Source organism: Dysidea avara, chromosome 4, assembly GCF_963678975.1.
Source record: "Dysidea avara chromosome 4, odDysAvar1.4, whole genome shotgun sequence".
NCBI classification, from domain to species: Eukaryota; Metazoa; Porifera; class Demospongiae; order Dictyoceratida; family Dysideidae; genus Dysidea; species Dysidea avara.
The window spans coordinates 3,456,360-3,528,011 of record NC_089275.1 but is presented as its reverse complement, the minus strand read 5'-3'; the positions used below and the strand labels follow the sequence as shown (position 1 = coordinate 3,528,011).

Sequence of the window (71,652 nt, the reverse complement as noted above, 5' to 3'; positions counted from 1 at the left end):
AGTCAGATATGAGGAAAAGGGATTTTCCAGAAACTCAATTGAAACTTCCCTGGGGCTACATGGCACAGTGAAGAAATAGTCAATTCTTATAACACATCTATATATGCATGCAGAATAAGTGACCATTGAATTTAAGTCAGGAAAGTGGTGTAAATCTTGTGTTGTTTATACTAGGTATGGTTACAAGGTAGCACTGCATGGCTAATACACATGATAATATTATAATTATGTCCTGTATATGTTTTGCTATAAGTTTGAGTAGTTATACCACCTGCCATTGATGTACAATTGAAATAATGCCCCACAAACACCTACGTACATAGGTGTATTGATAATTCAGTGAATCTTTTGCATGCAATTATAAAGTTGTTTTGTTTACTTATACGTAGATAAAGTGTACGTCTATATAAATTTGTGACCCTATTTTGGAAATAGTGTTGTTTTAGTTCTAAGGAACTAGAACTAAATCTAGTTTTAGTACAGCAATTTAATTCTAGTTCTAGTACACTAGAACTAAACTAAAATTGTGGTCTATTTTAGTTCTAAAACTAAAACTAAACTAAAATTCTTTCAATTTTTGATTCAAAAACTAGAACTAAACCAAAACCATTAAAACTTTTAGCTCAAGAACTAGAACTAACTGAAAGGTTTCTCAAGCAATCCTACATAAAAAGGTATTGTGCACTATATAAACCACTTAACACCTTTCTTTGAAGTCTTAGATGGTGATACCTGCAACTGCTACTATAAAACATTGTTATTCAACATTAATTCTGCTGATTTAGGTTATTTAAGCATTCTATATAGAGCTTCTGTTCATTTGTTCACAATGGCAAGTGGAAGTTGTGCTGAACCAGGTGGAAGGCCTAAGTCAAGTGGAGTGTGGAACCACTTCAGGCATGATAAGATCAAGGACAAAAGTGTGTGTACTGTGAAAACTACTGATGGTTTAATTTGTGGTATATAAAGAATTTAAAGGACAATATTCTATAAACTTGAAGAAGCATTTGAAGACGTGCCATACTGATGCTTATAAACATTTTGAAGAAGCTGAAATTGAAAAGACAAAGGGAGAGGTTCTTCTAGCCATTTGAAACAGTCTTTCTTGCCAATACGTAGTTTAGGATCTAAATTGTACAACCCTAATAACTGAAACAGTCCTCCTTGCCAATACGTAGTTTAGGATCTAAATTGTACAACCCTAATAACAATAAACATAAGGCTATTATACATTTCATCTTGCAATCTTTATAGGTGCTAACAATGTACCACTGAATTTAGTAGATAACAGCAAATTCCATGTAATAATTGAAGAATTGAATTCTCGGTACAGTTTGCCTCATTGATATAAAATGGGAAATAAAATTGAAAAATCTATCAGAACACCAAATCTAAAGTTTCTGGAAGTCTAGGGGGTGCTACCAAGGTTAGTATAGGTGAAGATATCTAAAACTAACACTAACTATAATGAAACTAATACTAACTAAAATTACAAAATATGGGGTACCAGAACTAATACTAACTAAAACTGTGGTGGAATTGGGGCACTAGAACTAAAACTAACTAAAACTGTAGTGGACTATGGGTACAAGAACTAGAACTAAACTAAAATGAATTTGCTGTACTAAAACAACACTATTTGGAAACTGACCATACATTTGGGCACATTGACCAATTTTCTTTTTTATAGCTACTATGAAGCACTGAGCGAGGCACTGAGTGGTTATCTACCTTGTGTGAAAATTTTGTGACGATACAATGAAGCATTCCAAAGATAATTATGGTTAATTTACTATCTAATACATTACAAACTAACTTTTCATTATCAGTTTATAGAACTGCATAGTGATTAGGTGTGACAAATTGATGACAAATCACTTTGTTGACAAAGATCTCCATTTTTACAATCTAAAACAACGTTGAAACCGGGTCACTACTGCTGACCCGGATGACCCACTGACCCGGATTAATTAAAGCCGAGACGTGTTTCGGATAGTCTCGGGCGAGCGAACGAGTCTACATTTTGAGCGTTCGATTCGTGTTGAGTAAATATTGCAACTTCAGCCTAGCTGTAGGTTGAAGACCAAAAAAAAAAAAAAAAAAAGGTCTTCACCTACTGACAATAGCTACCCCTCACCATAGATACCCTCAGTTTCGTGCTACATACTGCACTTACTAACAAATAGGCGTGGCTGAGTATATGTTGGGTCATCCGGGTCACATTTTCTCCGGGTCATCCCGGTTTACAATTTATCCGGGTCTGACCCGGATTGGATCACGTGAGAAACGAAATTGTTAGTTTGATGACGTGGAACTTATAAACGCTATCGCGTAGCTCTTTCGTGAGCCACGCCCACGACCCGGTTTCAACGTTGATCTAAAATGGATGAAAAGAGATCCTTGAGAGTTTAATCATGTGTTATTTGTGCTTTTTCTCAATTAAATCACTTGTATTATTGTCTAAAGACAAGAAAATGTTTGGTATTGGGAATGAACAAATCACCCAATTTGTAAGTTAATTGCTGTCCCACGCATTGTGAAACTACTACATGGTCTGAAATAATTCAGTATATCTCCTAGAATAAAGAAGCTATGGGTGTGAAATTTCACAGCAAGAAGGCTTAATAGTTGCTTTATCAGAATATGCAAAAAATTAATTTAAAAAAAATTTGCTGAAATTTACAATTGAGCGTTCCCACAAATTATTCACGTGCCCAAATGTATGGTTTTCCAAAATATGGTCACATTTGTGATGTGCTCCTTTGGGCAAAGAAAAATGGCTGTAGCCTTATCACTGCTGTAGTAGTCACTATTTCTATATAAATTCATTTGCTTCTTGCAATGCCATAACGTTAGCTTACTGTACAACAGGAAATTTTGACAGAAGGAACAATTGACAAATCCACAGCTTTTGATGAATTAACATTTGATCATAGATCTACACGTTTGGATATGCTTATAGATATTTTACGGAGTAAAAGTTGACTAAATTACCTGGTTTACTGATCTTTTTTTTTTACTTTTCCTTTCATCAAAATTTCTGAGTCAGCTGTAGAAACTAGAGCTAAAACATCAGTACAATGGCTATACAATTGTGTGAAAATGTGTGTGATTACCTACTAATCACATAGTGACAGTACTTCCGCACCAGCAACTTAACCATTACTAAGCAACAGGAATTTGAAAAATAACCATGGCAAAAGTCTAATCACACTTAGCAACCATTGCTATGGCACAAACAACCATTGCTATGGTGCAAAATGACATTTACATCAGCAATGGTTACTTTAACAATGGTTACTTAGCAACCATTGCTAAGCAAGAGCACCTATATGGACATCGTTTCTAATAGAATCACACCATACTGTTGGAGTAACAGTACAATTACTGAAACTACCAGTGTTAATTGCACTCCTACTAATGAGTATGGCAAATCAAATCACTATGTGATTAGCACTAAAAAGTTAAAACAAACAAAATAGAAATTAAGACCATAATGTGACATATTTTTGTGCAAATTTTTTCTTCAATTTGGCTTTGCAGCAAAATAACTACTCCAGTTGAATTAATCTTTATTAAATTCAATTACAGGGGAATAGTTGTACTCGTAACAGCCAAAATTGCACTCAAATGTGTGTGATTACCAATACTATTTATAATGGTTTTCAACAATTCCATAGACCATAGGTGGACTAGCAGATTCTGTTGGTTTGTTATACACAGAAGACCTACACTACAAAAAAAAAAACAATCAGCTTTATTTCAGGTGCTTTCCAAGTCATTGGAAGGACCATATTTCCACACCTTTCCAAACAGTCCTTTGGAAATATGGCCCTTCCAATGCCTTTTGGAAAGCACCTGAATGTTGATCATGTTTTGTAGTGCTAGCTAGTGAGTGCAGTCTTCTTAATTTTTGAATATTTCTTAAATTTTCTTTGTTACAAAATTTGTGAAACTATAAACAGTTAAGTTGTGATAGTTAAGTCTGTGTCTATGAATAAGATGTTGTGATTTTAGCATAGCTTGCAAAATATACACTCTGTAGCTTGTTGGACACTCAATAAAGAATTAGATCAACACTCAAAGCAGATTGACATATGCTTCTCCTTGTCTATCACTGGCACATTGCTGCAGCAAAATGGTCAGTCATGCAGGTTGACAGCCATGATACAACAGTCAAACTTTTATAATACATAGGTATTTTACTGACTTAAAATTTAATTGCTCTCATATTCAATTCAGGTAATCCAACTTTTACTGTAATAATATTATATTATTTCTCTGATGCGTGCCCAATAGATTGACATGCATTGTTTGTTAGATAATTTCTCAAAGTGCTACCATCATGTAAACAAAATTATTGTAGCTAAAGTGTACATTATTGCCCCAGCATCATAAATAGTCAAACCTCAGGCTGCCTATGCATGCATGGAAAAACCTGGATGAGTAACCCGATTATCAACCTGTACACTTTTCAGAGTATCCTTAGTGAGCTTTGCATGTATGGCAGATTTATTAGCATATTCTGTGAAAAACACATCTATAAAATAAAAGACAGTTTACATAGAGTTAGTTTAATCAAAAACTATGAAACCCCAAACGAGGCACAGCAGTGCAGTCAGCTTTGGGAATTAGACCCGCACTATATACCACTGCACCACGTATACTCACCTCAAGCTTATAAATGTGAAACTGCATGAATATAATAAGTAACGAAGGCAAAGAAGAAACCAATGCCAACCTAACATGAAGTTTGCCATTCCTTCAGGCTCTACTGATAGACTCCACCAGCAGCTAGTTATGTACCATATTATACAGGGGTTTTGTATCTGTCTACTGCTAAATTTAAATATCAAAAGTACTCGTAGAATACCAATAACAATTGACCAAACAAAATCATGTATTTCTACAAAAAACACCAATGTGTGGGCCAAAATTGTCCTCTGTATATACTGTTAGCTATGTGCATGCACAAAATAAGCTGGCATATCAAAAAAATACATTCGGATGTAATTGTGTAACTGATTGTTGAATTAAAGGATCATTCTAAAGCAACTATACTTGTAGCTCCTTACTTGACTATACATTATGATGTTTTGGATTTAGGCTTCTATTAGCAATCACTTAAGCTACTAATGATAAATTGACACTTTCAAAACATACTGAGCTAGCTAACTAGCTATACAGAGTTTTAATTTTCATGACAATTTAATGGCCTACAGGAAAAATTCAAATGTTCGCATGACCTGCACATTGGTTTTTCTCTGTGAGCTCTATTAGAGTGTAATTTAGGCAGCCTAAAAATTGTGCAAGTCGAGAAAATCGAATCGCAGAAGGGTTGATTAATTTTGTAGCAGCTGCTGCATAGGCTTGCAGGCGTAAACAGCCGTGTTCAGAACGATATGACTAGCTCAGAACCTACAATTAAAATTACGTGATCCTGGTTGCGTTCACGTGATCTTATGTGAACACTATAGTATGTTCACGTTAAGCTGAATCCTCAAAAACATTTAATAACTCATGGATGCAATTACTCACGATCTTGAATTTGGCTCATTTGTAGCACTGCTTGACCCGCTAAAAATATTTTATAATCTTTTTGTTCAAATGTTTGACATAATATTTACGGCCAATCAAAATTTTCACAATACATTTCCTATGTTGAATCCATACAAACACAGTGTCCATTACAGCCCTTTCCCGAACTTGTAATGGAACCAAACCATACGTGTCTGTTGTTGACACCTTTGCTGTTACCAATAATCATCTGGTTGGCTGAAATGTTAACTCTGTTGAGAAAAAATCCACATTTACTTTTTAGCTGTTTTTCAGGATTCAGCTCAACGTGAACATATTATAGTCTCATGCTTTTGTGCGCGTGTGTGTGTGTTGGGGGAGGGGGAGGGGGGCAAAAAGGTAAATTTGTGGTGACGAATAGCAAATAGTCTATGGCTCGCGTGCTTTGGATGCAGAGCTTGCAAGCCAAAGCGCGCCGTTTTCCATTTTCACTTCGTTAACAGGCATTTGCCATTCATCACCACTAATCAACTATCCCCAAAAGTTGCTGATCTGGCTGCACAAAACTATTTCAGCTACACAAACGTTTTTCTTCGCCCCCACAAAAAAAAGCTGGTCTGGGCACGAGACTACCAGGGAGACTACTACGTGAACACGAGGTGACACGTGGTCCGATATCTCTGTCTGTTTTCCTGTGATCACACAAGACAAGTACGTAAGATCTGTGCCTTTTATATGTGGTCTTTTTGTCACGTTTTTTAAAAACGTAGAATTGTCGTGAAGGCATAGCTACCAGGTGGCAAGATGGCGGTTGCAGACGGGAGGAGCTCGTCATGCAGCGAAGTAGTCTGTCGGCGCCCGCCCCTTCGCAAAGAGTAGATCTAAGGGTCTGGTATGCTTACTATAGTGGAGTTGTACCGGATTACCAGAGGCGTAGCTAAGGGGGGGGGCAAGGGGGGGCATTTGCCCCCCCATCACTAAATGATTCTTTCTTTAAAACCTTCGTCACAAGTTTACCAGTATTAAACTGACACGCAAATGACTGTAAATTATGTACACTACTACGCGGTATCACCAGGGGTTGCTAGTGAATGCGCACACACAATATTCAACTCGCTCGTGGATCCATCAAACGAAAATATTAGAGACATACTTCTATATTTAGCCTAGATTACTCGCGTGATAGAACATTTTTGAATCTAAAAAGAGTGACCCGCTTCTCCGCGGCAGGAGTCACAACTCACAAGTGACAAAGGAGACCAATTGACGCTACGAACCTACTGCCTACGAGATGATAAAGTGTTAGCTAAATAAATGTACCAAGTTTATTTTATCGAGTCGATCACACTGGATCTTTGTACGTACGGCAGTGCAGTCTGTTTTTACTTTGTCAGTCAGTCAGTCAGGTGGATCAATCAAGCTTACAAGTTCTGCTACCAAGACAGGTGGGATTTCGTGCAATACATGGCATTTGAATTTCGCCTAGTGAAGTGAGTGAATACGTCATCCTGTCAGCAGTGTGCTAGGACTGCAGCACAGGCTGTGGCTAACGTAAAGTAACCTGTATTTGCACTAAAGTATTAGCTCTACGGGATTGTGGATGAATTTGTTGGAGTACAGTTGTGGCACGTGCGATGATGCTCGACGAATATAGCTACCTCGATTGGAAGCAGTCAGTACTGAAATAGTTACGTAGCTAGTTATTTAAGCTGTAATAATACAACACCCTATGTTGGCTAGCCCACCATTGGGTCATTAGCCTTTTTTGCAATCATGAATGATTTTGAGTGTTTAGTGGGGGCATGCCTGCCCCTCCATCACCTTCTGGCTAGCTACGCCCCTGCGGATTACCAAAATCTGGTGCAACCTATCAGAACGCTCCACGTTTAATCAGCGCATTTTTGTGTATGTTGACGTCAAAAGGGAATCAAATGCCTTAACAGTACTGAAGAAACAAAGGAGTTAGCTAATAAAGAAGAAAGTGTTATATTGGGAAGGACTTTTCGCCTTGTTTGATACGCGAAAAAACCATGTTACGCTCTGATTTCCTAGGTAGGGAGACATGTGTCTTATAAAAGTAGACCAATCCACTTTCGCCTGTGTAAAGGCGAAGAAAGTTCAATATCTCTGCCACAGTTTTGGGTGAGGCACTTCCGTTAAGGCCATTTCGTTACGTCATTACATTCAAATTAAATTCCTCTGGAACAACTCGGTGATACTAAGCATACCAGACCCTTACTCTATGCGAAGGGGCGGGCGCCACCAGACTAGCAGCGAAGTTGGTGGATTTGAGTATACATTCATTGACACACCTCATCATCGATATGTGTGTAGCATATGTATTCATCCTTGTCGAGACCCTTACCTAACTGGATGTTGTGGACACAACTTTTGTAAATCTTGTTTGGATGATGTTAAGAAAACTGCAAACTGATGCCCATGTTGCCACAACAAAGATTTTATCACTGTCATAAACAAACAAGCTGATCGAGAGATTAGGAGTCTTCATGTGATGTGTACTAACAAGGAAAGAGGTTGTGAGTGGCAGGGTGAACTGAATGACATCAACAATCACCTTGGAAACAATGATGGTTGTCGGTTTGAAGATGTGAAGTGTTCCGATGAGTGTGGGAAGATGTTACAACGACAATAACTGTCTAGTCATGTTGAGACTGAATGTTCAAATGTGACTGTCTCTGGGAAAACCGGTCTTATCGCCCATTTAAAAGTATCAAGAAACGTTGGTTTTAAATATTCTGTGTGTTGTAGCTGGCCAATGGTGGTAGCTACGCATACCAAATTTTCACACGTTTCACAACAATTTCTTACCTTCCTGATCATCCACTGAAGAAGTAGTCAACAACTAAGTTTCCTGCCATTTTAGATAGTTTTTAAACCGAGGTTGTCTGTATCAGGCGAGCTCCAGAAGGGTGGGAGGCGGGGGCCCTGGAAGGCGAGCAAGATGGTGTTCAGAAATTGAAGAGACGTGCTGGGATGAATTAGGCCAAGTTATAGGCCATTCAGGGCTCAGAACTGGCTAAAATGAAAGGAAATTTACAGCACAGGTCATTGTCCAACACCACAGAGCTGCACAGCCACACACAGCCATCTCCTGGTTGGCCAGGGCTCCATCAAAGCAGCCAGCAAAAGCAGACCACTTTACTCTGGTGGACTGTGGCAGTGAAACTTGATAGTGCATTCATTAAGCTTTGTGTTTGTGTGAACAAATCAAACTTCCTGTCTTGGGCGATAAGAACGGTTTTCGTAGATCCAGTCACAAATCGTCAAGTTGAGTGTCAGTACTGCCACGTTACAGGAGGACGACAGTTTATTGAAGGAGACCACATAGAACAGTGTCCCAAGCTTCTTCTACCCTGCCCTAACAATTGCAAAGCTTCTTGTCCAACGGTAATTCGTAAAAGTGCAAAATGTCGTGCAATTGGTCTTGTAAGTACCCTTCGATATTTTCCTCGTGAAGATATGGAAGCACACAGGAAGGAATGTCCTCTTGAGATGGTACAATGTCTAAATAAATGTGAGAAGGTGTTACAGCGACGATATTTAACCAGGCATGTTCAGACTGTATGTCCACATCGTATGGTTGACTGTCACTACTGCCACATTACAGGAAAACATCAGTTTATTGAGGAAGAGCATAAGAAAAAGTGTCCCAAGTATCCACTACCCTGTCCCAACAGTTGTTGGGTTGAGAATATTCCTCGTGAAGACATGGAAGCACATAAGAATGAGTGTCCTCTTGAGATGGTCCAGTGTGAGTATCACAATGTGGGGTGTGAAGAGAGGATGATGCGTAAGAGGAAGAGAGAACATGAGACAGTAGAGATGGAGAAACATTTATTTTTGACTAGGGATACACTCAATACTGCACTAAAGAAAATTGATACAGTAATGGTTGTACTAAATCAGACAGTTGCTTCACAAGAACGACGTTTCCCCAGTTACGTTACTGGCACAGCTGCAGCATCAACTATTGCAACAGCGAAATAGGCAGTTAGATTAACAGCCATGACAACAATTGTTAAATCAGGTGACCAATTGTGTCCAGTAGTTATAAGTATTTTTAGTTTCACTAAGGAAATGAGCAATCAGTTTGAAAGGTACAGTGACTCTTTCTATTCACATGACAAAGGATACCAGTTGTGTCTACGTGTCGATCCTGCTGGTAATGGTGATGGTAAAGGTACTCACTTGTCAGTGTTCCTGTACCTCATGAAGGGTGCATATGATGATGAGCTAACATGGCCACTGAGGGGAAAATTTCAAGTGAAACTGTTGAACCAGCTCAGTGACTGTGAGCATTATTCAGTGGCGTGGGTGTATGATGATCATAATGATGATGTTGCTGGTAGAGTGACTGATGGTAACAGAGTTGGAACTGGTTTGGGATATCCACGGTTCATTTCGAAGGAAAACCTTCATAAGGTCATTTCCACATGCCAATATCTCAAAGATGACTGTATCTTCCTCCAAGTTAGCAAACTATAAACTTCAATGTACAGTATAGCTTTGGTTTTAGGTCTACATAGTCATTTCCATATATACCACTTGTACAGTACTTTCTTATACTGTTGTGCTTTACTTCCAATAACTGTATCTTCACAACTTTATAATAGTCTGTGCTAGTAAGAGTATAGCACTTTTAATTCTCAACCTATGGTTGGCTAAAAAATTAACTTGATGAGTGGCTGATAATTGTGCACTTGATACAATTATGAAACTTTCCATATATGTTGTACTCCTTGTGACATTTTTTTGATATAGTGCCATCGTATATTTGACCTTTAGCTACTGCCATTTTTGTATTGAAAATTCATTGTTTTAGTCTTATCTAACTGAGGAATCATTAAACAGTTTCAAATTAAAGGTGCTGCTAAAACAAATCATTTGGCTTTTATTTGAAGTCAATAAGTGATTGCATTCCAAAGTTTTCATCATTTATATTAGCAAGAATTCATAATAATTGTATGGGGGAGAGTGTCTAACTGCCAGTATGGCCTGTACAAACACACTGCTATAAGCTCACCTTTGATCATATGTACACTTCTAGTCTGATCATACTGATGACAGAGAACTGTTGATAGGTGATGATTGGTGTTGATAAGGTCAAGCCCTTCTTCTAAGAGAAGCCTGAGGTGTTACTTGCAGCAGTGCCTTTGCTGAAATTACTCCAGTTAGATACTCTCCTCATACAAATATTATGAACTCTTGATATTAGTCATGAAATTCTATGAATTACTTGCCATTAGTAATTTACACTTGGCTAAGAGCAGAGAATTTTAAGACTTATAAAAGTGATCATGACTTTGTAGTGGAATGAGATACTAACTTCAAACAAAGTCAATATAATTCTTATCAATACCTTTAATTTGATGCCATGTTTTAATAGTGTAAAGTAAGATAAAGACAAAATGATTAATTTTCAATGAAAAAATGCTGTAAAGGTCACCAAAGGTCAAATCTATAATGGCACTATATCAAAGAACATATGTCACCGCAAATTGTGGAAAGTTTCATAATTGTATCACAAAGTGCTCATTTTTTGGTGCTGCACTGCTCTACTATAGTGGAGAAGAGAGTGTTAACACAACACAGACCCTCCACAAATCATTTGGTGTGATCATGATTCAAAGGGATTCTCTCAGACGTGTTAACAAGTGCACACTAGCAGAAAAAAGAAACTGAGCTATGATGTAATGAATAAAATCTTCACATATAGAATATACTACAAATCACAGAGTTTTACAGAGGAATCCTTTTGAATCACACTAAATCATCTGTAGAGGCTCTGTATTGTGTTAGATACTCTCCTCTCCACTATTTTACTAACTCTTGCCAATAGTATAACTATAATAGCATTAAAGGCAGTGAATAATAATTGTTTTCATATGCATTTAGACAGTACTCTTCCATCCCTCCTCCTACTCAGAAGCACACTGAAAACTGTTGTTGCTATACTATATTATCTGATCGAAGAACAGGATATCCTGTGTATACTCTCATTTGTCATTTGTCACATTGACAGTGAGTGGCTGCAGGTTCGAGGCTGCCCAGGTCCAGTCATGGATTATTTCATCTTTTCAAGCATACTTTCTGTAACAACTTTAAAATAGGCTGGAGGCCTACAGATCTTCAGCATAAATAAATAGATAAATAGACTACAGAATGTGATTATTTAGAACCTTACTTGTCTACATACACAGGAAAAAAAGTGGCATTTCCTGTAGCAGGATATGTGCAGGAAATTTACAGGACAGGTGACATTTCCAGCACATATCCAGGAGATGGAAATGTACAGGAAATTTGCAAATTTCCTGTACATTTCCTACTACATGATAGGGCACAATTTCCTGCAGATTTCCTGCACTGGACATATGAAATTTCCTACAGATTTCTTCTATAAGGTATTTATGAAATTTCCAATACATTTCCCCTATACAGTATCTATGGAATTTCCTATAGATTTCCCCTATACAATATCTATGAAATTTCCTATAGATTTCCCTTATACAATATCTATGACATTTCCAACAGATTTCTCATATACAGTATTAATGAAATTTCAAATACATTTCTTGTATAGTATCAAAAAAACTTCTACATGTGATAAAAACTGTAAACAATAATATCTACATGGTACTACATTATATACAAGTACACATGCAGTTACAAGGGTATAGTATAGCTACAAGTTAGTCACATAATACAGTACCATATATCAGATTTGGTGACCCATCACGAAAACTTCTTTTGCTTGGGACAAAGTGTGATCACCTGGGCTGAACCTGTTTAATTGACTACCATCTTTATCATCATATCAGCATGTTTGCTCCTTAAGCTTGAGTTTTAACTTTCATTAGCCCATCGTGTCACTCCTTGCTAGATGTCTCTCTGCTCTCTTGGTGTGTCGATGTCACTTAATATCTTCTTGATTGATAGCTATTTCCACCTTGCCCTTAAGTTCGGCATATTACAGCTGCTCCACTTTATTGAAGATTCTGCAAATTGTATAATGTAACTGAATGCACGGTATAATGCACATTAACAAAAAAATGCAACCTACACTACAATATAACTATTTTGTTTTGTTTTTCTTGGACATTTAAGAAAGTTAAACGATGCAAAATTACTGAAAACAGATCCAGTGTAGCCATATGAAAAATGTTTGTGGTCAGGGCCAACAAATATGAAAAACTGAATACATTAATACTATGCATAGAAAACACATTAATAGTAGGATCTACTGTATTTCGCAGATTGGACTCGCAGACTGGACTCACAGACTGGACTCGCAGACTGGACTCATGCACTAAGCTAAACAGCTTCTTAACAGTTATCCAGGCATTATCTAGCTCTTGTACCACTGGAAACACCATTATCAAGCTAAAACTGCTGAAGCTGCTCTTCCTACAAAGTCACAGAGTTCGCGAATGTACTAATTTAATAGAATGTTTACAAAACATGTGAACTTGTGCATACTAGCAGTGGTGGAGGCTATTGTAGTTGCGTAGGATTAATTCCTTTGCTGCTTTACTGCTTAGTACTAGCAGATAGGCTACTGTGAATGGCCAGAAGTAAATACTTAGCGATGTAGTTAGTATTGCGCTATCCGCTTAATGCTGCCCGCTAAGCTAGTTTACACCGATCTACAAATATGTTGTCACTATATAGACTGTGTAGAAAAGGCTATGTGTAGCCTATATCTAAACTATTTATGCACTATTATAACGTCTTGTAAATATTCTAATAAATTAGTGCACATGCGATATTTGTGACTTTGTAGGAAGAGCAGCTTCAGTAGTTTTAGCTTGACATTAGTGTCTACAGTGGTACAAGAACTAGAAAACGCCTGCATAATTGTTAAGAAGCTGTTTCTAGCTTAGCGTGAGTCCACTCCACAAAATACATTAGGCCTATTTGTAGCAGGTTGGCAGCTATTCTTGAAAACTAGCTCCTTAAGTGGCTGAAATACAGCAGAATCAATACCAAAATCTTTGGCTGACTGTTGAAGGCCATCTACCACTGATTCTCATGAAGCGAGGTCCTCGTGTCAAAGCCAGAAAAGGTGACTAGAGCCTGACAGGACACCCAGAAAACATAACCTCAAGAAACCAGTTTTGAGCATCAAAATTGCCAGATAGTTTGATAGTGTAGCTACCGACTAGAGGTGGTTGTTCAATTTCCCCTGGTGTATAATCTGGATCACTTTCTAAAATCAAGTTACAAATAATGGTAAAGTACTGTGTGGTATTATGTTCAATCCAAATGCACCTGGGAATGCATACATACTACTCAAGGTACTACTTAGCACAATTACTGTAGGCAAGATATGAGCAATGGATATAAGGTTACACATATTTTGAACAGGATGTCTGTTTGTGGCCTTGTTTAATGATACACCACAGAATAAACACATACTACAAACAAATAAACACATAATTACAAACAAGACTTGTAATCACAAAAGAGAACCTCACCTACAGACCAGGTGACACATCAACGACATATTCAGTAACAGCTCAAACTCAATTGTAGGTTGGCATCCTGAGGTCCGAGTGACTTTTTCAACAGGTGCTATAGTCTTAATGATGTTCACCATCTTGGCAAGGCTTAATACATCTGGTGATACATTCTGCTGACGAGTAACACTATATTTATCTCCAGACATACTATATACTCTATTGATGAGTGCGATTTTGATAACCTGGATATAACAAATATTTGTGTAATGGACTAGGCGACTCTAAATGATGCCTACCTTGTTTTCCTGCACCGAGTTGTAGTATGAAGAGCCTGTTTGTTTCCTCACATTAGAAGCAGTGGCAATAATACCATTCCTTTTCACATACGCATATGGAATTATAGCTGCTAAGGTAGGCGGGTGATGTGCGAGTAGTGACTTGAGTCCAGAACCCCTCGAGTTGAGACGGCCGCTTCACTGGCATTTTTTAATTTCACTACTTGCTTGCGGAGTCTTCTCTTTCTCTATGTCACAGAAGAACGCTTCGATTCTCTCCAACTTTCTGCCAGCACCTGCCAACGTCGCCATTTTTAATGTTCCCGCGCAGCATAACAAACGCCTCAACTTTTGTCAGAAAAAATATTAAGTTGTGCGCTTAGTAAAATCGAGGTTAAAATCAATCGGTTAAAATTCTTGCTCTTTGCGAACCACCCAACCTTTTACTCTAGAAGAGAAAGAGAGTATCTTCCCTCATGTACAGCTAGCTAAGCTTTATACGTAGCTATACTACTATAGATTATATAGAGGGCTAGCTATAATCTATGGTTATTAGTACAATTTAAATTCTAGTGCACAGACTAACGTACGAGAAGCCATACAATTGCACGTAAGAGTTTGCTACTTAATATCATTTCAGCCCTTCAGTACACTCAGACTTACTTCAAAGATTCTGTTGAGCAGCCTGCAACTGTCAGCACCCAACTAAATTACGTTTCAGATTGCCACATCTCTTGAGTGATGATTTTAAAAATTTTCCTGGTGGAGGGGGGCCTGCCCCCAGACCCCCTTGAAAATACGCTACAATTGCTATACCCTCAACTGTGGTGGCCCACCCGACTCTATTTTGCCAGAGCCGGCCCTGCTTGGTAGTCTTGTTCGGTTACACTTTGGTTCACACTTATCAGATTTGATCAATTTAATTGTTCAGGACAAGTAGTGCAATCTGGATCCAGAGGCAGAGATGGTTTCAGTGCCCACGGGTGATTAGTGCTGTGGCAATCTGGCTCAGTGCCTGAGACATGCTGAAACACGTAGTAGCTGCTGTAATAAATGAAGGAGTTGATTATATAATTATAGATACAGAATTTTGCATGTATGATCAGCTTTGGCTACACATCATGTGCAATTCCCACTGAGCCAAACTGGAAACTGACAAATCGCTACACCAAAATCTTTTAAGTGCATTCTATGTAAGTAACTATGCATCAGATGTAAAGCAAAGCACACATCACAATGTCGACCCCATTTGATGTAGTGTCATACTCATACATTATGTAGAGTCGTTTTTCTATGATAAATTGTGTGGGAATACTACCTTAAATAGACATGTACTTCTTGTAGCCAATATAGCTCCTAATGGCATTCAGTCCCCTTCATTGACTCATTGTCAATAATCTCTCAACGGACCACCCTATAGTTTGTGGCTGCTGATAGTAAAATATCTGAGTTGAGTTAGCTACATATACGTATGCTGGTGAGAATTTTATACATTTATCCCAGAAATTTTATTGCTGTTGTAGTGGCACAATGGATCCTAGCCACTACTGCTATGATCCAGTAGCAGTAGTAGTGGCTATACTGGATGGTAGCTTCATTGGTTTTGTATACATAATTATGTGTTGACCTGGTTATAGTGGTACTCCTCTGGTAAGAGTAGAAATGTGTGTGCTGAAGCTCCAACAGATACTGTAGAAAATGTATGGGAGATGAGTTTCCCAGTTCGCTGTGTATAGAAAATTGTTCCAGCTCATCGATAGAATGATTTTTTGCTTATTGTGAGATGACACATAACAGCCTATAATATTTAGTTTTATGGTGATTCTGTGTAATTCATAATACAAAGTAACGTAATTATGCATAGGTTGCTTGTTTTTGTTCTGTGCCATGGTTACCAATGGGGCTCAATAGAGAGTGTCTGGAAAGCCACCCATTTGTTTGTTTAACTATTACTAGCAATTACAAATTGTGGTAAACCTATTATATCAAACAGCATGTAGCATTTTTCAAGCTGTAATAATTTGTTATTACACATTATAGGTATATTGATCATGGGATTAAAGTTTGGTACATGGGTTAATTTCTATATTCTGCAAGACAACAAAAACTGTGAAGTGTGTGATAGAATTTTCAGTGGATGCAGATATATTCATGTAATAATTCTACCTTTAGCTATACCAGTTAAACTGCATAGTACAAACTGAAAATAAAATTATTGCAAAATTTTACAGTAATTTGAGCTGAAGTGTAACCATATCAATTTAAAATTCCATAGTAACTTCAAATCAATGACAGTAAAAGTGGCATGTGTCAAACTTATATTACATGCCTAACTGCAAACTACCAGAACAGGTGATATGTACTAATACAGAAAATGCACCAGAAATGTAAACAAATTACCTTGAAATTTCCGCATAACTGGAAATCACCTGGACAAGTGGTATGTACTAGTACAGGAAATGTTCCAGAAATGTGAACAAAGAACTCCTTGACAAAATTTGGTTGTGGAATTTCCTGCACAACTGGAAATTAGATGGAAGAGTGATATGTACAAGTACAGGAAATGTGTCAGAAATGTAAACCAAAAAATTTCCTTGACATTTCCAGTTCCAGGAAATGTGACATTTCCTGCATGAGTGGAAATTGCCTGGAAAGGTGGCATGTATTAGTGCAGGAAATGTGCCAGAAATATGAACAAAATATTCCTTGACATTTTTGTTAGTGGCATTTCCTGCAAAACTGGAAATCACTTGGAAAGGTGATATGTACAAGTACAAGAAATGTGTCAGAAATTCAAACAGAAAATTTCCTTGACATTTCCTGTACCGATATAACCGCCGGAAATGTGGTATTTTTTGCTGTGATAGAATTATCCTGAAGCAACTTCACCTACGACTCAGCTTTAACATTCTAACTGAACACCATTGCTAAATTATAAATTATTATGAATTATTTCTTTGCATGGTAAAAAGTATACTCCATATTCTATGCACTAAAAGTCTGCGAATAGTGGCCAGGTTGATCCCTAAGTAATCCAGTCGAATTAAAGTTGTACCCAGAAAACAATTTGAAGAGAGCTGATATCGGTATCATTAGAAAACAAATGTTTCATATCCAAAGTCCCCAGTCCTTGGGGAAAAAAATTAATAGCCAAATTTAGTTTGAGACGTCAAAATCCAAGAAAAACGTGTTGATCCTTTGAAGATACATGTTTAACAAAACATGTTAACCAACCTTTAAATAACTCAGCAGTTTTTGATGCATGTTTAAACCTGCTTGAAGCTTATGAGTTGACTCAACAGGTTTGGGCTGTAAATCTGCTTGATGATTTCATACAATGTGATGGGTAGCATTGGATCTATGATGAAAGGTTCAGAATTAGAGGAAGCATTAGAAATAGCTTATGGTCCCAATGCAGTTATTCAAATACTGTCAATTTCAACAGCTGTACGTGAACATTATTTTTTGGTGGAAGCAGCATTAGTCAATAAGTTGATCTCTGCATTATTATCTTCTGAACTGAACACTAATCCTGAAACTGATAGAGACGATGATCTACACTAAAACGATGAAGTTGATGCATTAGCATTGAGTGATCCTCATTTTTCTGAAAGTGATAAGGAGAATTCAAATGTTGTTCAAAAACTTAATTGTAATGAGGTAGATAAAATCCATGAATTTAATCAAGGATTTGAGAAAGGGTCTATGATGATTTTGGATATAACAGAATTAGCTGAAATTTTGAAGTTGGAAAGCTTTTTAATGAAATATAAAGTACTACTTGCTGAGCAGTCCCCAGCAGCAAAACTGTGGTTGCAATATATTGAATACATAGAAACTGTGCTTAATTGTTGCAGTCACCAGAATGCTGAATTGGTTTGCTGCAACTGGTCATATTAATTATGCCAAGAGTGCCCACCTTTACTTGCAGTCGATGCTGGAACTGCCAGATGACTTTTCTTTGGTACATAACGTGTTCACGATTTCATGCAGTCCGTTGAAGAAATAGATACTGAGCAGACAGATTTGGTTATTGAACAGGTGATCCATTAAAAGTCATGGTGGGCTAACCAGTGGAAGAGGAATTGCCATCTCCAGTGGATCTTGAGCATGCACAAATGTGCTGGAATCCATGATGCAATGATGACCATGACAGACATGAAGACAAAGTCAAGTGAGAAGCATAGCAGGTCAAGATGCAAGTCTGACTATCAGGACCTACTCAAAAGTCAAACATGGTTCGATCAGCATGAGCCATTTAATGTAATGGAGGTTAAGTTACGATCTTTGTCATCAGGGTTGACTACAATTGAAGTAGATGGAATAATCCCGAAACAGCAGGGAAGATTGAACTAAAAATTCAAATGCAACTTGATTATTTAAACGTAACAGAAGCATCAATCAAAAGGAGTAACCACATTAAGTCTCTAGTTGATCTCAAGCCTGGGATTCAAGTTGACCAGCAGAAGATGAACATCGACTCTACCATTTTATTTTCAAGGCTCATTGTTATTGTGCAGAGGGAAGAGGACATGAGCCTATACTTCAAATACAAGCTGACAGCATTCCCAACATCACTATTTAAAGATTATGTTATGCATAAACTGTGAAGGCACAGTTAGTCAAATCTTTAACAGATTCAGTAGATTCAGTAGATTGTCAGAAGCAATTGATGCATGTGTTAGTATGTCTCCTATATAATTATGTAAGAGAAATATATGGAGAAAGCTGTATTATTTTTGACGGTTATGAATAGGGACCATCAATAAAAGACCATGAATATCTGAGACGTGTTAAAAAGATATGTACAGATATTCAGTTGAGAGAATCTATGGAAGCATACAAAAATCAGGAATTCATATGATTTAAAAAATGCAAGCTTTCCACTGCAAATTCATGTGGTAGCAATGTATGCTCTTGTCATAAACATGGATTAAAGTGTGTTGCAGCATGTGATCGTAGGGGAGAGAGTTGCAGAAATGCTGAGGAAACTATTTACAATGATTATGCCTATTATATTTGTTCAGAATTTATGTGGAGAAAGCCCCTTTTTATTTCTATAACCTTACTTTTACTAACTCAACTATATAATATTATTTGTAACGCATTTCTTAAGGATAATGCATTTTTGTTAGTACAAATGACCAGATTTTGAAAATGGGTCTGCCAAATGCATCCAATGGAGAGACCATAACGTAGTGTTCAAGACAAAGTTCAAGATCAATATCACACTGAAATTTTCTTCTACCATTAAGTGATGCATGCTGGTGTTTACTACTGATCAAATTTCAAGTTAATATATACCATTTTCCAATCTGAAGTTATGAGTTGTCAAAGTTGGTAAAGTGGATGTGTATGGAAGACCCCCTTTCCTGAATCCAGTCACATACGTCTCAATACTAAATTGGCCATAATTTATTCTATAAAAAATTGCGTTCTAATGATATCAAAATCAACTCTTTTCGATTTTTTTCCGCGTTCTCCCCTTTTTTCAGTTAAATTTACTGGACTAAAAGTACGTAGTTAATTAATACTTGGTTATTATACAGTCATACAATAGATTACTGTATATCATGCATGTTTACATATGAAATTATTATTTACAAGTGCAACAAAACAAGTAAGGTTTATGTAGTGTGGTAATTCAGTACTGCTTGGGAATTTGTTTGATACCAATAATAATTATGCTGTAAATAATTTGTGTGATGGTTAACTAGCTATATAGACCCTTGCTAGGACTTTAGTAGGGGAGAATGTACTCACTCCTGACCTCCTACATTAAAGTTAGCTACTGGTCACACAAAAGAGCTTCTATGGAATTGATTCTGTTACAAGGGCTTTTGTAGGAAAGGAGTTATAATGACTTCTGTCAAGATCCTCTACTAGCTTGCTTTTATATAGCTATATAATTATGTGGTCAAACTTTGTTTATGCTGCCATGTATATAGTGGCTCTATCCCTAATACAGTGTATGAACATAAGAGATGCACTTATATCTATAATAATGGCAATCAGGTTATAACATTAATATATTTTACTACTGCAATATAGATGACTGAGACTAGCACAGGTGACTGAGACTAGCACAGGTGACTGAGACTAGCACAGGCATAGTAAACTGTTTACTTCAGAGTTCATCTTGGGCATGCCTTTGTGGTCACCACAAACCAAAAACACATAACTTATTTACATGTCAATACCATCACGTCTGGCCTCCCTCCAAGCCCAATATAAACTCTGCTACACTTTGAAAGGATACTATAGCTACTTCCAGACAAATTCCTAGTACCTGGTGTAATAGATCAGAAATTGTCCAGTATTTCGCACACTGAACTTGAAAAGAGTCGTTCTACCTTTTAAAACATTTCTTCGATGTCCACAATGTGGCAAAACTATTACCCACCTCTGTCAGAAGTGTAGTAAATGTAACACAGTAAGTTAGGATACTGACATTAACCACTTTAACATTTATTGTTAATTTTATGCTTTAGATTGAGAACGTTACTCTATTGATGTATTATGCTAGAGTTAGCTGGATGCTCTATTAGAGTATTTCAATCTTTTAGATGGGTTAAAGTCTCCTAATTCAGTCCATCTAGCCTGCATGCTTTCCATTATCCCTAGCTATGTAAACAAGTTAGCTTATTACTTAACATTGAAAAGAATGATGGTAAAAATTACATGATGTCATCACTTAGACTGTTAGGTATTAAAATAGAATCAACGATCTGAAGCATAAGTGATTAGTAAGTGACCTAAATGCATTCATGCAGATGTTCGTCAAGCACTAATTAGCTAGCCCTGATAACTACAGAGATGCAATATTGATTTTATGAACTATGCCAATACCAATCCGATCTACAAATTTAACTATATTGTAGCAATATGTGGAATCAATTTTTGCGTACATGTGATGACTGGTCAATTGAACAGTTAATTCTTATACTCTCCTCTACTTAGCTTTAGTACAGTTAGTGGAATAAAGATCAAAGCAGCTGTTACCAGAGCCATTGCCAAAAGGGCATAAATTTTTCAAGGGATGGTTTTCAACAGCAACACTAAGTTATCACCAGTGAGGTAACTAGGGCTGACAGATTACAATCAAAACTCAACAGATAACTACCTAGGACACTATTGGCTAGTGAGACTTTCATACAGACATGTATGAATCCATGCACTGGCAAAAATATCTAGCCTAGAAAATAACCCTCCTTCAATGAACAACCCTGAAATCCAACACTCTACATCATTTCCAACAATAAAGATTCTTCTCACATTAATTAATACATGGGTTTTTATATTAATGCTCTATAACAGTATATAAGTGACTGCTCTATTAGAGTATACAAGGGTTTGAATTCATGTCCCACCTGTGGATCTTTCATTGAGAGATGAATCTAAGTTTTACAGTACAGTGTAAAAAATCAGTAGTGAATTTCGTTAATCCACTACTAATTTCTGCCGCTGACCAAAATTATCAAGGGCTGATTGATATAGGCTGTTTATGCTTGCTAATTCTGATGGAATAGTATCAACAGTAGACTATAGAGTTAAGAGATGGAGCTATATATGTGAAGTTTGAAGTACACAATAGGCATGGATGCCATTCTGGGGGGTTGTTGACATGCTCCCAGGAAAAATTCACACTTTGAGATAATAATTATGATTTTTAGTGTGTTGTTACATGTAGACTAAGTAATAATGTGACTGTTCTACTGGTAGTTGATTGTTCTGTTAATTAGAGTATTCGATCTGAATCTTTGATACTTTTGCAAAACATCGCCTGAAAATATACTTGACCAGTTTATGGAAACCTCAGAAACCACCTTATATCCACACAGTAACCTGATTCTCCAATTCTTAATTGAAGTGACAATTTCTGTACATGTTGTGCTGTTGTGTGCTTCATCCCAAACTTGCATGGGAGTAGGGCACTGGCCAAGGATTATATTAATTTTTGGAAATAACATGTGCTATCTTCCCATACTTTCTACAGTGTAATTATGTCTGCCCATGTACAGTAATATCAACCAAACATTATCTTGGGCAAAAAGAAACAAAAAAATAAGGGGACTTGCATACTATGTTAAACTCCCACCTGAAGGCGTACATATACGTATATAGGTAAGCTTTTAAAAGATAGCTTAGTTGTAATTATGATTCATTCATATCTGAATAGTTAGCCTTTGAGTGTAGCTTTCAGGGTTTTAATGATGTTTCCAGAAACTCATCAAGTATTAATAAAAATAATTGATTTAGCATTGATTACAAGTTGAAATACTCTAACAAAGCAGCCAACTACTCTACCACATTTTGTATTCTTTTAAAAGTTAATTTAATTTTACTTGTAGCTACAAACACAGTATAATTAAAAATACTAAAATTGTAGCTATCTCGGTGTTTATGACCTGAATTGTTTTCTGGGAGTATGCCCCCAGACTCCCAGAATGGCATCCACATTTGTTGCATATAATAATATGCTTAACAAAGATGGTAAACAGGTGAAAGCATAAATAAAACCCTCATGCAGACATCAACTTTAACTTTACAGCAGTTTGCATTGTATGAAAAACTATAAGCAAAAACATTTTATGCTAAGGGTGGTTCCAGGAATTTTTGTGAAAGCTAAGATTTCCAAATTTTATGTTGCATTGCATGCACACTTAAATCTAGGAGGAAAGGAGTGGATTTGGGGGCATGCTTCCCTAGAAAATTAAATTGAATCTGATAACAATTTTCACCAAATAATTAGGACTTGACTGGAGCAGAATAAAGAGTTAAGAGGTGGATGTATTGTCCTAAATTACTATATAGGCAGTACTAGCTCACTCTTATACCAAGTGAAGTGACAGTTATGTCTGACACCTTGTGACTTTCTCAGCTTAATTTCTAATGAGCACACATTACAATATTTTGTGGTCTTCAACTTACAGCTAGGCTGAAGTTGCAATTCCAGATTCCAGAGAACCAGAAACCCCCTCTGAAATTTCTAGATCCACCCCTGACTATATAGGCAGTACTAGCTTAATACGATCTTTTGTAATGATGAATTTCTTTGAATGAAGTGGAAATACACTATGAATCCCTTGTTGCACATGCCAATTCACAAAGAGACATTTAATTTTACCTGATAATATACTGTATCGCTCAAAAATTCAACCCATTATTGTTCAAATTAATGCCTTTTCCATGTGTTCTCCCTTCCTGTACTTTTGCATGGTTTGCATAGAACTTATATAGCTGCCCAGGGGTGGATCTAGGATTTCAGAAGGGGGGGTACTAACATGAATGGTTGGTTGACTAAGAAAAGTGACAACTGGTTAATACAACTAGCTATAGTGTGTGAAGCACACTCAACATGTGGAGCATGTTCTATCTAGGGGGGTCTGGGGGCATTCCCCCACAGAAAAATTTGCAAATTTAGCCTATTCAGTATTAAATTTGGTAATATTTTGACTGAAAAATGATGCCACTTTGTTTAAGTGATTCACAATGCTTGTAAAGCATTGTGAATCACCTAAGTGTAATAATGATGATATGACACCATTATTCCAGAATAGTTGTAATAGTAGCTGTCATATAAGGGCACAGCCAGTAACTAAAAATCTATTCTTCACATAAAGAATAGGAAGGGGAAGGATATGAATATCGACCAGCTATACATGATCCATTACTTTTGTGTGGTTTTTTTTTGCTAATTGATCATGATTTAATAAAATTTATATTGTAAATTCATCAAAATACAAGATTGCCAAATTTAGTGTATTGCTTGGCTTAAGGTATAGCTAGTGTGCTTTACAGTCTCATGGTTCAAACTATAACGTCCAAACAGTAACAGGCAGGCTTGAGAAGGCACGTACTGTATACACTCACCATCAGTACTAGTGTGCATGTAGAGTACACACATGTAGAATTTTCCAGCGAGGTGGCCATGGTCTGGAGTGATACTTCCTCTGGAAATTTTTGGAACATATCTATCACAAGATTGAATCTGGAAGCTATTTTTAACCAAATACTCTATTGTACTGAAAGATTGTGGGTACAGGATGGATGAATGCAGCTGTAAGCAATTCTAGAAAAATAGAACAAGCTATAGCTAGCTACACTTTTAAATGCTGTTGGATTATAAGGCAATACATAATAGTAGATTGTCAAGGACAGTATACACAGGTCGATTGGTCATTGAATGCACACAAAAATAACTTCAACTTTGTAATATAACCACAGTTGCTATTTCAATCTGACTTTTTACAACTGTGGCCCTGTGCATCACTATTAATTTTTTACAACATGAGTCCAAAGTCACTTACATATACAACTAGCTTTTGGCCACAACTAACCCCTTATAACGTAACAGTGTAATTGAGCATAAATGCTGCAGTATCATTCGAGCTTATAAAGTTGAGCTTCAAGGGGTTTGGGAGTGCAAACCCTGTATGACATTAAATTTTATTAGCTTCAATTGATGCTAGATTCAGATAAATGCAGCATGGAACTTTGGTACTGATAAAGCAAAAACAAATAGTTCTCAGATACTACAGCCTTGTTAACTGTATACATTCTAAGAAATTTACTGTTTTACTTAAGCATGTTAACCCAAGCATCAAGTTTGTAGCAACAACTGAAAATACCCACTATAATATTAAACTATTTGACAGATGTTGTTCTCAGAAAGTGATTAGTATATGGCAGGATGTTTGGAGCAATGATAAGATAGCAGTGTGCAGGTCAAGAAAACACACTGGTAATGTCTTGAAAAAAACATTATGATGGATGTTCTATTAGAGTAGTTGACTTCTATGAGAGTATTTCAATTTTTAGCAGCTTTTAGGTTAAGTCTCACACAAAAAATATAATTTGAACCCCTCTTAAAACGATTAGCCATTCTGCCTTCTTTTACCATCTTTTCATTCCCATGTATAAGATGCAATTGCATCTATACTGCAACTTCTAGAAGCTTCCTAGCTTGCACATGGTAACATTTTGGAGGGGGGTGCTTCAACACCCCACACACCCCCCCCCCTCCCAAATCCGCCCTTGCTGCCTACATGTCTGAGAGTTACAGACTATTGTATTATATTTATGTTTTACAGTGCACATCGTATTTCATTATCACAGGAAATTGCAAGATTTTTCTGCCAATTATATGTTAACATTATGCTTGATGCTTCAAACCACACAATAAGTATTATGCTCAAAGTTGTGGCAGTATATACTAGGCTTGTGCCACAGATAAAATTAATGTTCCTAGTTCACTGGTGGTTTCATAATTATACAGATCAAGATGCCCAATCATACCAATAGAACTAGCAAAGGTGTAAAACAAGTATGTATGATAAATTAAATGGCATCTACAAGCAAAATTAATTATGATTTTTACTGGTGCAAAACTCCTGGCAAAACGTACTGCTGATATCCATAGCTATATTTATTGCAACATTAACAATTTCCAACACTGATCATGAAATTATGTAGTTGCAATATTAATGCTCTGCTAAGCTGACAACTTATAATTTTATTTTTAACTATATATATAGTGCTACTAGACAAGTTCACCTTCAATTATCAGTAAGTTTTCGGTGTTGTTTGTGGAAATTGCTTGTTCCTATATACTTGTAATCTGCCACTTGCTGTGAATAGCTAAACTATACAAGGGCCACACTAATTATATAATTGATGTGTAAATGCAATGTACAGTGTACTTTAGCAGTATTATACTCTGAAGTTTGATCTTTATTCTTTACAAGGGCAAACAAAATTCTATTTAATTCTGTAAGTCTTGAAAGAACTGGGCAGGTATAGTTCCATAATAATGTAGCATTCTGCAGTCTGTATATTCACTACGGAATGGTTAGCTTCATGGTTTATAAAGTTTGTAATAGCAATGAGTGCACAGTATTCAGTTAGCCAAAGAAATGCTTCCCAATGCGCACACTATAAAACAGACAGGTAAGGCTGCATCTTTGTGAAAAACTACATGTATAGTGTACACATTTTAAGAAGAATTCAACCTTTGCAGTGATATACCATTAAATACATCACTAAAACTAACTAGAATACAGTACAGTTAACTGTATGTGCCTCTAAAATGCAAGACAAGACACTGAGAACCCTTAGTGTGTGGTATATGAAGTAGTGTTCATAAAGCTAATCACTTTTAGTGGTTGAAAAAGGTATTTGAGCAAACTTTATGTGAGTCCAGTAGTCCAGTCCAGTAGTCCAGTCCAGTAGTCCAGTCCAGTAGTCCAGTCCAGTAGTCCAGTCCAGTAGTCCAGTCCAGTAGTCCAGTCCAGTGAATGGATACACCTGACTGTACAATGTACTGTGAATGATGTTTAGAGGATGTGGTTGTGGTTATTATTATTGTTGTTTATGGATATACAAACACAGGATAAACTATATGCAAAAATAAGTTTAGGCACTAGGTCTTTGTTCATATCCATATCCTAACTCGTGTTCCCAGTAATAAAAAGTCTAGCTGGTTTTGAATAAAGAAATGTTTGATGCTGACACTCCATATTCAGGAAGTGAATTCCAACAATTAATGACTCTTTGAGCGAAAAAATTATGGCAAAGTGTTGTTCTTGACTGTTTTTATAGAGCTTCATGGAGTATCCTCTGGTGGGCTGAAATTGGTTCAACACAAATAACTGTGACCATTCGATTCAATGTTGTAATATCCTTTCAAAATCTTATATGTTTCTATAAGGTCCCCTCGTTGACGTCGACAATACAATGAATATAGTCCCAATGTTTGCAATCTAGTTGTGCATGGAAGTCTTCTGATTCCTTTGACAAGCTTTGTAGCTCTCATTTGCACCTTTTCAAGCAAATCTAAGTCCTTAGCTAGGCAAAGGCACCGCAGCTGAACACGTTATTCTAAATGTGGCCTCACATATGCTTTTGTACAAAAACATGAATATATATATATAGATCCTTAGGTATGCTTGCAAAAGTTCTCCTTACCATACTGAGAATTCTATTAGCATTTAATTGATACAGCTTTTTGACAGTGAAGGCTAGATTCCATCTTGTTTGTGGTCCATACACCAAGATCGTTCTCATAAGATACATCATGTAAATTTGTAAAAACCCCAGGTGCAGTTGTATCAGATATATGATAGTTAGAGTGTGGCGTTTTGCCAGTGTGCATAACCTTGCATTTATCAAAATTTAAATTTAGGAGCAATGGTCTAGACCAGTCCTGCAAGTCTTGCTGAAGCTTAGCAATATCATGAATAGTCTCAATAATTGAGTATAACTTAGTATCATCACCAAAAATGTCCAGGTCACACTGTATAATTTCCATTATATCATTAATATACAGGATAAAAAGAGGAGATCCAAGTACAGATCCTTGTGGGACCCTGCTTTGTGTATGTAAATAATATATGGTGACTGGATTTGTGAAAAGGACACATGTAATTTACCAAATTTGACAATTCAAATGCTATTGACTTCGAAATTTGAGTGTCAACATAGTTGTATATACATCAATTAATTCAAAAAACTTGAGGTTGTATATGTTTTTTGACGAGTAAGTTGTGGATTTCCTAGTTCATTGAATTGGATGTGTGTGGAAGCCCCTTTTCGCTATCCGGTCACAATTATGTCCATGTACCAGTATATTAAGCAAGTATAGAAGCATGCACCACTTGTCATGTGTGTTTATGCCTGCACAGTGACAGTGCACAGATAGCTCACTATGCTATATAGCACATTATTCAATAAGTCACTAGTTTTCCCCAATTATCGTAATCCGCTTTATTTTCATGCAAACATTTTTCGTGATAAAAAGTTTCATGTAAAAATATTTTCGTATGATTTAGGTGAATGACTACTCTATTAGAGTAGTTCGATCTTATGTAAAATTTTCGTGTCAGAAATTTTCGTACAATTGCAAGTTGTTGCATACGAAATTAAAATTATTTAAAAAAAAGCAAATTATGGTATAAAACTAATCTTTTTGCATGTAACTCTTCTCCATTAGCTGGTTTCTTTTAGGCTAGCTGATACATTGTGAAATGACTATGGATTTATACTATGCTCTTTTTCATTGTCATGGTGATCCCTATGAGTCTGGACACTAGGCTGAAATTTGGTTACCTTGCACCCAAAACATAGCACTATTCGGGTCTATTCCTGGATGTAAAATTAAGACAATAGGCTGAGTTACGACTAGTCAAACTTGGAAAAGCTATAGGACCATACCACTCTTTGCAGATCTGGTCACAATTTATACTCAATCACATCGCCATAAAAATAAATCAAATCCAATGCAGGAGGATATTGCATATAGTGAGTATGATCAGCTATGTACAAGAGCTGTAAAAAATTATCTGCCTGTGAGGATGGAGATAAGTTTGTCTCACAACATTGCACAATAAAGCATTTATATACCTTATATCACGAATACTATTATGATCATTGCCTTTGATAATATGCACTTACAAATTGGCTTTATTCAACTATATGTGACACATTTATATAGTAAATTAAGGATTAAGTGGCTGACGCTCTGTTTTTACCAGTGCTACAAACAATAAAGGTGCGTAATAGAAATCTTTAAAATTATACAAAAAATAGTTTCACAAAAAAACTGCTAATTTTGCACAAAAAATATAGTAGGCATATATACAATGCAGAATTAAAAAAAAAATCTTTGACAAATAGATGCATACTAGTTCTACAAGCATTAATTTATAATAGCAATTGTGTGAAATTACAATTGTGTATATCAGCCATAAGTACGTCAATAGGTCACATCAGTTAGCATCCATATTTCTAATCAGAATCGTCACTCTCATTATCACCTACGCTATTGATTTCCATATATCCAGCTGTTCTACGTTTATAGCACATTCTCTTGCACAAGAAACTAATGTATGCTACAAGAACAATGAATGAAACTAGTACGGACAATATGTAAAGAATGTCATAATAATAAAACCGACCACGAGCAAAGGTCAATGCATTTATTAAGGCAATTATCACACAAATGCTGAGCAGTGTTACTAGATGTCTGTACTTAGTAGAAAAGCTCAAATAGTTTATGAAGAAGATGACTGGGAGCAACCAAAATATGACAGCAATGTTGTAACTTCTACCATCCAAACTAGAAACAAGTAACACAATTAGTGACATCAAGATAGCAGTGTCTAAAACATTTAAACCTTTTCTTCTGTATGGTTGAAACCACATGTGAACTACTAGAATAACACTGAGTACAAATAACATTAAAATTAGTTTTATGGAGATGCTATCATCACCAAAGGAAACAACTGCACGAAAAGCATCAAACAATGGGTCTATAGCAAAAATCACTTGTCGACACACCAGGTAATATGCAGCAAACCAGTAGCACTCATCCTTGTAGCAACCTTGTAGTTGATCAACAATTGGCTTGATGCTCATTGGGTTAATACTGCAATACTTAATTGCATATCGTCGTAAAATCAAGGCAACAGGAAAGCCAAGTCCAATTATTAATTCCAGCAGTATAGCCACAATAGCATAAACCCCATGACGATAGTGAAAATATGTAACAGCTGGTGACCAGTATGCTCTCCATGATGATCCCATTAAATTGTCATCTGGAATGTTTGTATTATTAAAGTATGGTAGTGGTCTTAACAATTGTACTGAAGTATATGAAAAGGAGTTGTAGGATAACAACAGCAGTAAACAAACAGATTTACTGTTAACAACTCTGCCAATGGTTCGTGCTACATGCACAGAATTTCTGGCTGCTATGAAAATTGAAATTACCATGAATGTCACAAATATAGAATGGAAGTATACAATAAATAGATGATCCAACATGTCAGAGCCTTGGTAACATAAATGTAAATATGACATGAGTGGAGGTTTTAAACTACCCAAGCTTGAAAACAAAGGAAGTATCACTGAGAAATCAGCAAGTTCACTAACACAACCATAATAAGCATGGATATTGTTAGGATCATAAAAATAGTGTTCTCTGTTGTCATTTGCACTTACATCACAAACAACTGTTTGAACTACCTCGTTATACACAGAAACAACTTGTTCCAAAATGCTGTAATAGAAAATTAAACCAAAAGCGTATCCTGCAATTGCATCAAACTGAAAGTGCAACAAAACAAACACAAATATTATTACCAGACACCAGTACAAGAATGAGGTTGAGATAAAAATCAACAAACCAGAGCCTGCTGATGACATCAAACAACTGGAAACAGAAATACAATTGGTTGTACCATATTGGATAGCATGGCCATGTTCATACTTACACTCTCCACATGAAAAGCCTGTCCAGTATGGACTACACTGAGAATCCTCACTAGGAAATGGATGAAATGGTATTGAGCTGACCCACTTGCCAGGAGCACAAAAGCCCAGAGGACAAGACATAACATAATGGTGGAAACCCTGTTTATACCAATATCCTGGTACAGCTACAAGATATCCATTAGGACATGACAAACCTGGTGCAGGCAGTCTAGTATCACATGACAAATGTTTACAATCACCATTGGTGTCATGATAATGCATAATATCATTGCAATGACTCTCAAGTCCCCTCCACTCTATAACTGCAGTTTTTGAGTCTACCAAACTGCCAACATTTATTATGATGCAGTGAGATTGGCTCATAATACACACAGCAACAAGCAGCCATGTTGTTATAAATCACTTTTGCATCGATGTCAAATGTGTAGTTGAAGTAATCATTTTTCCCCTTACATAGATAATAGTGGTGATTGTAACATTGCCGATTATTGGGATCATAACAGGATAATGAGCCATTAACTGGTCCAATACTGTTATGAAAATAATCTACTGCAACAACTTGAAATTGTAAATCATCTGGCCACAAAAGAATTGTACGATTTTTATAATAGTTTGACGTACTCACCGTAGCTTTAACATCACCTAGAAAGCTGACAAAATAGACTGCAGATGAAAATAATTCCTTCTTATCAAATGGTGTACTATGATTACATGGATAGTCATGTGGGAGATGGAAATAAGCATAGTTGCCACCCTTAGCAGCAGAGTTGTGGTTATAGACTGATGCATTGATCAACACATTGTAAATGTGAAGCAGAGAATAAGGATCAGAACTGTTGCAATAATAGGTATATACATCAACATACACAGCCCCTCCATATGACAAAGCAGTGTTGCCAACAAATTCTAAGGTTGTTTGGTTCACAAAGATAGTTGATATTTGATCAACAAATATGGCACCTCCGTTATCAGCTATGTTATTATAAAACAAAACTGTAGATCTGTTCATGTACAGCTTTGATCTCCAAAGGTAAATGGCACTACCATTTACATTAATATTTCCATTGTTTTTAAATACAACATGTCCTGAAATATTGAGGTTTCCCTGAGAAGTTATAACAATGGGATAAAAGTTTCCAGTAAAGGTTACATTACCTTCCAATACTACATCACCTCCATCCATATTAATTGGTTCAGAATTATTGGTGAAATTGCATGAAATTATTCTCACTATGTTACCAGAGCCATAAGTAAATATCCATGTATAATTGTTACCAATAATTTGACTGTTATTGACAGTAACATGGTAACCAATTGAAAATGACTGAATACTAGGATTGCTGTAAAATAAGCTACTATTTATGTTTATTTCAGGCTTAGCAGGATAGTGATGATCATCAGTAAAATAGTAACCACAAGTAGAATCGAATATCCAAATTTGAATTACATAATATTCCTTAAACAACTGAAATGTGCAATTATTAAAGTTTACATTTGCAAAGCAAAAGCCAAATGCTTTGCACTTGTCCCATGTAATATTCTGTATGGTTACATTAATAAAGTGATAGCTATATATTCCTCCTAGATGATCACACTTAACAATGGGATTGTTGTAACCTGTGATGGTGATGTTTTCAAAACTACTATTTATGTAAAGATGAAATGATATGTCAGACATTATTCGTATCTCAGTATTGGCATTTACTAAATTAAGAGCAGCAGAAAGATTTGAACACGGATGCTGTCCATAAACACAACATTCAGATGTATCACAGCCTTTCTGATCAATGATGATCACTCCCTCATATTCTTGGCTGAGTGATGTTTGTGTGGTATATTGAAAGAAAGCAATGCACAAGACTAAAGCAATAATCATCTTGAAGGCCTACAAGTACAGATATGTATACAGAGTGTATGCATCAATAACAATATGCAACACTCATTATTTTTATTGATCACTTTACAGCATACATTAAACAATTGTAATGGTACAGTTATATAAATACATGATATATTACAATAGACCTGTGCAGTGGCCTGGAATGAGTATCATACAGTAATGGTAGTACTGATCATGGAGGTTTTCAATTTCTCAAAAAATAAACATTAACCATGCGGACACTAGCTTCAGAACACTGTCATGACACCTTGCAGGTAGAATCAAGCTCAAAATCTTATCAGAACTTTCTACTGACTGATCGTGACTGACAGCTATTTGTGTTCCATTTTTCTTGCTGACAATGCAAGGTGTCAATTCACGGTAGCTAGCATGTGATGGTTTGTAATGAAAATTCTCCATTTTTGTAGTGACTGGATTAATTGCAGAGGCACTTCTTGTAATGTTCTTAGTTTGTAACATTGTGCAATGGGCTGAACACAATTGAAAACTAAGTATATTGGTCACTCCACTTTTTCAGTGGAGCATGCATTCACCTGAAAACATTAGCTACAATTAATATGGTACCATTTATGTGGTATTGTACTGGTTCACCAGTCATATAATATTAGGTGACAATAAAAATTATTAAAGAAACATACATGTAATAGGAATTTTAAGTTCAATTATGGATCATATGGCTGAGGGTTAGAGCCAAAAATATCACCCTAAAACCAGCCTCAATATCTTCATGGCACTTGATGATGATGTTGTATCATGAACCACGATAGTGGGTCCATAATAGGGATCGCCCATGTTTTTGCAAAAATCCTAATAGAACGCACATCTAAAAACCACCTTGAAAAGCATCCTTCAACTCAAAACAACCCTCTGGTGTTTCTTTGCAATGAGTATAGGTCCACTAGTAAGTATCAAGTGAAAAGGAAACAGTATGTGTATTTTAGACAAAACTGAAATATTCCTCTTTGTTCATATTATTATTATTAGAGTAAGTCATCAATAACCGGACAATCCTTTTCCCGGACACCTGTAGCTGCCAAACGGATAAACCGATCAGTTTAAAATTTGGAGCATATAAAAGTCTAAGCTAAAGTACTTCCAATATAAAATTTCAGCCCGAACAATTGAAGCAGCTAGGAATACAAAGCCAATATATCTGTCCGGAAAAGCAATCAATAACCGGACAAAGCAATCAATAATCCGGACAGTGGCCCTGAACTCAGTAACTACAGCTCCGATTTCCGCCAAACTCTAGGGCATGTAACATCAGTCCATGGTCGTGTGCTGATAAAAAGTTGGAGTCTCAGCTATGTTTGGTTTGGAAGATACGGCTCGTTGAAGTCAGCGTGTTTCGTTGACTACCATTTCCGGACACTGCTATTCTTTGGTTTTTGGGAAGCCAATGCATTTACAAGATCTCCACAGCCACTCAAATGATGGAAACAGTTGCTGTGAACATTGTGCTACTGCTGTTTGATCCAGGTATAGTCCGTTTTGTCTGCAGCAACTCCTCACATGCCATTAACTAATGTTTTCGAGCAGATGGGTCTAGTATACAGTATATTAACACGCCCATGCAGTCCAAATCTCTGCATGTATGATGGTTTTGAGACGTCTTTTTATAGTTTAATGATGTAAAGGGTACAATATGAAAGAACATTCTTCAATTAGCAGGGGTGCTAGTTGGTTTATCCTACCAATTAAGGCATTATAGCGGTCAAAGTGCTCAACCTTTATAGAGTGATACATCAATAGCTAGACAATCTTTCTCTACATGGACACCTGTATAGCTGTCATTTGGCTGAACCTAGTAGCTATATTTACCTTTCTTGACTCTGAAATCAATGAATAATCCTTTCACTTATCTTTCCAAACCAAACTGCTTGTGTTCAGGGACAATAGTAGAAATAAGCGCCTCTAAATTTATTGTTATTGTTATTTACTGTGTAAGAGTATAAAAATACAGATAATTATACATAAACGAGCTAAGGGAAGGGATGCAAGGATAAGTCATCTTTAAATTGATAATATCATCCAGTACGACTAGAGAATCGAGTAGAGAATGTGACAATTTGGTAGCTAGAATTCTTAAAGCGGGAGACCGAAATAAAGAATTTACTGAAATATTTAGTTCTAACAAATGGAATAGTGAAGCGCTGGCTGTGTCCACGGGTAAATGATGTAAGGGGTGTTAAGGTAATCGTAATGTCAACAAGGCCATGTAATGTTTTGTATATAAAACATTACCAGTTTTAAGAAGTTGATTTGCCGGGTGCATGCATGTTTGATACTGCAGGTCTATACCGAAAATTTCAGGAGAGTACTGAGAATGGGTGGATTTAGGAAGATTTTGTCCCTCCAAAATTTCACAGAGTACATCCTGGAGTGACTGATTAGCTAACAGTTAAATCAAATGATAAGCTGTTTTTCTCAGTCATTCCAGGATGTAGCTACTTTGTGAAATTTTGGCTACTAGCTATTATGAAAGTTGACAATATAGGCTTCAGTCATTTAAGGTGATAATTGAGATATTACCAAAAATCATACCACTATTATTAGCTCATTTCACTCAAACAATACACTACCAGTGAGGTGAGGCTGGTTCGTAATAATTGATTGCTAACAAATGCAGAATTGCTTAATGAACTGAATAGCTATCTGCAAAAGAGGTCATATTAGAATTACTCATGCAGGGAATTACCAATGAATATGTATAAAATACTTTTAACAGCTCCACTTAACTAAAATTGCTGTTGATGAAAGGTGCATGAAGTACGCTTCAGAATTGTCTTCAAGTTAGTTGAATGAATGCACTGCAGAACCATGGTCTTTATATGGCTGATCTTCATAAACTTACAACTTACATTTCCTGAAACATTAGAGTATTAATGCATGGTCCAAATGATTTATGGAAAGCACAATTTCGGATTAATTACATTGTATGAATTGTAAAACAAATTTCTGCTCCACATCCTGCACAGTTAATACTGTATACCTTCAGCAGTGATATCATCGTATATGAAGTGTATCCCTCCACTGCCTTTACAATGGATAGTAGAATTGTAGTACCCAGTGATTAGAACATTATCCATCTGTTACAGTGTTAGCTACAGATGAAAGCAATTCAACATCAGTTGTTATCGTAATGACAGAATCATCAGAGGCATTAGACGATATATCCTCAATTTACTGAATAGTATAGTCGACTGGGAGTGCACTTCCTTGTATTCATTGTTTGAATCTCTTTTGACAATTCTATGATTACTGATGAAATTCTTGTTTGTATAAGGAGTAGATATCCTTGTCTGACTTGCTGTATTGTGCCGCAAGTTGACTGATATCAGAATAGCTGCTATTATTATTATTATTATTATTAACACTTTACAGTGACCAGCACTGAAGGTCTGACAGCAACATGTGCTGCAGCCTTAGGATTACCTAACCTAATTTCAAAGACTTAGACTTAATTACTTGACTTATAGTGACAGATAAGATGTAACAGAAAGGGGACCAAAGTAAGGAAAAAAAGTAAGTAAGTAAGTATTGCTCTTATAGGCATGCATCTTACAACCATTCAAATCATTTGTTAGCTCATACTGACACAATGTATAGTAGAACAACTATACTTGATAGCACAAAAGCAACCATAATAGCTGCATCACATGAAATCATTACTTATCGTTAGTTAACTCCACACAGAAAGTACACTAATAAACCAAACAAGACTACTTGACATCATTCTATATAGTGTTTTGGTGCTACTTTTAAGGCTACTTTCTAATGTCCACATCAAAACATTCAGTTTGTTTCGTCACGTATACAGAAACTTTGGTGTAGTAAATTTGTAGACTTAGTAAAACCTGTATAGGCTCACTATACACATGGCAACTTATTTCTGAAGGATGCATACTCTACTGATGGTATGCATTAGAAAGCTTGCACGCAATGATTGACTTTTTCATTATAAGCTTTCAGTAATTAGATCCTTCACAGATTAGGAGGATCAGGCTTGCTATAACACAACTGTCACAAAATATTGTGCCCTAGTGTTGATAGTTTTAAGTTGGTTGCATGCAAGGGCAGATTTATAGAGGGGCTTGAGGTGTTGAAGCACCCCCTCCAAAATTTTACTACACTGTATGTGAAAGCTAGGAAGCTTCTAGAAGTTGCAGTACAGATGCAATTACATCTTATACATATAAGCATGCATGAGCAATGAAAAGATGGAAAGAGAAAGGTGAATGGCTAATCGTTTCGAGAAGGGTTCAAATTATACTTTTGGTGTGTGCATGTATTTTTTGTTGTATAGCTAGCCACTTACATAATGCAATTTACTCAACCATGGATGATACTATAATTATTATTATTCACTGTTAAAAAGAAGGTGTTTGTAAATCACCTTTTGTGGTGCTATAGCTGCCATTTACACCAGGCTCCTCTGATGGTGCTACCCATAGATGCCTCAATTACACCCATGGGGGTGTAGAAGATATTTTAAATTATGTATGGGAAGATATAGCACATAATATTATTTCCATGTACATGTCACTTCAATTAAAAATTTGAGAAGCAGGCTATACTGTGCAACCAGGGCCAGAGATTTTGAGTGGTCCAGCCATCGCGCTTGATAGACTGCAATGGAGGTCGTAGTCATGCACACTACTTTTTAATCTACTATGATCTTTAGATTATCTGTTTTCGTGTGATATTGTGCCAAGCTAGGGGGATCTGGGGGCATGCTCCCCAAGGGAAATTTTTGAAAATAGATGACATCTGGAATAGAGCTCGGCGGTATTGAAATTTGAATACACAGTATTAGTAACAGGAAAATATCGCGGTATATCGGTATATAGTTAATATGTCATTGTAACAATTACATCATTTCTTGGGCCTAGTATGAAGTGGTATCATCCCAAAAACCAGAAAAATATACAGTTCAGTACAAGTAAGCATGTGTTGTAATGTGACAACCTCAAGGTTTTGTTTAGTGTGTATCTGCTAAACCATCAACAGATTGGATAATTAAACACCAAAGGCTGGGTTAAAAGCAATCCTATGCCGGTATTCATCAATAAACCGGTATTTCGATATATCGGTTATCAAACGCTGTCACGATATGATAAATGGTTATGATAATTTATCACGATAAACGGTATTACCGATATATCGCAGAGCACTAATCTGGAAGCTATTTTACACGCAAAGCCTCTTTCTCCTTTTTGTTAACATCAAATATGTATATATATATCCTGGTAATTTTGTACCTATTAATAATTCCAAGTGAAAGCTTACTTCTTTAAGAGAAGCCATTGAGGTTGTAATTGCAAATGCATGTAAAATAACGATGGCTATACTGAATGCTCTATTAGAGTATCCTGATGGCTGTTCTATTAGAGTATAATTATTCTGATAACTGCTCTATTAGAGTCAAGTAGCTGAAAGGTGGTCCAGCCAATTCTGGACCGTCGGTTCCGGCCCTGTTTGCAACTATAAGGAAACACATTATCATGGGTTCCATAACGCTATTCAACTCTAAAACTCAACATGTCAAAATGCTACAATGCATGCATGCGCAGCTATACACTTCAGATATACGTAAGTACATAATCTAAACCTAGATGTGTATGACTATAGTGGTTTCTGCTGTTTGTCTAAAGCAAGTTAATTTTGAAGAAGACACAGGTTTCTTTGAGGTATTGACACTTGATAGTAACTTTGAGGAGGTCTTCATGGGAGACGAACTTTGAAACCCCGAATCCACCAACGGCTCTGTATCGACGAGTCACTCTACCAGTATACCTATGATCATTATTGATGATCACTGATCTTGAACAATGCTCACTGTTGTTTAGTTGATTCAACAGAGTAATTTCAAATTTTCCCCTCAGTGGCCATGTTAGCTCATCATCATGTGAACCCTTCATGATGTTCAGGTACACTGACAGGTGAGTACCTTTGCCATCACCATTACCGTCAGGATAAACAAGCAGACACAACTTGTACCCTGTTTCGTGTGAGTAGAATGGCTCACTGTACCAATTGATACCCCTCGTTTTATAGTAAGTAAAGTTTGACATCTTTACTATCACAGGACAGACCTGAGTGATACCTGTAACCGTCATTGTCAAGGTGGTTAAATGACTGTACCATTGTATTGATTCAATGAGATTACTGGAAGTTCCAGTGGTATTGATCAAGTGATGAACCATTACCTCAAGACTGTCAAGTCTAGTTTCTGTGGATAATAACTTTGTTTCATTGGCTGCAAGTTTATTCTCAGTTTGAAATAGTTTAGCATCTGTGGAACTTAGTTTAGCTTCAGTGGCTGCAAGGCTCTCTTCTGTTTTAGCTAATTTAAGTTTTATCATTAGTAAATGTTCCTCCATTCTTTCCTCCTCATGATTCCTTTTTTTCTTACGCATCATCCTCTCCTCACACCCCACATTGTGGTACTCACACTGAACCATCTCAAGAGGACACTCCTTCCTGTGTGCTTCCATGTCTTCATGAGGGACACTCCCTACCTCACACTTGTTGGGACAGGGTAGGGAAAGCTTGGGACAATGTTCCTTGTGCTCTCCCTCAATAAACCGATGCCTACCTGTAACTTGGCATAACTCACATTTAACAATACGACCAGGACACTCATTCTCAACATGACTGGTCAGATATTGTCGTTGTAACATCTTCCCACACTCATTGGAACACTTCACATCCTCAAACTGACAACCATCATTGTTTCTAAGGTGGCTGTTGATGTCATTCAGTTCACCCTGCCACTCACAACCTCTCTCCTTGTTAGTACACATCACCTGAAGACTTCTTATCTCTCGATCAGCTTGTTTGTTTGGTACTGTAGTACACTCGTCATTACGACAAAATGGGCATATCTGAGATCTCGCAATCCTCTTAAACTCATCCAAACAAGACTTACAAAAGTTGTGACCACAACATCCACTCAGGTAAGCATCATGGCAGGGATGGAGGCATATTTTACACATATACCGCTCGTGGGGAACATCAATAAACGTGTTCTCGTATCCGCCAACTTCTTGCAAGGCCGTCGACATAGCAACCCTGCTTCTGGGCGGGATCAATTCCTTATGAATTTTTGTTATGCGAAGGCATTCATTCCGTGCGGCCAATCGTAAATTACCGTTTCATGGTAATTACGTAATGGGGCTACACATCGAGCAATTAAGTGGTTATTTCCCTCACCAGTGAGCCGCGCGAGTTCAAGAATATGCTGGTGCGTAAAATACAGTGAGTGTTAGTTACATAGTCTCGCACGGCCAGAGCTCTATTTGAAATGAGCCGGCATTACATATTCTAATTATTGAACAGTTTAACAGCATACTACACCTTAGATATAGCTACTAACCCCAGGAGTTATGCACCTATCCAATGTTATCCCCCACCTCCCCCTCCCGGGTGTAGTGGGGGAAATGGTGGGGATTTGACTTTTTGAAAAATCAAATTCTCCACCCACTGGGGAACAACTAGTGGTCAAATCTCCATGTAGTATCGCTGGAATAAACTTTAGGAAACAGATTAATTTTCATAGCTCGCAAGCTAAAGCAAACGCCTAAAATTTCGAACGGTCAAATGCCCCACTAGTGGGGCAAAATTTCTGATCAAATCGGCGAAAATCCCCCACTAATCCCTTAGTAAGCCCGGGAGGGGGGTAGTGGGGCTTAACATTGATAGGTGCATTAGTATATCTATAACTACAAAAACTGTTCAGCATACTACATTGTTCAATGCTACAGTAAACTGTTTAGCATACTAGTTCATACTACATTAAATCAACATATGCTTCATTTTGTTCTAGCATGCTTGGTGGATAGTCAGGAACGTATCCATTTGCCCCAACAATCACATCATAGTGACACGTGGATGCATACAACAACTCAAAGTGGAGTACTCCTGATGGACGTGGTATTTGGAAACATTCTTCACAGCATACTAGCTCTGTTTGTGAGAATGGCTTGAAGCAAATCCATGAGTATGAATGAAGAATCTGAGGTATTTGGTTGACACACGTAAATGTTGACCTGCCATAGTGATACAGCCACATGGATTTCAAGATCTGTTCCCCAAATTCTATCCAACATCATGCCATTAATGTGGTCTTTAATGGGAGTTGGGTGACAGAAACGCTGAAATAGGTTCTGGTTATGGGTACAGAACGTTGTTAGTGTTCTGCAGATAAACTGATGATTGTCTTCATTGCCACACATGATTATTGATATTGATCTAAACAGGAAGTTTCCATCACCACGTGTTACTTTAATTCTTCTTCCCAACCCTTCCAGAAATATTGACGCATCAATCCAGACCTTGTTGGGTGCTACATAAGGCAAAAAATTTATAGTGTACATTAAGCCATACTATATGAGAGACATCAAGTATGTTCTTACCAGAATTATCAGCATTTCCTTCTTTAATCTAACCATGTGCAAAAAGAATGTAATTATATTCAATGTATAAAACATACTGTAATGTACCGTTATTTGATTGTCTGTTTCTTCTCTCAAGGAATTGCTCTGTGCTGCATTTACCATGCACATGTTGTTTGTTTTTTACAAGTAGTATAGTTACGTTTGTCATTCTCATCTATATTCATACATCTACGCAGGATCCATGCCTTCCTTTTCTTTCCAGGTCCACCAATTTAGGCATGTCTGTACAATTGGAGCAATCTCCACATTCATCTCTACTGCATCCTGCACACGAGTTACAACGTTTACGTCGTTTTGAGCCCTTTGGAGGTTAATGTAATATTATACTTATTATATCAAGTATATATACATACCACTACTCTTCACAGTTGAGTTTTTATCATTGACATGTGATGCCTGTTTATCATCACTACAGCTCGCTTCTGTCAGTACACTTGAGGTGGGAGGGGAGAACAATGTATGTGAGTAAACATTTCAGTAAAGTACAGTATGGCTTACACAATATTTTCATTGTTTTCTAATTTTTCCCAAAGTGTATTTCTTGTGTACTGACTTATACAGAATGCATGTCACACCTTTATCGAAATAGCAATTCTATTGTTACCTAAAAGGTGTATGTTATTTCTTTCGTCCTGGATTTCCACACGTTTTCTTGAAAACCAACTGTTTCTCATTTTTTTGTGCTGGTGCAAAGGTTTCCTTCTTTTCAAATTCCTTGATGTTGGTGTCATTCTCTTCTAACACTCTGCAGCTGGAATCAGCTTGCATCAATATTGCAAGGACATGGTCCAACATATGCTGATCATACATTTTATCAATTCCATTTTTGATTTTATCCAAATAAAGTTGAATAGCTTTCTTCCTTCCAGCAATATCTGTTGCAAAAGATGTTATTATGACATTGTGTATGAAATACTGTGAAGAATAGTGTGTTTAGAGTTACAGTACATGTAGTTGTATTCAATGTACAGCAAATGTGTGCATGTGTACTGTATTACATGTACTAACCAGCAGTAATAAATTGTATATGCTCTTATACATAGTGTATACCTGATGTTTTCTTTGTTTTGACATTAGGAACATCAGTGCTGCTAACATCATCATCCTGCTGTTGTGCTGTGATTGGATCTTCATGCAGCATACCATCGGTGTCTGCATGATGAAATACTGTAACACCATCAAAGGCTGATGGTGGATATACTGCTTACCAGAGGAATTAGCGTCCAATTCATCTACTGGACTGGTCTGACTGGTAACCAGATCACACCTGGAATCATCCTTACCTTGTGGTATGTTTACCTGTGTACCTATAGGCAAGGTTGGTAAGGTTTGTATTTTATATTCAATGCTACTTATATGTACGCACGCATAACAAGGTGAATGTAACATATAGAAATGTATAATTATCACAACTGATATTATTGAAAATCAAGGTGTCAGGATTAAATGGGTTGAACATTTAAAATATTTTTGATGACATGCTCTGAGTGCAAATTTTAGCTCATGATTGATCAACAGATAGTAGGGTTCATTACCTGCAGTAAAAGGGGAGTGGTATACTTTACTTTTATGTCACAAACTGCTACTCTTATACACCCTCAGCCATCAGGAGGCTGCAGCGAGTTGTACAGTATGTCTAGATATGTATTTACTTTCAAATGTTTTATCCACTAAGCGTAATGGAAAGTTAAATACCTATGCATGTAACTTGTGATTAGATTAGATGATATTATCAATTTTTGTCAAATACAGGGATACACAGAAGGCATTGCCTGCAAAAGTGCTCCCCACACAAACATACAAATGTACATTCACAGCACATTATAATTACAACAACAGACAAAAACAGAACAGTTTAAAATACAGAGTTGAAAATGACAAAGTGCAGTGAATGTCCTGTTTCACCTTGGTAGGTGCAGACATCAAAACTAAATAGGTTATTTTGCCATCAACTTATAACATACATGCGTATCCAATAACCTTTTACGTATAATGGTCTGGTTAGCATTTGAAATATGATGTTATGTTTGCCAGTACAGTATTTTATAAAGTTGTTGTTACATTTGTCCCCTTCCCCCTTATATCTTTTTGTTACCATGTATCTGAGTCGTGTATAGGCTTTGTACGTACAGTACTCTTTGTGTTGAGCTTGTACCTGCAGTACAGTTCTCTTCATTTCTATTGGTTGCATCAGCATTAATAGTTTGCTGTTGTTGTTACAGTAGCAGAGCTTCTATATCACTTCTGGCATCTGTGTTACAATAAATATAATCTGCATATAGATGATGATCCTTTACCAGAATCAGATTCAACAACACTTATATGATCATAATGGTGGCCAGCAATTACAGCAGCATCGATTAGACTCTGACTATTTATTGTCTGAGGTACTTGCACAGTGGTTATGTATTATGTTCAGCTGCAAACACAGCATTACATAATAGTGTGCTTTCCTTTACTATGTGGACAATTCCTTGACATTCAGGAAATGTTACTAACACTTTTTACCTTGTGACAGTGTTTGCATAAATGTCCTTGAACATAGTCGGTGCTAGTACATGTAATAATGTGACGGCATCGATATCCACAAGCCAACTGTGTACACTGAGGAATACAGTTTGGTTGTTGAGAACATTCTTTTGCTATTATAAAAACAATATAGACTCCTTTTCCATCACTGAAGTTCACTTGGTAGTGGTTGTTGTTCATAGTCTGAGCACATATGAGAGATGATTATTAAATATATCATAGCTGAGGTATAAAAGTAATGTAGTGGTTATTTGTCTGGTTCAGATGCTGGTCTGGTCTGCGAAAAGGATCTTATAGCCTTTTCAATTGCATGTACTTGGCAACCTGTAACTTGACTTGTGAATGTGGTATCACCCTGAAATTTAGTCCCATATACCCAAACATAGAACTATGGTTTGGTGTATGAAGGTGATGGGTTGAAAACATGAGGAGTTATGATTGGTCAAACCTGAGAATTTGGAAAGGCTATTAAGATCACTTTTTGAAGACCGGGTCACATGCATCAAAAACATACATATATATATATATATATATATATCCACTTGTGCCATGATCACTTACTGCACACATGCTAGTTTGAAGTTTATAGTTAGTATATAAAATATAAAAATTTATAGCATGTGAAAAAGTATGTATGCTAACTTGATAGAGAACATGCACTAGCACTCAAAATAATTACAGAGCCACAGAACTGCAAGAACAACATGTTAAACATAAGAAGGTATACAAGTAAATATCTCATAATACATATTATTTAATTTAGAACCTTAATCCCAGACACCTCTCAATTCCACGGCAAAACTTTTAATTTTCTACTGTGTACAATTGCTGTCCTTAAAGGTTTGCAGAACTTTACTGTTGCTTATATTACCTTTATTACTTTTTATCACTGCTCCTGTTGCTACTGTAGGTACTTCACACTATAAATTTTGCTGTTATGTTGCTACTAATTCTGGTGGCTGGTCAGCCACTGTTGGCTAATGACTAGCTGATTAGCTGCTGACCTGCTGGTTGGCTGTTGATCAGCTGGGCCAGTGGTTTGCTGTTGACTAACTAGTTATATAGCTGTTGATCAGCTGGTTGGCTGTTGACTAACTGGTTGGCTGTTGATCAGCTGGTTGGCTATTGATTAACTGGTTGGCTGCTGACTAGTCGGTTGGCTGCTGACTATAGCTAACTGGTTGGTTGTTGCATGCTAGCTGTTGGCTGGTAGGTGATTGACTGACTATCTGATTGACTGATACCAACTTCCTTCCTAGCTGGCTTGCTGCTTTTTGACGTTTAAGCTGCTTTGTGTTATAGTAGTTATTCAGCAGCAAAGCTACATGTGTAGGTGACCATAGTGCAGTAAGGTTAGAGCAACAGTAATATGAGGCAGTATTACAAGTACCAAGCAAATAAGTAAACAGTAATAGGAGCATCAAGCATATCCAGTCATTTACTAGGACAATTGACAGTGATGCCTAACCATACCAACACTGTGCTTGTGGGTGGCTGGCTTATATGGTTACTATTGTTGAGTCAAAGTATGTATACCAGCCTGTAGCAGTATAAACAGAAATCAAAGCTTCTAATGAAATTAGATCAGAGGATGGAAATATTCAAACAACTTTGCAGTCCAGGGTAAAATATTTAATATAAAAATATTATTGTATAGTCCAGAATAAGTATTATGAGTGTACAATATTCCATAACACAGTCTATGTGATGGTTTAGTAAAGCAGGGGTGGATCTAGGATTTCTCAAGGGGGCCTGCTAAGCTAGGGCCTGGGCATTTATAGTGGGGGCTAAAAAATGTGGCATCTGATTGATACAACTAGTAGTGCAGTGTGAGAAGAACACTCAGCATGAGGAGCATGGTTATCTTAGAAGTCTTGGAGCATGTCCTCACAGGAAAATTTTACAAATTTAGCTTTCTGAGATTCAATTTGGCAATAATATTGACTGAACCTTACCAAATAAGCAATTGTGAGCCACTTTAACAAACTGACATCATTATTTTCTAGCAGTGGTAGCCACCCCTTTTTCCTCTCATGTTGATTCCTAGAAGAGATTAGCTCTTCACCTCTAACTCTTTCCATTTTTTCATGCTTTAGATGTACCTGTACTGTACCTTCTACTATATCTTTCTAGCTAGCACATCGTAAAATTTTGGAGGGCACCCCCCTAAATCCGCCCTTATCATCTCATCATGTGGCGGGGCCTACACCACAAAAATTTCAGCTTAATGAGTATAGTAGCTATATTTAACTTTCATGACTCTGAAATTAACAAATAATCCTTTCATGTATCCAAACCAAAATTGCTTGTTTATGAAAGTTGACAACAGGTTGGACATTAAATGTGACAATTGAGATTGATTGAAATGTTACCAAAAATCATACCACTATTGCTAGCTCATTTCGCTCGAACAACACACTACCAGTGAGGTGAGGCTGGTTCGTAATATTGTAGATTGGTTGCTAACAAACCCAGAATTGCTTAATGGAATATCTGTGAGAAGTCTTTTCCTATACCAATGTATAAAACACTTTTAGCAGCTGCATGCACTTAACCAAAAGTGTTGTTGTTAATGATGAATGATATTCAGAATTGTCTTCAAGTTTAGTTGAACAATGCACTGCAGAACCGTGGCTTTTATGATTGGTTGATATTTATAAACTTACAACTGTTTTCCTGAAACATTAGAGAATGCCTTACAACTGTTTTCCTAAAACATTAGAGAATGCCTTACACTGTCCAGCTAATTTATGGAAAATACAATTTTGGATTACATTGGATGAATTGTTTTTTTCCTGCTCCACATCCTTCCCATGCAGTTAATACTGTACCTTCAGCAGTGATATTATCGTATATTTATAAAACTTTGCGTGGGCGAGATCAAAGGAAAATGTGTACCCTGGGGTACCACTAATCACCCAAGCTGGTGAAGGCTGATAGCCCTCATACACCGTGCCACAATACCAATTCTACCACTAGATTGCTTTTATAGACCTACCTAAATGCTTCAATGATGGATGGGAGAAGGTAACATTGCTGTTACGTTGGTTGATGTAAGCCTGGAGGTATCACAGAAATACTTCAACATGTGTCACAGTAGAATTGATTATGGGTTGTAACAAAACCTGCCAAAATACACAATGAACATCTACCATGCCAAACTACACGGTGATCTACTCGTGAGTTACTTTGTTAAACTAGTTTGTGTGCATTCCGACTGCTAACAATTTGTGAAACTCGTGTTAATTATGAGTCCTATATAGTGTATGGTGAAGCTACATGACCAGAAAATCCCTGTATGTTGCTAACAATGTGTTTATTAGCTACCACAGGATATAGTAGGAAGCTCTTTTTGGCCCTGTATGAAACTGAGCTGTATCCTGGATCAACAATATGCAAACACCTTAATGACTATATTGATAATATGTATCATGCCAAATATAACAATGCATGCAACCAACTTAAAACTATCAACACTAGTGCACAATATTATGTTGTGTTATAGCAAGCTTGGTCCTCTATTCTGTGAGGTATCTAATTACTGAAAACTTATAAAGAAATAGTCAACCTGTGCAAGATTTCTATATTGTACCATCATTAGAGTATGCATCCTTCAGGAATAAGTTGCTATATAGCTGAGCCTGCAGGTATTACTAAGTCTACAAATTTACTACACCAAAAGTTTCTATGTACACGACTAAACAAACTGAATGATTTGATGTGGCCATAACAGTCACTTTCACAGTACATTAGAAAGTAGCCTTAAAAGTAGCACCAAAACACTACGTAGAATGATGTCAAGTAGTCTTGTTTGGTTTATTGGTGTACTTTCTGTGTGGAGTTAACTAATGATAAGTAATGATTTCATGTGATGCAGCTATAAATTATGGTTTGTGGTTTTACTTTTGTGCTATAAATAGTCCTATATACTACAGCAAAAGTTATTGTATCAGTATGAGCTATCAAATGATTTTAATGGTTGTACTTTTATGAACAATAGCAGCTGTTCAGTCAACTTGTGGCAAACTACAGCAAGTCAGACAGGGATATCTGTTCCTTATACAAACAAGGATTTCATATATGTATATATCAGCAATCATAGAATTGTCAAAAGAGATTCAAACAATGAATACAATTCTTCAAATTGACTACAGTGAAGAAGTGCACTCTCCAGTGAGTCGATTACTATTCAGTCAATTGAGGATATAATGTCTAATTCCTCTGATAGTTCTGTCATTACTATAGCAAATGAGCCTTCATCTGTAGCTAACACTAAAGCAGATGGATAAAGCTCTAATCACTGGGTACTACAATTATTCTACTATCCATTGTAGAAGCAGTGGAAGGTTAAGCATTGCTGCAAGTGCTACATGTATATGAAAACTAAAGCATGGGGCACATGGCTGAGATGCTAATAAAGCATGAGGCGAAGCCGAGTGCATTATTAGCATCAAGGACAAGTGCCGAGTGTTTTATTTTTCATATAGCACGAGCAAGGTAATGCTATCCTAGGTTATATAGGAACGTGTCACTCAGCTAGAGTCATTATCAAGTTAGATACATTTGTATAGGGTCATTTGCAAGCATTAATTGGAAAATAAGCTACATATATAATCAGTCAACTAGCTACTTGGATCACTATAACCAGTTGGTATTTATTGTGGTCATTCAACAGGGTTTAGGACTAACGTACAGACAAACAAACAATGATAAAAAAAAAACAAAGCAGAACTTCATCATTGATGCATGAAGTTTCACTATTAGAGGTGAGGAATCGATTGCCAATTTTGCACCGTTTGACCAATAGTACCACATGTAACTTGGTACATCTTCAGTTTAGAAGATGGCTATAAACTGTTTTACGATTAACATTACTGATCATGGTAGAAAGCCTGATTTGGTTTTAGTAGATAAGATGGCCAGAAAGGCCATCAAACAACTACCCGCTCCAACACATCGATACAGCAAATCACATTAGGGATCTGCAACACATCGATACAGCAAATAGTATCACGATACGATTCTGTACTTAGAAAATATCAATATATCAAAGTTTTCTAACAGAACAGTCAGTGATTGCTATATTACTGTAACAGTGATCTAGATACTCAAATAGAAAACTTCTCTAATTTTACCTGTGCTATAAAATGGAAAATTAAGAGAAGCCGTACAAATGCATGTGTATAAGCTAAAATATTCTTATCTTGGTCTTCTAAAAACAGTAGCTGTTACACTTGAAGTATAAAGAACTGCACCACTAAGCAGTAAACAAATCTGCTGTATATAGTAGCCTTCTTGACAACTCATCAAAATGCGGAGTAATCCGGACAAGCCTTTGTGGGAGCATGTGTCACAGTTAAAATGTTTGTGGTAGCTATTTGTCTGGGTGGTATAATAGAGGTAGGTATCCAGGTATTTAATAGCAACTATGTTTTCCATACTAAAAATCATATCAGAACACACTAGCTATTTGTTACATCAGTATAATACTGTAGTTTATCAACATTCACTGAATCAAGACATTTGTATACAATGTGAATGTAGAATCAGTGTTGGCTCTTTAAGGTACAAATAAATAGGATATTGTTACAACTATTAGCTAATATGCCGGTGATAACTAGCCATGTTCATTATATTATCGTGATACAGTATCGTATCGAACAGTTTATTGATGCTGATACGTGATACACAAAATGCACTGTATCGCAGAACACTAATTCACATAATATTATAGCTTCAACTATTACATACCTGAGTTCAAGAACGATGAACTTGATGTTGTTGCACTTGTTACTGTAGGTAGTGTTTGAGCAATAGTATCTGTTTGAGCATAAGTGACATATGAACATCTTGTTAAAACCTTACAAGCTTGCGATGTTTTTTGAAGTACAGTCAGTCGTGAATTTGCACTGTTTATTGCAGTGCACACTTTCTTGATGCATGCTTTTTTAAGCCGTCCTGGCCCACCATTCTTTTTCTTGTCCTTGCAGTGCTTACAGCAGCCGCAGTCATTTGTAGTAGTACACCCATCACACACTCCACATCTGGTGCATACACGCTTGCTTCCCACTATAATATGTTATACCAAGTGTATAATATACAGGTGTATAATCATTCTGATTGCGTCAAGTAAGAATACAGATGCATGCTTACAGTACACTGTATGCGTGCATTCATCTCCTATGCAGTTGATAGCTCAATTTTTTTATTAACACATGGATGGATTTATAGCAGCATAATTATTTTTGAAATTTGTTACATCTACAATATACTACTTGACCTACATAACATATGTGACCGGATTTGCGAAAAGGTACCTTTTTCACACACAAAATTTGACCCATTTTTTGTACTTTGAAGTGTCATAATATTTTTTTCATGGCTTATAATTACCTGAAATTTTTCATGAGTGTAGCCACAGTATCTGGCAGCATTTTGAAACTAAGAGCAAGTTAATCAGTACAAGGACTCAAGGGTTACATCATTTTGTTTGCTGGTATGTAAAATGTGTGGAAAAGGTACCTTTTCGCAAATCCGGTCACATATTTCAAAACCAAATATCTGTGTCTGCACCCCATGAAAGTTTCACCATAATATGTTCTTACGATAAAACCATAAAAGTGTATAGTCTGTTACTGTACAACAGGAAATTATTGATGAAAGGAAAATTTGATGAATTCACAGCTTTGATGGATGAAAAGCAGGAAATCACAGGTCTAAACCCTAAGTTTTGAGGCGATAATTGACACAAATTGAAATTTGACAAATGTAACCAATTATTTGTCGAACTTGTCAAATTTTTTTTCTTCAGAATTTCCTGTCTTGCGGTATGATTCTTTCCAAATTTGTAATGAAGCATTCTAATTATCTAATTGGCTGAAATGCTGAGAATTTTAAAATAAAATTAAAAACCTGCTTTGTCAGGTACGTATCAGCTTATTGACAATGTGCTACTACTGTATATGGTTTAATTGTAAAGTATGTACAAATCTTTTTACACACAAATAATTAGATTTTTTTCAAAATTTTTGCAAAATTAAAACTATGTCAACATATTACACATTAGCAAGTGTCTAGATGCACACGGACACTTTTATTTTAAGAGTCTCAGATAAATCAAAGTGCACACTTGGGTGGTACAAGAAGCTGACGAACAACACCAGTATGTTTGTTAGTAAACAATTATGTGATTTTCCAGTATTTCTTTGTACATTCATATACAGTAATACTTATTTGTACTTGTACACTGTACATACCAGTCTCACGTTCTTTCTTTGTAGTTACATCATCCTGCATTTCGGTGGTATCCTGTGCAGCACATGACATGATGATAGAGCATCAATATGTTTATTATATTCTTACATTACATGTAGTCGTATTGGTTTGTTGTCTTGCCTCATTACTAGGGTCATCATCTATTGTTGCTGCCAATACCTGCTTAATGTGTTGCTTACTTTCTTTATCAGCATGGCTGTATTGTCACATATGGCAGCCATGACATAAATAACCAGCGAAACAGCACAAGACACATGTGATACAAAATTACAAATGAAACAAATTTCGAAAATATAGAGTGAAACTATACACCGGACATAAACCTGCTGCACTATTAAGACCTTTCATATAGCCAATACACAGTTGAGTACTAAGACTGGTGGAAGTTTAAATGATTATATTGTAGTATAACAATCATTAAGTAGGTACACGACTTATAGTCATTAAATATGTCCATACATGTGTAACTATCATGTTATCATGATTACTCGAGTCTATTCACAGCGAAATTGTGTGCTAGCATGTATTATGTGTGCAACTAGTAAGTACTGTACATACATATGTAACTACTATGTGTACAGGGTATGTATTGTACATATATAGCTAGTATGTATTCTATGTTACATACAGTACATACTAGCCACACACATGCACACACACAAATGTGTGTAACTAGTACATTACTAGTATGTGTATAGCTAATGTATGTACTATGTGTGTGTGTGTGTGTGTGCGTGCACACGTGTGTGTGTAAGTGACTAGAGCATCAGCCTGGCAATCAGGTTCGATGCCTGTTTATGCCAATTTGGTGTTGTTGTTTCCTTGAGTAAGAATCTTTTCTTCATGCTCCAGTCTACCCAGCTGTATATTGGGGACCTGGTGGACTGGTGTCATCTGGGGAACAGCCCGCCCACTGTAACATCAATGGGTAGGTAATTGGTGTTTACAGAACTTCGGGTTCTGCAACCTCTCTCCGTGAGACCTGGACAGTCCTCCCGCAGGTTACAAGTCTGCCCCAGGAGGATTTGTCTGCACAAGGTCTAGTTCCTGAGTGATGCCAGGCATCCCAGTGCTGGTGCTATGTTTCACGGGCTTTACTTTGTGTATGTGTGTGTATATATCTAGAGCTGATATGTATTGTACGTATGTAGCTAGTGTGTGTATACGTAGCTGGTGTGCACTGTATGTATGTAACTAGTATGTTGTGTGTGTGTGTGTGCGTCTGTGTGTGTGTGTAGTTAGTAAGTTTGTATCTAGTGTGTGTATGTGTAGCTATTATGTATAAGCACACTGTATGTAAATAGAAAAATTGATCATTTACATACTGTAACACATTCTTTCTTTTCTTGCGTCCAGGAGTATTACTGGTAGCAGTAAATCGTGGTTGAAGATCCATTTTCTTTCCAGGAGCAAAATTTTCCTTGTCTTCAAAAGAAGTAATTGTGCCTGTAGTATCCATCTTGCTGGCAGCATCACAAGTGTATACAAGTTTCTTTAATGTTGCATTTACATGAGGTAAGCAATGCTGCAATCCTGAATCTCCACTACTTATCATAGCTTGTAATTGGACTAGTAAATTTTGTGCTATCTGTAAATGATGTTCACATGCTATAGACAATGAAAGAAGTAAAAAGTTCACTGGTAATAGAACAAGGCAACATAAGTAAAGGCTAGTATTTACATGATTAATATATGTATCACAATCTTGTGCAATATGTGTTAAATCAATAAGCTTTGCAAAAGAGACAATTATGCAGTAATACAGCCACCCAGTTGAATGAAATACGTGACCTATGGTGTAGCTGCGAAGACAAGTTAGTTAATTCCACTGTAATATTGAATTGTGTTGACCCTTGAATAGTATAAATTTTTTTTTTTGCTGGCTGAAAAGTGCCAAGGGGTAGTCACTTCTATACTACCTGTCGAAGCACAATTGAGATCCAGTCAAGGTGCTGTTTTGTGGTGAATCAAGCAATTAAAGTGTCCTGCAGAAATGGCAATCAAGCAGCTTTTAACAACACAAAGAATTTAGTAGAGAGAGAACCATCATTAGTAATATGATGATACATACAATACATTATTAGTCCTTGGTCTCGTGCGACCAGTCAGATCAAGAGCTTGTATGGTTGGCAATCAAGAATCAAGGTTCTTTTAAAAATAAAATCAAGTGATCAAGGCAAGTTTTTGATGATTAAAATTCTTGATCCATGTTGCAACTAGCAGAGTGAAAATGGCTACACCTTTCATGTCAAATGGTAGCTAAGTTACATTATAATTGCTGTACCATTTGTCAGTAGCCAGCGACAGGGTGGTAACGTTGAGTGTTCCTTACTTTGTAATCCATTCATGGAATTATGTCTACTTGCTAGGTGAATGAAAAATATTTTATACTGAAAATATAGGGTCTTTCTTGCCAAAAAAAACACAAAAATTATTGAAAGTGGCCTAAGGCGTGAAACATTCTTTATTTTATGTGATATAGCTACCCTACATGTACTAGGAACTGCTCATAAGTGCTACAAAAGCAATGTTCAATTATGTCGGTCAGTCTATCAGTAGAGAGTGTTGTTAAACAGAACATTGAAATATTTTGGAAGCTTTCAGGTCATTTCTATACATCAGATCATACCCGGCAAATAGCACTATAGCACCATACAGCATATGTATTGAGGTTGATATTTTTTTGGAAACACAAACCTTTGAGATTCCAAACACATACTCTTGACGTTAGCAATAAGAATCGTCTTACATGAGGTACTACTATTTATCTTTTACAGTTTAGTTGAGCAGATTGGCTACTGAAATGTTTGTGTCTGTATGCAAACCTGTGTATTACGCAGAATACAGCTAGTACTACAGTAAACAACCAATTGATGTTCCACTGTAGTCATGTCCCCAACTACACATGTACATACTTGATAATACAAAGGTCAATATTTTGTGTGTCAAAACCTTGCTGCAAAAGTGGCTGGGAATGTACAGAATTTATTTTTATTTAGTAACAATTTATACACTAAGCTAATACATGAGCAATTCTAATATCTCTTGCATACTACATTCTTTCCTATGATGTGGCATGCATATATACGTATATGAGTTCACTAATGTTGAATTACAGAGCTTCCCTAAAGAGTGATAAAATGGTGCAACACCACCCTACTTTACTAAAAATTCTTTTGACATGATAAAATGAATACATGTGTATTATTAACTAATTGACTTTGATATTGGTACGCATATTGGCAGTTTTACTGCTCTACTTTGTTTTGCTGGGGAAAGCTCTGAAATATTTATAACAAACAAATATAAAATTAATAATGAGAAGTATGGCCCGGGGAATTTACCTACACCTGCAACTACGTATATGTAAGCCTACGTTTGTTATAACTATTGCCAAGAGTTCATAGTATTAAATGTTTTACAGAATATTTCTTTCATAAAATTATAGAGGATTTATGAACCCAGAGGAGGTTGGTCACACGTCATATAATCCTATGATATGAAATTCAGCATTGTTGTAAGTGTTAAGGCTTGTTCAGCAGCTAGGAAAGTAGTGCGTTTTACTGAGAAGGTTTGTAAGGGCTCTGGGACACTATGGTATGTATATACAATTTGTCCTTTAGAATAGTAAGAGATACGTGTCAATGTTGAATTAGTTCAACACTTTCTTAGAGATCATGAGATGAATGATGAAATGTGACCAACTTCCTTTGTTATGAACTCTTGCTTTTGCGTACATGATAGATGTGTATATAACATCTTTTCTTCATTTGATTACTACACTAATTTCTCACAGGTGCTTCTGGAAGAACCACTTGGCAAACTGTATGGGTTGATTGGATCATGGGTCTCCTCTGTGTCTTCTGTCTCCTCATCCATTACTACCATCTCAACATCAGCTGAATCATCAAGTTGCACTTCTTCTGCAGAATCAACTAACAAGGAGTGAATTCGATGTAAGTGTTTGCAAAGGTTTCCGTTCATGTAATCGTAGCACATGTCATCACATTTGTACAAGTGATAACATAATCCACCACAAATTTTGCATTTAATTGTACAGTTCGTGTTTCTGCAAGTAGTCGCCAGCTTTGTGATGGTGTACCCTGGAAAATGATTCCCAGACTGACTAGGTATATGCCATTGGGTGTCACAAATTTTCTATATAAAACACATATGAGCACATGTACTTAATAAACTATTACAGTTACATTTACTGATTCTGGTGAGATCTTTATTCCCCTTTTGTGTGCATCTTCAATTTTGATGGTCTGCTTATTTGGTTGTAATAGACGGTGTTTCATTTCATATTGAAAAAACTGATCATGTTCAATCTTCAAAAGAACATCAAGTAGGACATTAATCCTCCTGTTCACTTTCCCGCCATTTAAGTATACTGTCTTCAGTTTATTATGAAAGCTACGTATAGTAATATTATAAATTAACACACTACAGATACATTGTAAGTACAAGTTCTAACGTACTGTTATATAGAGCTTTTGGATTTACAAACATGCATAGGAGTCTTATGCAATGGTAGCAGCCTTCATGTATTATGTATTTTTAGCAGCATGGTGTTTTACTGCATATTGTTTAGAGGATTTTGTTTTTCATTTCCCTTAGTACTACACTCACATGCTCAATTGTGTGCATGTTAGTGATTGCATACCTTTCTAAGTACATGTTCGTGTCAGTATCAGCATGAGCGAATTTCCGAAAACACCGTGCCCATTTCTCTATATGTAATAAAAGCATAATGTTACTGTATAGGATACATACACTTGTGTGGAAAATGCAGCACAAGGGAAATGTTAAGAGACTAATACAGCACAAAACTAAGCCAAGTACTGTATTAGTCTTGGGGCACACCAAGGGTACTGTATTTTTCATACACACAAACATAGGCAGTACTCTAAGGAAGTTGTCATCTACACAGCAATGTGTTGCTTACTGCCAGTACTCTAAGGAAATTAATGTGTTGTTGCTGCCAGTACCTGCTTAATATTATTCTTGTTTATACATACCTTTGCAACAATACACTGTAATGTACGTATGCATGTGATGCTTCAATTATGTGCATGTTTTATTTATTTATTTATTATTTATTAATGCTTTACAGCACAAGTGCTGAAGGTCTGTAGGACACCTGGTCCTACAGCCTGCTCAAAGACTTTAGCTACAGAAGGTGTGTTTGAACTGTAAAACAAGCTAATAGTATTTTCTTACCACATCTATTTAAATAGTTTTCCTGGAAATATTTAATGAATACTATTTCTTTCTTTTCCCAGTGTTGCACAAAGGAGCAGATCATCTTATTGAATTCTTCTTCATCCAGCTCACTTTCCATAATGCAGAGTGTCTGATATATATCTAGTTGGTTTAGTTGTGAGACTTTTGATCGAACATTGTTTCTCCATGATCCACAGTGTATGTAATTGTAAGAGCATTGCAAAGTGTACATTACATGCATTATATGCAAATGTATTATGCACATGTACATAATGTGGTGTATAAATTGAACCATACATACATGCTTACCTATCTAAATGCCACCGGCAAAGTAAGTGATGCAGTCCTTGTCCAAACACTTCCTGTGCTGCTTTCCATCCAACATTGTCTGAAGTTACATACAGCGATACTGATATCACGTTTAACAAAAAGCAATAACTATGATTCTTTAAAAAATATTATTTTAATATGACCTACCATCATCTGTCATAATTACTGATACTTCTGAATCTGGACTTTTCATCTTCATCTTTTCTAGAAAAATTTCCACAACATCTCTATCCTCCTTGTCTGTAATACACCATCCAACAGGCTGGCCTGTGCAAGTTAAGTAGATACATAGATCACAAGAGTAAGCCACGATGGAATCACAACTAACCTTCAGCAAAATCATCTGACACTAACAATGTGATGAGCTTAAATTTATATGAATTTGTGCCATGTGTTGAGTCTATGCACACAATTTTAGAGCAAAACTGACTGTACATTTGCCTCTGAAATTCTGTTTGTAAAATCAGTATGAAGGTGTCTGTTGATAGCTGTGGATTATTTTCATCATCAATGTGTTGGGGCTTAAAATACAGATTGGGATTGTATTCCTCTTCTTGGAGTGCATTAACAGCCATATGAACTGATGTAGCATCATCACTATGCCGTATGACTGATTGATCTAGAGTGCCATGTTTGATGTTTAAGATGTCCCTTCTGGATGCTAAGTGCTTCCGAGTCAGAGACTCGTGAAACTGTTTTCGCATAGTGCGATGTCCAACACCCTCCTTAATGTCTGGCAATAATATTAATTACTACAACTACTGTGTAAACATCTCAGACAAGCTCACGTATTATGTGATACACTTATATACATGTTAGCCAGTGTATGTTACTACTTTATGTTGTATGCATCAGACATGTTTATGTCTGTATGAATGTCTGTGTGTGCATGCATACATGCAGTACTAAATACCTTCCATTATTCTTTCAATCGAAATCCCCATACTAAGCTTCATAGCAATTTCTTCCTTTGTACTTACTGGCAGTGGTACAAATCCAGCTTCATCTTCATCTGGGTTGTGATTGGAATGGGCTGAGATGAACTTGACTTCCATTTTACCCGAGCTAAACTTAGTAACATACATTCGAGAAATGCATGTTTTCCCCAGTTTTCTGCTTGGCTTTTGATGTGGCCGTTTTTTCTGAGTTTTGCGTGGCTGTTTGGATGCTTTGTAGTTTCCATCTCTGCAACATACATAATAGTAGTGTTCCTGTGCTACATCTAATGGCAATAATAGAGCTGAATATCTGAATGTAGTAAAATAACTTACCACTTATGCCATCATTTTCACTTATTGACATCACATAGGGCTGATGGTGTAGGATATAGTGTGCATTTGAGGTGGCCTCTTCTTTTTCTTTCCATGTTATAAATTCTTGATTGGTCTCAAACTCATGATGTTGCATCCCTACATATCATATATACACTTAATAGTTAAATATATAGATAATACAAACCAAAATTAATGTCATGGTGATATTCATTACAGTGGGATACCAATTCTGTCATTGTCCGATATTGAGCATCGCATTTGGGCATTCAAACCTACAAGCATGATGTTTTCCTTCTTCACCGTGGGCAGTTTCCTTGTGACTATTAAGGTTTGTGCTTCTTGTAAATTTCTGCAAACAGATGTTACATTGCAAATTCTTTACCACTGCAGGCTGAGGCTGGATGAAGAACAAAATCAACAAGATGTACTTGGTTACACCGTTACCATGAGACATAGTGCAAAATACAAAACAGACACTTTGTGATATCTTTTAAGGTGTTTGCTCTACAAGCCACATAGAAATCAGTATAGCAGATGTGGTTATCAGAGCTCCACCCCCCCCCCCATATACTGGTTATTTATACACGTATGTACCACTCTGCGTGGGCAGTTCAAAGGCACCGCCAGTGCCATAATTTGTATATTGCACTGCTGCAGACCGCAGCGAGTGCATTATAATTTATAACGCACTGGTTGCGGTTTTGTAGACCACAACGAGTGCATTATAAGTTATAATGCACCGACCACAGTGCAATATACAGATATTGCACTGGCTGCGGTTTTGTGCAGCATAGCACAAGTGCCGGTGGCGAAGACCACTACGACACCTCACCTAATAGGTGGAAGGACACTTCACAGATCACTCGAATTCTTTTATAGCCTGACATGTAAAGGTCGATTGTGGGCCATAACGTCACCAATACGTATAATGTTTTCAAGCAGCCAATGGCGATCGAAAAAGCCAATGCAGGTGGCCACAACTCTAGTCTACATACATAAATGTACTTATACACCTTACTAGTCTGGTGCCATCTTAACCCAGATTAAACTGTAGTCCACTTCGACAATGACTCAATAAAACAAATATATTCTAAATAATACTAACCTTTACGTTCGATTGTGGTAACCAGTTTTGTCATGCCACCAGATTCGAATTTAGCCAGTGTGAATAGTAAGAATTAGACTAGTATCGTTTAGTAGTTGGGTTTTGTTTACTTAAAACGTCTATTTAGCTACTTTTTTTCGCTCGAGGGAATCACTATGGCGATTAGTCTGGCGCTTAGTCTATATGGCGATTGAGTGATCACGCTGGCATGTTGAGCACTACATAATGAGAGTCGAACAGCGAATGCAGGTTAGTGATATAACCCATAGCGTACTAGCTTTCAATATCGCAGTACTACAGGGGGAACGTCATCGCAACGTCCGGCTTGGTTACCCACAATCGATGTTAGAAACCTGGCCTTTATAAGTGTTACAGCTGTCTTGTGCGACTCTCCCCACCTATTAGGTGAGTGGTACATAACAGTAATACAACGTGCACTCGTGCTCTGCCTGTATAAACACACTTGCCTTCGGGCCTAACGGCCCTCAGGCTCGTGCGTTTATATCAGGCAGAGCACTCGTGGCCGTTGTATAACTATATAATATATACATATATGTGTGCGTGTGTGTGTGTAATTTGATACAGGTTGGTGTGGATTATATAACTGAACCCCCAAATGTATAACAATTCTACTAACATTTCTCCAAATTGTATGTAATATAAACCACTTTAATAGAACAAATCTTACATAAAATAGCATTCTACAACATGGCAGTTAGAAATTGTGTCGTAAGAAATTCTCAATAACTTTGGTGTATGTAATCAAACCTATGTATAACTATGCCTTATATGTATTCATTTGTTAATGAAAAAAGGGCAGAAACAAGTAGGCCTTACACATGTGAATGATAAATAATTTTATTGTAGATACTACATATGTGTCACCATGTGCAACTACCTGTATATGAGCAAGCTTGCAACCTTAAAAATTGTTCTACTGTAATCTCATCAACTACACATTCTTTGTGGAAACCAAGGACAATGAATATCTCTAGAATAATATGTGAATATGCTTACTTTCACTTTGAGGTCATACTTCTGTTTTGAGGTCAAAACAGCTACTAATACATGCACATGAATACTACAGTGCAAATATACCAAAACATTGTCAAAGATGTTATGGTAAATGTGGCATATTTAGGTACATATAAGAAAGCATACCCATGCCTTCTCCAAGTTCACCTCGGATAGAATTCTCTTTAAGTAGTTATCTATGGCTGGATACAGGCTCACAATTTCATGCAGACTAAATAATTAAGAACTAATAAAGTATGCTATAATATTAGTATGCTATACAGTATAGTCTGACCAGAAACTGGTAACTTAGTGGTAAGAGGGATTATCCTAAGCAAAAGCTTACCTGAGTGTCACTTTCTTGGACCAGTTCATCTATACCCAGTTCAATAGGTAGTAACACACCTTTCAGCTGTTCTGTCAAGCTTACAGCATCTACACAACAATCACCACTCATCACGTCGACAAGCACAAACCATTCAAAAAATGCGCGAATATCACGTGACCAGGTTACCTTGGTTACAAGCGCCTGCTTCGCGTCGCATAACGGGATTTATATATAAATCACTTGCAAAGCCGTATAATATAATTTTTCACTCTGCATGGAGGCAACTATATTCTCTACTATTTTTTTGTTGGCCCGGTAGCTATACAGGCATTGCCTTTACTGGCAATTATACTGTTTGCCATGGGAATAATAATTATATACTGTTATAGTGTTTAAATCACCACCTCCTTTGCCCAAGCACAATGCTGCATCACAGCAAGTTTATCAGTAATACTGATATGACAGAATTCTAGATGCCAGCTGGGGATGGGGAAGAGGACGTAGGAGCTCACATTGTATTGGAAAGAAGTACAAAATGAACGAAACTCGAGGAAAAGGAGGAATGATGATGATGCAGAAGTAAACAATGAAGTGGATGAAGCAAGTGATGATGCTGCAGAAGCAAGTAAAGATGAAGTATCATGGATTCCTCAAGATTTAGAAGATGTTGCTAATGAAATTAATTTACAGGTAGAAATGGCTGGTAAGAACTATTACTCAATGTCAGTAATATCCATATGTTGCACTCTTCATAGGGATCACTGCTACAGGCTTGTCACCAAGCAATCATTGCTGCATGAGAGGCTTCCTGAAAGATGGTGTATGAGCTATGCAGAAATTTTGAGCTAAGATGCTTTGAAGTAGTGAGGCAGGAGTTTCACAAACCAATGTCAGTCTTACGTTTGCTGCTTGTGATGAGTGACCTTACCTGGCAAGTCTATGTTGCAGATAGCTTGGTACCATCAGATTGTGTGGTTTTACAAGATTTTCGTACAACACTTAGCAGAGAATTTGTGTCAAATGTGGTTAGTAGAATTTCCACTTCCAACAGATGTGTTGGACACTATGATGAAAAATTTATTGCTTTGAGTTATACCAGGGGAGGCAGGTTTTTATCGCACAGTGGTGAACTTGTAGCATTTTTAGATGAAGCATTATGTGTGGAGGTTGGTAGAAAGCAGTATATTGCAACTATCAGGCATGTAAAGTGCGAACTACTGATTAATGGTGATGTCAATGTATGTGTCCCATGCAATGGCTTTCGACCCACTCTACGGGCATTACTCTCTAACCACAACAAGCAGAAGTCCATTATATCTGTGCATACAAATTTGAGATTTCTGAAGACTACATCACGGAAGGATTTCTGTATACAATCTTTGCGAAAAGCTTTGCAATTCAAGAACAGGCAGTTTAGATGGCTGAGAATGAGGTTAAATACAATAGTGAAAAATGATGGTGTAGTTGTACCTGATGATCAGAGCAGATATAGAATAGGTTGTGGAGAGCCAACCAGCACTGGGAGACGATGAATTTAAGCAGATATTTTGGGAACAGCAGGTAAGATACAACTATAATGAACTAGCTATTACGTAACTTATGTATACTTACACTCATTGCATAATATAAGTGGCTACACTTATACATAATATATGTATAAGTATATCATAATTGCATGTTTATACGTTGGTGTTTGAATATTATGTTAACATCAAGCAGAAAATATCGAGAATCTGGCTTTATTTCTTTTCCATCACAACGAACTCTCAAAGATTATACCCATTGGACCAAGTTATGACCAGGTTTTAATGCTGAAATGTTCAACCATGTGATAAAAGGAAGCCAAGGTAGATGAAATGGAAGAATGGCAGAGGTTAGTTTATTATTTAAAGTACAGTAGTTTGAATTAAGTGCTGTGTGTACGCACAGGTTTGTGGTTTTAGTAACCGATGAAATGAAGATCAGGGCAGATTTAGTGTTCAGTAAATCAACTGGTTATATAACAGGGTTTGTTGATTATGGAGAAGGAACACTAGAACATCAATTTACAGAGTTGCAGCAACGTTGTAAACAGCAGAAGCTTGCTGACAGAGAAGTGGCTACTCACATGCTGACAGTGATGGTGAGAGGGATAACTTTCCACATGAACCTGCCAACTGCTCAATTTGCAACAACAGGTATAATTATATTTAATAGTGATTATATTATTTAATAATATGTTTACATCATTTTCTAGGTGTATTAGCAGAACAGATAATGCCCGTTGTTTGGAGGGCAATTAGGATGTTACAGCTTGCTGGCTTGACTGTAGTATCTGTAGTGGCAGATGGTGCTTCCAGTAACGGCAAATTTTTTTTGCTTGCACAAAATCTCCCAACATCAGAAATCAGGAGTAACTTACAAAGCACCAAACATTTGTAGACAAGGACATTATGTATACGTACCTGATGCCAGATGTACCCCATTTGTTGAAAACTGTTTGAAACGCTAGGTACAATTCACAAGCAAACAGAACTCGGAAGTTGATTGTAAGTTAATTAATTGTTTATGTTAGACAAAAAGTTTACATGTATCCATTAGAATAATGGACATGAGATTAAGTGGCCACATCTAGTAGAATTGTACAACAAGGCGGTTGCTGATAGTGGTCTATATATAGGAAACAAGCTTGCTCGTGAGCATGTATACCTGACATCCTATTCACGTATGAATGTACGACTGGTAGCTCAGGTTAATATAATGTATGCTTGTATGCATTCAATAGCTGTGGATTATTTTGTTAGGTGTTGAGTAGTTCTGTTGCTAATGGTTTTGAGACCATGAGGACCCTAAAGCAGTCTACTACAGATACCACTGAAACTGAAAAGTTTTGTTGAATGTTTGACAAATTCTTTGATATTTTTAACACACACTCATTAGATGAGTACATGATAAAGAAAAAGCCTAACCTTCGCCCATTTTATAAAGGTGATAATGAGAGGCTTAGGGTAATAACTTATGGATAATTAAGCATGAAATTACCTGTATACAATCTTCATGCTTTAGTGGTTAGAGGAGGCTTTACTGAAAAATTTGGAGGACTGACAAAAGTGGGTAGACAACAATTCTGAAAATCCAGATAATGCGAAAAGGTACTGTGTGCTACCAGATCAAACTGTTGAAGGGATGAAGATCTGTGGTATGCACGCATGTTTACCCTTTTTACACATTTATTGTATTTGTTCACAGTTCACTCACTGAATGATTTAGTTCCATTTCTGTTAAGTCATGAAGGGATAGAATACATCTTGACTGAACAATTTAACCAAGATTCCCTAAAAGGATTTTTTGGACAACAGAGATTACGAGGATGCTGTAATGATAACCCTTCTGTGAATCAGTTTTTAGAGAACACTCAGGCTATAGTTGTTCAAAAATCATTGGCTTATGGTGGAAGTAGCAACATAGCTAAGAAGAGAAAGAGTACAGTTTCATTGTCTCCGCTATCCAGACCATTGCCAAAGTGGAGAAGCACAAAACTAATATTATAGTGAATTTATATACTTGTTATGACTCTACCATGTATGAACTATATGCAATAATCATAGTGTATGTCACGTTACTATGACATGTATTTATAAATTCAGTAGTATCTGTTTAATAAACTTAATTAATTTTACTAGTGTAATTCTTTACATATACCTTTTGTCCCTTTAATTTTCTTTTTTGTAGCAGCCTTGTACTGTTCCAATAGTTTACTTGCAACTGAAAAGCCTCTAATAGTGAACCACTCCTGTACAGTTTCTCGTAACAATGTAACTGACAAATTGTCTTCTGACAAATCAGTTGCTAGCTCCCACAAAACAACACATTCTCATCTCCTGTAACTTCACACATCACTTTCTCTTTTGCTTCACCTACCTCCAGCAATTTGTAGGTAATTATCTCCATGACCACAAAGAATCTGTACGTATCATCTGATACATGCTGCAGTGCTCCTCAGTCATTAGCAATGGTCCAAGTCTTCACATAGTCTAAGTATGAGTCTGTAGTTTGTGGTGTATCTTCAATAGTATTGTGGCCAACCATATTTAACAGAGCACCTATAATAACTGGGGATTGACTACTTGAGTCTTGTCTGTGTTTCTTCATGAGTTTATGGACAACATATCCTGCTGCATAGTAAATGGCATTCTCTTCTATAACAGTCAACTGACAGCCTGGCTCAAGATTTACTCCTGGATCACCAGCACCCTGCACATCAGTGCCTTTTACATCAAAGAGTCTTTCCGTAATCATCTATAGCATACAACAACTAGTACCTGCATGGTGCCATACAACCGATCATTTCCCTAATACATTGGAACCTCAGTTATCCAAACCTTTGAGACCAGGGATGGTCCATAAGTCTGAAAATCCCGTATCTCTGAAATTTAAGCATAAATCTTAAAATAGAAATATTAGTATTTTCAAATACCCTAATAGAACAGTCACTTCTCTAATAGAGCAGTCATTTCCGTGGTTCGGTTAACCAAGAATCCGGATAACTGAGGTTCCACTGTACTACATTATATACAACAATACCAGCTACTCAGTAAAAGGTTTTCAGTGGTCACAAGCAATGATTTAAGTGTTTAACAGAAAGTGCATGGCATTTGAAACCCATTCATTTATAAAAATATAAAACAAGTACAAGAATATGGCCAATACTTATCCATTACTTGCTTCCCATCACCCGCCTACATGCCACTTTCCCTTATGCATTGGTTACTGTAATTAAGATTTATTATTTTGTGTTAAACATCAATATACTCTAATAGAGCAGCCAGCAATTATAAAACTCAGCTATCCATAACCATTATTTTAGGCCACCAATGTTATTGTAGATTCCTTATTTCCTGTCACCCACCTACATGGTAATGTTAGAGCCACATGCAAATCTATTATTGCATTTGACAGTCACATGACCTAAACATTAATACTGAGAGTTCAGATGTGTGGTCATGTCATTAGGATGAAGACTAGGTAATTGGACTCTCATGATCTTTTTTTTGCTGTTATTTAGTGCATGGCATCCGGGAAAATACTAGCAGTGAATCTCTTCAAGTACCTCACTATTACTATTATCTTATTCAAGTACCTCCTTCATTATTAAACTGAATGCTTTCAAGGGAAGCAAGGAATCTTAATATTATGTCAGGTTGGAGTACCTGCCACAAGATGCAGTCATTACAGCTACCAGTCCTCTCCTCTCCCAAATCTCTCAGTAGCACAGGCAGTCATTCTGCTTGGTATAAGTAAAGAGTTCCACAAGCTTTTGACTTTCCTTGCTCCTTCTTCTTTTCCTGCTCAATATCTTTGTACACTCTATAAAATGTCTCATTAAATTTTACATCATCCAGCCCAGCACAGAGAACTTCAGTAGTCTCTTTTAACAGCTTGCAGCGACGCGACGATATCTTCAGTTCTTCTGAATTGTATATATCTCTTAAAATAGCTTTATGCAACTTTTCGTTGGTTCCCGAACTGTAGTGGCAGGCACCTGGACAACAGCCGCCATTTTACCAAGAGGTGCGAAACTAGGGTGGGACAAGTGGCGCTTATTAGTTTCATATCCAGGGAGAGTGTATTATCTATAACCAAACTGCTTGTTCAGGGACAATAATAGAAATAAGCGCCTCTAAATTTATTGTTATTGTTATTTACTGTGCACTGAGTATAAAATACAGATAATTATACATAAATGAGTTAAGGGAAGAGGTGCAAGGATAATTCATCTTTAAATTGATAATATCATCCAGTACGACTAGAAAATCGAGCAGAGAATGTGACAATTTGGTAGAATTCTTAAAGTGGGAGGTCGAAATAAAAAATTAAATATCCAGGGAGATCCACTGTCTCCCCTTTTGTTTAACCTAGCTATCAATCCATTGTTTGTTTTCCTTTCAAAGTCAGAACATTGTGGGTACTCTGCTCAGTTATTTACTCCCCATTCTACTGATTTACCTCCACCTGGTGTACCTATTTATGTTTTTTGGTCTGATTCTTCTACAGACTCTCCTGCTGGTTGGTACAGAGCTAATGTCACCTCCTATCATTTTGATGGTTCCTGTAGTTTACATTATGACAACGGTGATATAGAGCCATCAGTGGGTTCACATACTGTTGAGTGGTGTTTTGCTGGTCGTTATCATAAGAACTTTCAAGTCGATAAACCGATTAACACCCAACCTTCAGCTTCTGTTAGGGCAGCTTCTGCTGAACCAAAGACTTGTTCTTCCAAAGTCCTCAAAGCAAAAGGTTTTGCTTATGATTTTACTGTCATTTCTAGTAAAGTTGACTCTCATCAACAAGCTCTTACTTTTTAGTGCTGAAAACTGCTGACATCTGCTTTGAGTTTCAACCTCCCAAATGCGTATCCCTTCATTTTAATGGCCATCGTGTTGTGCCCACTAGAGAGTTCTCAATGTCTACTGGTCATACTATCAATATCTGTAACTGTATGAAATTTCTAGGCAAGACAATTGGTATTTCTCCCACTGCTACCTCGAAGCTGGCCTCTGACAACATCAAATAGCAAATCTTATTGTATCTCCAGCATATTGACAACTGTTATATTAGAGGGGAATATAAAGTATGGATCCTTAAAAACTTTGTTACATCTGTAATTCACTTTCATATTGCTGTGGAGAGGCTTACAATGTCATCCATTCAATCTGCTCAATCATCTGTGCTGAGGTTTGTGAAACAGTGGCTATATTTACCTTCTAATTGCACTCCAGGAACTGTTTTTTATCCTGATGTTTTAGACCTTCCTTTTTTGTCTCATCTCAAGGAATCTGCTAAGCTATCTTATATCCTGGCTGTTGAACGCTCTGTTGACCCAATTATTGTTAAATTGCGGCATTCTCTCTTGTCTAATGACTTTCAGGATGCACCAGATGTTGTTTTTGATGCTCTTTCGGCTGCTAAATCTTCAGTTTCTAACATCCATTCCTCTACTTTTAAAAGCAAGGCTCGTACCATTTTATGGTCCTCTCATGTTTGCTATTGGAATTCCACTCTTGAACCAATGACTGTACAGAATAAATTCCTGGATATAGTTGCCCTAGAACAAAATGGAAAAGTTGGTGAAAAGTCCTACGGTGTATCAAGTTCACTGCCGAAACATGTTTTGGTGACCGAAAGATTGGTCTGAAAAGTCCAACGATATTATTTGTCCCTTGTGGAAGAGTTTAATGTATGGTTTACCTGAAAAGCAACTTTCTTTCTTATTGCGTACCAGTTGTGTGACACCTTACCAACACCTATGAATCTGGCTCGCTGGAATATAATCATTAGTCCAGTTTGTACCCTTTGTCACAGTACTCAACCAACAACTAACCATATTTTAACTGGTTGTTCCGTTGCACTTGATTAAGGCAGATACACTTGGCATCATGACTCTGTTCTGCAGATTCTTGTTTGCAACTTTAAGAAGGATTTACCACAATGTTGTAAGATTTATGCAGATCTTCCTGGCTACCAGGCAAGTGTTAGTCCTCCAAGTACTATTCCATCTACTTTAAGCAGACCTGATCTCATGGTAGTTTCCACAGATTCCATCGCATTATTAGAACTCTCTGTAGTTACTAATACTGAACATCACCTTTTAGCTGCAAGGAACCGTAAAGAAGATCGTTATGGTTCATTACTGACTGACCTTCAACAGGCTGGATTTTCAGTTTATCTTGTGGCAATTGAGATTGGCTGTTACTATTATGAAAGTTGACAATATAGGCTTCAGTCTTTTAATGTGATAATTGAGATATTACCAAAAATCATACCACTATTTTTAGCTCATTTCAATCAAACAATACTCTACCAGTGAGGTGAGGCTGGTTCGTAATATGTGACCAAATTTTGGAAACTCACCCATATGGGTGCATTTGACACCTAGAATATTCAATGATCAAACCACAAACTTTATAGTGCAAATCTACTTGTTGATGGATTACGGCCATTCTCAATACCTTGAATTACAAGAAAATTCTTGAAATATTTTCAAAACTGTTCCCTGCTCTTATTACTATTAGCAACCCAATAAACATGAAATTTCTAATTATTTCACGCGTGCCCATATATTTCCAAAATTCAGTCACATATGTAGATCGATTGCCAACAAATGCAGAATTGCTTAATGAACTGAATAGCTATCTGCAAAAGAGGTCTTATTAGAATTATTCATGCAGGGAATTACGAATGTATAAAATATTTTTAGCAGCTCCACTTAACTAAAATTGCTGTTGTTAATGATGAAAGATGCATGAAGTACACTTCAGAATTGTCTTCAAGTTAGTTGAATGAATGCACTGCAGAACCATGCATGGTCTTTATATGGCTGATCTTCATAAACTTACAACTTACATTTCCTGAAACATTAGAGTATTAATGCATGGTCCAGCTGATTTATGGAAAGTACAATTTCGGATTAATTACATTGGATGGATTGTAAAACAAATTTCCACTCCACATCCTTCCCAGTTAATACTGTATACCTTCAGCAGTGATATTATTGTATATGAAGTGTAGCCCTCCACTGCCTTTACAATAGATAGTAGAATTGTAGTACCCAGTGATTAGAACATTATCCATCTGTTACAGTGTTAGCTACAGATGAAAACAGTTCAACATCAGTTGCTATGGTAATGACAGAATCATCAGCGGAATTAGACAAGATATCCTCAATTGACTGAATAGTATAGTCAACTGGGAGTGCACTTCTTTGTATTCATTGTTTAATTGAATCTCTTTTGACAATTCTATGATTACTGATGAAATCCTTGTTTGTATGTAGATATCCTTGTCTGACTTGCTGTAGTTTGCCGCAAGTTGACTGATATCAGAATATCTGCTATTGTTATTATTATTAACACTGACCAGCACTGAAGGTCTGACAGCAATGTGTGCTGCAGCCTTAGCCTAATTTCAAGGACTTAGACTTAATGACTTGACTTAGTGATCAATATAGTGTAACAGAAAAGGGACCAAAGTAAGGCAAAAAAAAGTAAGTAACAGGGGCGGATCTAGGATTTATAAAAGGGGGGGCTAACTCAAGGTACTAATCTCTTGGGTAGAGGTGTGTGAAGCACACTTCCCAGCATGCGAAGCATGCTGGAACTAGGGGGGACTGGGGGCATGCCCCCCAGGAAAATTTTGAAAAATAGATGCTAAAATACTGCAATTTGGAGACATTTCCACATAAAATTCATAATATTTTCTATATTTTATATACATGGCTCTTTGAAGCATTTTGCTAATGGAAAAGTTTGGGTAGGTACAGGCAACCAAGTACACGATTCACCCCTCTCACAATTGCACAACACTGAATAGGTGCATGTTAGAATAAGAATGTTGAAAGTGGAAAATTTTGAAATTTGAACAATACAAGATTGAATCTGAGAGCATTTTCAATGGAAATTGTGTACCTGAATTAAGTATTGCCATAGATATTAACTACACAAGTAGATGAATGAAGCCCTTTAAACAGACCAATGCACTTCATTGTATGTATAGGTGCAGGCAGATTTGGAAAAATTCCATAACAGAATCAACTACATGTTTCCAGTGAATGTTCTATTAGAGTAGTTAGCTGACTGCTCTATTAGAGTATCTCGATCTTGTACACCTCCAATGCTGATCCGGGTCCTTGTTGCATAAACTTTAGCATAAATCCACTGATAATACCTTGGAAAGATGTTTATAAGGTGGTTTTATGAATATTTGTATTATTAGTGATCATATAATTATGCTAAAACAAAATTTCATTATAATACTCAGCATATTGATCAAGTAAAGCCTAAATATGAAGGGGGGGGGGCTTCAGCCCCCAAAGCCCCCCCCCCCTGGATCCGCCCCTGAGTAAGTATTGTTCTTAAAGGCATGCATCTTATAACCATACATTCAAATCATTTGTTAGCTCATACTGACATAATGTAGTAGAACAACTAAACTTGATAGCACAAAAGCAGAACCTCAAACCGTATAGCTGCATCACATGAAACCATTACTTATCGTTAGCTAACTCCACACAGAAAGTACTCCAATAAACCAAACAAGACTACTTGACATCATTCTACATAGTGTTTTGGTGCTACTTTTAAGGCTACTTTCTAATGTCCACATCAAAACATTCAGTTTGTTTTGTCGTGTATACAGAAACTTTGGTGTAGTAAATCTACAGACTTAGTAAGACCTGTATAGGCTCACTATACACATGGCAACTTATTTCTGAAGGATGCATACTCTACTGATGGTATGCATTAGAAAGCTTGCACGCAATGGTTGACTTTTTCATTATAAGCTTTCAGTAATTACACAGATTAGGAGGATCAGGCTTGCTATAACACAACTGTCACAACATATTGTGCACTATATGTAGTGTTGATAGTTTTAAGTTGGTAGCATTCAAGGGCAGATTTAATTTAGGGGGTGCTTGAGGTGTTGAAGCACCACCTTCAAAATTGTATGTGAAAGCTAGGAAGCTTCTAGAAGTTGCAGTATAGATGCAATTGTATCTTATACATATAAGCATGGGCAATGACAAGATGGAAAGAGAAAGGTGAATGGCTAATCTTTTCAAGAGGGGCTCAAATAATTATACTTTTAGTGTGTGCATGTATTTTTCGTTGTATAGCTAGCCACTTACATAATGCAATTTACTCAACCATGGGTGATACTATAATTATTATTATTGTTAAAGTATATATATACATGTAACTAGGTTACTCAGGTAATCCTAAGGCTGCAGCACAAATAGCTGTCAGACCTTCAGTGCTGGTCACCGTAAAGTGTTAGTACTAATACTGATAAATACGGTGACTGACAATCATTATTAACCCTAATTTTTTTTATTTATTGGATGCACAATGGACATGCATGCATGATTGTTAATCAGATAAAGGTGTACACCAGGGGTGGATCCAGTAATTTTAGAAGTTGCCGTCTGGTGGGTCTAGCTGTATTAAAATTGAAGACCAAAAAAAAGAAAGAAAGAAAGAAAGGTAACTAACTATACCTGCAGCTGCTAACAATAACTGCCATACATCTCTCCACCAACTATATCTCCTCATTTATAACTACATACATAGCTTGCTACACTGCTCCTCTGAAGAATATTGTGACTGCTTAGATTAGAGTATCTCAAATTAGAGGCTCTTCTAAAAAGGGGATTCTATGGAACCCTTTGAACCCCCTCCCCCCTTTTGCCTTAAATCTGGGGGTTGAGTCTGATAACAATAATTTTCACCAGAATTTTTAATTTTATTATAGGACTTGATTGATATTATAGGGTGCTCATGCTTGCTTCTGCTGGTATAGAACAGAACAGCTAGGATAAAGAGTTAATAGGTGGAGCTATGTGAAGTTTGAAGTTTACAAAAAAATTAATGTGGATGCCATTCTGGGGAGTCTGGTGGCATGCCCTCCAGAAAAATTTCAGGCTGTAAAATTTAATATACTCTAATATAGCTACGATTGACTATTTTGTATGGTGTTGGTAGCTGCAACAAAACAAAAAATTTAATTACTTCAAAACGTTAATACAAAAATGTGACTGCTCTATTAAAGTAGTTGACTGCTCTGTTAGAATATTATCCTTTCAAAATCAATAATCATTTCAATTGCGCATGCTTGACTATACTTGACCAGT

The 71,652-nt window shown here is 36.7% G+C and overlaps 5 protein-coding genes and 2 long non-coding RNA genes across 7 annotated transcripts; 4 read left to right on the top strand and 3 right to left on the bottom strand.

The window, feature by feature from the left end:
* Positions 1-8,997: 8,997 nt before the first annotated feature.
* LOC136252807 (TNF receptor-associated factor 4-like) lies at positions 8,998-9,525 on the top strand. The gene has a single exon (XM_066045379.1). The coding sequence runs from the start codon at positions 8,998-9,000 to the stop codon at positions 9,523-9,525; it is 528 nt and encodes a 175-aa protein (XP_065901451.1).
* A 90-nt stretch (positions 9,526-9,615) lies between these two features.
* LOC136252805 (TNF receptor-associated factor 5-like) lies at positions 9,616-10,636 on the top strand. Its single transcript, XM_066045378.1, has 2 exons — positions 9,616-10,008; positions 10,586-10,636. Exons 1-2 carry the CDS (start codon positions 9,616-9,618, stop codon positions 10,634-10,636), a joined length of 444 nt encoding a protein of 147 aa, XP_065901450.1.
* A 1,436-nt stretch (positions 10,637-12,072) lies between these two features.
* LOC136254508 (uncharacterized) lies at positions 12,073-15,247 on the bottom strand. The gene is made up of 3 exons (XR_010700525.1): positions 14,294-15,247; positions 14,013-14,239; positions 12,073-12,533 (listed from the first exon to the last, which is right to left on the bottom strand). It is a non-coding gene; the product is annotated as an uncharacterized lncRNA (long non-coding RNA).
* Positions 15,248-37,953: 22,706 nt separating this feature from the next.
* Positions 37,954-39,573, bottom strand: LOC136252966 (TNF receptor-associated factor 4-like). Its single transcript, XM_066045550.1, has one exon. The coding sequence runs from the start codon at positions 39,509-39,511 to the stop codon at positions 38,093-38,095; it is 1,419 nt and encodes a 472-aa protein (XP_065901622.1). The 5' UTR covers positions 39,512-39,573; the 3' UTR covers positions 37,954-38,092.
* A 583-nt stretch (positions 39,574-40,156) lies between these two features.
* LOC136254227 (uncharacterized) lies at positions 40,157-55,045 on the bottom strand. The gene is made up of 14 exons (XM_066046890.1): positions 54,916-55,045; positions 54,502-54,865; positions 52,033-52,315; positions 50,795-50,903; positions 50,689-50,740; positions 49,298-49,501; positions 49,184-49,252; positions 42,112-42,210; positions 41,954-42,055; positions 41,402-41,778; positions 41,257-41,336; positions 40,949-41,204; positions 40,862-40,889; positions 40,157-40,791 (listed from the first exon to the last, which is right to left on the bottom strand). Exons 1-10 carry the CDS (start codon positions 55,006-55,008, stop codon positions 41,522-41,524), a joined length of 1,632 nt encoding a protein of 543 aa, XP_065902962.1. The 5' UTR covers positions 55,009-55,045; the 3' UTR covers positions 40,157-40,791; positions 40,862-40,889; positions 40,949-41,204; positions 41,257-41,336; positions 41,402-41,521.
* Positions 54,211-56,138, top strand: LOC136254229 (uncharacterized). The gene is made up of 3 exons (XR_010700381.1): positions 54,211-54,663; positions 55,824-55,889; positions 55,993-56,138. It is a non-coding gene; the product is annotated as an uncharacterized lncRNA (long non-coding RNA).
* A 4,264-nt stretch (positions 56,139-60,402) lies between these two features.
* LOC136254228 (uncharacterized) lies at positions 60,403-63,554 on the top strand. Its single transcript, XM_066046891.1, has 9 exons — positions 60,403-60,687; positions 60,740-61,544; positions 61,757-61,857; positions 61,914-62,161; positions 62,221-62,512; positions 62,565-62,714; positions 62,768-62,971; positions 63,030-63,162; positions 63,213-63,554. The coding sequence occupies exons 3-5, from the start codon at positions 61,841-61,843 to the stop codon at positions 62,403-62,405; spliced, it is 450 nt and encodes a 149-aa protein (XP_065902963.1). The 5' UTR covers positions 60,403-60,687; positions 60,740-61,544; positions 61,757-61,840; the 3' UTR covers positions 62,406-62,512; positions 62,565-62,714; positions 62,768-62,971; positions 63,030-63,162; positions 63,213-63,554.
* Positions 63,555-71,652: the final 8,098 nt, after the last annotated feature.

Excerpts from the sequence above, each read along its gene's own strand:
- LOC136252807 (XM_066045379.1), top strand. The coding sequence starts at position 8,998 with ATGGAAGCACACAGGAAGGAATGTCCTCTTGAGATGGTACAATGTCTA.
- LOC136252805 (XM_066045378.1), top strand. The coding sequence starts at position 9,616 with ATGAGCAATCAGTTTGAAAGGTACAGTGACTCTTTCTATTCACATGAC. Across the intron at positions 10,009-10,585 it reads ATGACTGTATCTTCCTCCAA|TCTGATCATACTGATGACAG; the intron begins GTTAGCAAACTA and ends GTACACTTCTAG.
- LOC136252966 (XM_066045550.1), bottom strand. The coding sequence starts at position 39,511 with ATGTCGACGGCCTTGCAAGAAGTTGGCGGATACGAGAACACGTTTATT.
- LOC136254227 (XM_066046890.1), bottom strand. The coding sequence starts at position 55,008 with ATGAAACACCGTCTATTACAACCAAATAAGCAGACCATCAAAATTGAA. Across the intron at positions 42,211-49,183 it reads TTCATCGTTCTTGAACTCAG|GTACACAGGTAAACATACCA; the intron begins GTATGTAATAGT and ends CCTTGCCTATAG. Across the intron at positions 42,056-42,111 it reads ATTGGACGCTAATTCCTCTG|ACACCGATGGTATGCTGCAT; the intron begins GTAAGCAGTATA and ends TTCATCATGCAG.
- LOC136254228 (XM_066046891.1), top strand. Across the intron at positions 62,162-62,220 it reads TGCTCAATTTGCAACAACAG|GTGTATTAGCAGAACAGATA; the intron begins GTATAATTATAT and ends ATCATTTTCTAG.